Source organism: Silene latifolia, chromosome 5 (assembly GCF_048544455.1).
Source record: "Silene latifolia isolate original U9 population chromosome 5, ASM4854445v1, whole genome shotgun sequence".
Taxonomy (NCBI): Eukaryota; Viridiplantae; Streptophyta; class Magnoliopsida; order Caryophyllales; family Caryophyllaceae; genus Silene; species Silene latifolia.
In genome coordinates this window covers 29,672,971-29,745,059 of record NC_133530.1, presented here as the reverse complement: position 1 = coordinate 29,745,059, position 72,089 = coordinate 29,672,971, and the positions used below count along the sequence as shown (strand labels likewise).

General features: G+C 37.6%; 3 protein-coding genes across 3 annotated transcripts; all 3 read left to right on the top strand.

The window, feature by feature from the left end:
• Window positions 1-23,557: 23,557 nt before the first annotated feature.
• On the top strand, window positions 23,558-25,827 carry LOC141655155 (serine/threonine-protein phosphatase 7 long form homolog). Its single transcript, XM_074462246.1, has 3 exons — window positions 23,558-23,769; window positions 24,999-25,184; window positions 25,275-25,827. Exons 1-3 carry the CDS (start codon window positions 23,558-23,560, stop codon window positions 25,825-25,827), a joined length of 951 nt encoding a protein of 316 aa, XP_074318347.1.
• A 4,499-nt stretch (window positions 25,828-30,326) lies between these two features.
• Window positions 30,327-47,370, top strand: LOC141657163 (uncharacterized). The gene is made up of 25 exons (XM_074464306.1): window positions 30,327-30,649; window positions 30,879-30,996; window positions 33,260-33,599; window positions 33,978-34,132; window positions 34,266-34,502; window positions 36,163-36,272; window positions 36,371-36,448; window positions 36,543-36,649; window positions 37,089-37,183; window positions 37,266-37,387; window positions 38,593-38,696; window positions 39,007-39,084; window positions 39,217-39,295; window positions 39,389-39,557; window positions 39,869-39,939; window positions 40,107-40,187; window positions 40,271-40,341; window positions 40,491-40,587; window positions 40,682-40,741; window positions 40,938-40,992; window positions 43,208-43,599; window positions 43,715-45,361; window positions 45,943-46,518; window positions 46,721-46,779; window positions 46,916-47,370. Exons 2-25 carry the CDS (start codon window positions 30,984-30,986, stop codon window positions 47,115-47,117), a joined length of 4,998 nt encoding a protein of 1,665 aa, XP_074320407.1. The 5' UTR covers window positions 30,327-30,649; window positions 30,879-30,983; the 3' UTR covers window positions 47,118-47,370.
• A 2,512-nt stretch (window positions 47,371-49,882) lies between these two features.
• LOC141657162 (F-box/LRR-repeat protein At1g55660-like) lies at window positions 49,883-51,841 on the top strand. The gene is made up of 3 exons (XM_074464305.1): window positions 49,883-50,950; window positions 51,045-51,209; window positions 51,309-51,841. The coding sequence occupies exons 1-3, from the start codon at window positions 50,108-50,110 to the stop codon at window positions 51,723-51,725; spliced, it is 1,425 nt and encodes a 474-aa protein (XP_074320406.1). The 5' UTR covers window positions 49,883-50,107; the 3' UTR covers window positions 51,726-51,841.
• The last annotated feature ends 20,248 nt before the right edge of the window (window positions 51,842-72,089 follow it).

Sequence of the window (72,089 nt, the reverse complement as noted above, 5' to 3'; positions counted from 1 at the left end):
CGACTTATGTATTGCACCTTGCCTAGGAATCCTCTAACTTCTTTCTCCGTTTGAGGTTGTGGCATTTCTATTAGAGCTTTGATCTTGGAAGGGTCTATTTCTATACCTCGTTGGCTAACAACGTACCCCAAGAGTTTGCCAGATGTCACTCCGAATGCGCACTTCTGAGGGTTGAGCCTCATGTTGTACTTCCGTAGCCTTGAGAAGAATTTGCGAAGGTTCGCAATGTATCCCTATCTTTCCTTGGACTTGACAATCATGTCATCTACGTATACCTCAACTTCTTTATGCATCATGTCATGTAAGAGCGTAGTTGCGGTGTGTTGGTATGTAGCTCCGGCGTTGATTAACCCAAATGGCATAACCGTGTAGCAATAGGTTCCCCATTGAGTGACGAAGGCGGTCTTATGCATGTCTTCTATGGCCATTTTGATCTAGTTATATCCTGCGTATCCAACTATGAAGGATAGTGACGCGTGATCCGTCGTATTATCCATCAATATGTCGATATGTGGTAGAGGAAAGTCATCCTTAGGACTCGCTTTATTTAAGTCTCTAAAATCAACACAAACACGGATTCTCCCATCCTTTTTGGGTGCGGGTACTGTTGGAATATGTGTCCTCCGACAATAATGCGATCACAACTATTGATCATGATGATCACATGTTTAAGTCTCATTATAAAGAATACAATTGGGAAGTAATATTTACTGTCAACTGGTCCACACATATCGGTAATGATTGGTCGACTAGAGTTTGACATTCTTTTCGTCGTGCGACGGTGGTGATCGATTGATCCCCTAGGTCATACCTAAAGGGCAACACTCTTAATTGATCAATTAATTGGTCGTATAACGTTACGAGTCAATTAAATTATTTAAAATTGACGGACGATTTTGGAAGTAATATTTACGTGTCTCATTGAAATTTGATTAAATGAGATACGGCCTGAGTAATCGAATTGTTTCATTACTCAGATGAAATTATTGTTTAAAGAAACAATTGAAATTGAATGAATTATTATAAATACAAATTATTATGATTTATAATTGGTAAAATATTTTGGTACAAGTAATTATGAATTACTAAGTCGATTTTGTATATGACGTATTTTATTAATACGTTGATTTTTAATATGTTAAAAATACATAACAAATTTATGTTAACATATGACATGTGACACAAGACAAATTGACATTTTGACAAAGATAATATGGAGTCCATATTATCTATGTGTGCCGAAATTAAGAGGTGGATTAGGCAAAAAATTAAGTTGATTTTGTTAGTGGTAAGCACAATGATTACCTACTAAACTAGCCATGCAAACTAGTTGTCATTGTGAAGACAAACTCAAGCATGCATTGGCTCCCCTCCCTTCCTCTTACCCGGTTTTGGACAAGGGCAAAACCAAGGGTTTTGCCTTATAATTTAAGATATACACATGATAATATCTTAGAACAATTATTCATTCATTCATTCATCAAAAATATTTTAGAGAGATAAAATATTTCTCCTTCCTTCCTCACCTTATCCTAACCGGTTTTAGGAGATAAAAACCAAATATTTTTGGGTCAATTTTTCTACAAAATTAATATTGTACTAGTATTCATAATACTCCCTCTCATCCAAACCAAAGGTAACAGTTGCTTTATCACACTTGTCGATGCACGTTTTGCAACGTGAATATCTTTAGTTACACATTATTAAAAATTATAAAAAATTGATATTCTTATAGCATTCATGACGATAAATCAAACAAGATCTCACATGACTATATTTTGTCTTATAGATTAAGAATAATATCAAAGATTCCTTACGATCATGAATAGTGTCAAAAAGCAAGTGTTACCTTTGGTTTGGATGAGAGGGAGTATTAATTTTATTAAGAGTGTGCTTTGGGTATTAAACTTTGGGAGAGATCTTATACTTGGATCTTTGTTCATCCATTGAGGAAAGCACAAGAACAAGAGAGAAGGAGATCTCTCTTGTGCCCTAATAAACCGAAAATCCAATGTAAGATAAAGATTTCTTCTTTATATTGTTTATAGTTTGCATGCATAAGATCACCAACTAATTTTATGATTAAATTAACATAAAACATATATGAATATGTTAAGTATATAGATCTACTTTTCCTTCAATCGGTATCGGGAGCCTTGGTTGTTTGCATGCAAATCGGTTAAAAGTTTTTTCGAGTTATACGATTAACATATAAAACTTGTTAAATTTGTGTTATTATGATATATCACGAAAATCATTATGCATGTTAAAATTTCTGGTCCTAAAATGTTTTTAGGATATTTTGGTTAATTTATGGATTTTTATTGTTCATATTATATAATAATGGCATTAAAATATGATTTTATGAATAAAATGTCATTTTCGGACTAAAATTAGCTAAACTTCGAATTTTCTAGTGATTTTTGGATATGTTATCACATATATTATTTTGAGATGACCTGTAAATTTTCATAATTTTTGGACTTCATATGCTCGAAAAATGGATTTTTCATTATTAAAATCGGATTTAGATATAAAATAGGTTAATATGAGATAAATTTCGAATCTGGTCATAGAAATTTAGTATGTTGTCACATGCAATTTTATAAGATGTGTGTAAAATAATAGGCTATATTGAAGTCTTTATGCATGATTTATGATTTTTTGAAGAAAAATAGCATAAATAGTGACTTAATTAGTGAAATATTTATAAAACATACTCTATGACTAAGGAAAAACGTCACATGTTGCATTTTATTATCTTTTTCAGATCTAAAATTGAAAAGTTGATGAATATAATTTTTCTCATGTTTTTATGATTATTTTGTTAAAAACGGATAAACCGCAACATTGTTTTTCCGGATAAATTTCGAAATTTTTAACCTAAGTTTTTGAACATTATGAGTGTCATGGTATTTTTCCAGAATGGTCATGAGTTTAAATTTCAAATTTTAAATTTATTTGAAATTTTGTGATTTATTTGAAGTTTATAGCTTTTTATTATAATTTTAAGTCCACTAATGAACAATTTTTAGAAATTTGAGTTAATTATGGTCAAATAATTAGTAAAGACTAAATTTTGAGTCCTAAGAGGTTAGGGTAATTAACTTATGCATAAATATGAATTTATGTAATTTTTGTGATTATAAAATGTTGAATCACGCAAATCCGTAAAAACCGAGTAATATACGATATTGGCTATTTAAAGGCGATTTAGCATAAAATTGGGCATGTTCATACATATTATAATGCTGCATTTTCTTTATGATTGTCATAATTTTATTTAATGTAATTTTTGAATTATGTAATTTTATTTAGTATGGCCTTAGTTTTAATTGGTATTACCCGAAATGTATGGGAATATCGACTCGGTTGTAATTTATTGTGATCTCGTATCACCGTTTTGTAATTTAATAGATTTATTTTATTTTAGTTACAAATTTATAATAGGAAATTATGTAATTTGTTATGTAATTTTATTTATTTCGGAGTTCCCAAAGACGGATTTCTTCAAGATGGCGATACATAAAGACGGTGTAACCTCGAGATGCGTGCCACAACCGAAGTTCAAGGGACCAATGGAGTTGGTTTCCGAATATGTAATAGTTAAATAGTTTTTCTATTTTAGGAAGGCCATACTAGGATTTATTTTATGTTTGCATTTTATTTATATGTCGCATGCATCGCTAAATCGCCATAACTAAAACATGCATTGTCATTTTATCGAGTTTATCGACCGTGTCAATTAAAATTATCGTAGTTCACCGCTTTAGTTCACTTAAAACGTGATAGATAATAAATTGACATGACTTCTCGCTTAAATAATCAATTGAGACATAGCCTTACCAAATAGTAGAAACCATGAAAACCTATTTCGCGAGGGAGTGCACTCGGCCTCGCCGGTACAAAACTTGTTACGTAGGGGAAGTGGGTGATAAATGTCTATCCACCGAATTCATATTGATAAGGGATGAATCGGCCCTACCGTGCCCAAGTTGATGTGGATTTGGATCATGGACACATTTATTCGAAATTTGGATTGAGCTCAACGGAAGTATTCGTGACCGTAGTCGCATGTGTTCCGGGCTATAGATAAACATTAGAGTAATTTTATCGACCAAGAGTTCTAAAAGTAGAATCGATTAAACGTTAATCCACCGAGTTATATTGATAAAGGATGTATCGGCCCTACCGTGCCTAAATCGATATGAATTTGGGTCTTGGAATCATTTATCTAGTTGGGTAGAGGTCACTAGAAAAATGCATAAAACTTGTTTAAATTATACATTTTTACGAGTATTATTATTAAAACGACATTTGTTTTACTCCTTCTATTTTGTTTTGTAGACCACTTCTTTTCTCATAACAAATGGCAACACCAACCCCTAACGCCACGCCTCTCGCTAATTCATCATGGCTTCGATCCTTCATGGATCGATGTAAACTTGAAAAGAATGGGTCAAATTTCTCCGATTGGGATGCCCAACTCAAATTAGCCGCCCAAGGTGACGACAAGCTTCGTTACCTAACCGAGGCCTCTCCACCCGAACCTACTACTAGGTCGACCGCCGCCACTAGGGAAGCATATGAGGCTTACCATAAGGAGTCCGCCGCAATGAAAAACGTGTTGATCTTTGCGATGGAGGCGGATCTCCAAAGGAGAGCCTTTAAAATGGGCACCGCTAATGAGATTTACTCCAAGCTTATGACAATGTTTTCACAAACTCCGCGGATCGTCCAATATGAGGCGGCCGCGGCATTCTTTGATCTCGACTTCAAAGAGGGCCAAAAGGTTAGCCCTCATGTGCTCAAACTTATGGAGCTAGCCGAGACCTTGAAGATTCAAAAAGTTGAAATCCCCAAAGAACTCATTGTAGATAGGATTCTACACTCCTTATCCAAAGTCAAAGCGTATGTTCAATTCCGGGTGAATTTTAACATGCAAGACAAGGATGTGTCTCTTGAAGAATTGCACAAGTTACGTGTGCAAGCCGAGAGGGACATGGGGTTAAATGTGAACCCACCAAAGGGTGTGCTTAACATAAGCACCAAGAGCAAGGGGAAGTTCAAGAAGAATGGGAGGAAGGGTAAGAAACAAGCTCCCACTTTCACCAAAGCTAAGGCTAATGATGCTAGCACTTCAAAAATCAAGAAGGGTCCTCTTGATAAATGCCATTATTGTAATGGTATTGGACATTGGAAAAGAAATTGTTCCAAATACCTTGGTGATATTAAGGCTGGAAAGATTACTCCAGTAGGTAAATGACTATCCTTTCTTTTATGTTTCTATTTCAACTATGGTATTGTGATACAAAGTTGTGATAATGTATCTCCCTTTTTATTGTAAATAGGGCCTCCACCAAGCAAAGATAAGGGAAAAGAAAAGCAAGCTTGAGAAACCATCAAGAAGCTAGGAATAGCTTTCATGGAGCTTTGCTTTTTATTGTCTTATTTTAATCATGTTTTGGATTTTTGAACCTTTAAGTTTCCGTGTTCGACAGTGAAAGGTATTTTGGATAATTGGTTGTATTTTGGATAATGGTGGCTTGGTTTGCAACCCAAGTCACCCGTTTTATCATTTTATCCTTTGTTCTAAAATTCGTATTTAAATGCTTGCTCTTAGAAACATATGATTATTCACTTAAAGTGATCTAATAGACAAATATAATGACGGGATTCATTATATGTCCACATGCTTAAGGCTTGTGTATGATCATTTACAAAGTGATTTTGAGTCTATGAACTCTTTTAAAGGAATGTCAATCACCAAGTACACTTGCGAAATCTAAAACTATTAGTCAACCTATGAGATAGTTCTCCTTATACTTCAAATTCATTATTTGTGTCTCATATGCTATCTTTGAATCTATAGTGTATTTATTCTAAAGATAGAGTGGGAGAAAAATGAGAACACAGCACACGAGGCAAGATAATTTGTGTACTTGTGTAAATGAGATCTACGCAAGGTAGAATGATTTGAATGAGGTATATCTATTTATATAGTATACCCAATAGATGAGATCTATGGTCTCAAGTAAGTTCTATATGACTAAAAAGACCAAGTGAAGTAATCATAAGAGTATGTTCTCAAGATAACTACACGAGGAGACCAAAAGGAAGTTTTGGAACAAGAATGACTAATGTAAAGTCTTAATTGACTAGTTTATGATAAAATTTTGACCAATAGTTTCAAACTTTACTTAAGAGCCTAAATGAATTAAAGTAACATACTAGTAATAAACGAGTTGCAAGGATTGATATACCGATATCAATCAATAGCTAAGTTTTTAATCTCGCAAAAGTCATTACTTAACCACATTATGAAAATGAATTGGTTAAACCTCCTTCTAAAAGGGTATTTTGAAGGACGTGTATTAAATATTATTTATATTTAAACAATGACATTGCTACGTATCATTATGACATGAACGAACTAGAGATTAAAATCTCTTTCCATAAGGTTAAGATGAGACCTCTTCAAAAATAGGAATTTTGAAAGGATATGATGGGAACATATATGGCTTCATCTTAATAACTTTGCATAGCAACATACATTCCAATTTTGAAATGTTTTCGATTTAGTAATCAATTTCGAAACATGTGGAATTAAGTGAGAGTTTTGAAATTATCATGTGAAGACATGGAATTTAGTGGGAGCAATCATCTTATAAAAGTTTATAACTCATCACTCATTGAAGAATGACGAGCTAATACCTTCCTTCACAAAGGAAGATTTGAGTTTTCAATTCTGGATGAAAATGGACCATGATGAATCCAACTACATCATGAGATGTTGGATAAGTATTGAAAGATACACATCGAATCAACAAGAAACATAGGTTATTCATTTAAATGAAAATGGAATTGCCATTAGCAGTCATGGTCGTTCCTTGAACCTAAATATAGTTGATGACATGATTAAAAGTTACTAATGTTTCCGCCATTAGAATAATCATGCGCATGTCCAATTATGAATCATATGCATAAGAGCATGATGAATCATTGGTAAGCCATAATAGAAACGTCATGAATTCTCGAGAAGAATCCGATGAGCGATTTCGGTGTTTGACAGAATGCTCTGTTATGTGACAAGAGGTTGCACATATTATTGAAAATCCGAGCATATGTAAGGATTTATGAGAATCCTAAGCCTTTCAAGCTAAAAAGAGAAATAAGAAGTTTGGAAAGATACTTAGTTAGATAAGAAGTTGCTCAAAACTAATCTTTCCTAATATGCTAAGACTTGTGAGAAGTGCTAGGCTAATCATCTTGACAAATTGTTGCAAGACTCTACAAAACATATACCTAGTGCATTGTGTGTGGGTGGAGTACTTGATCAGTACAAGTTATATCATTCATCACAAATTCGTTCGTTATGTGATAATCGATAAGGAAGTTCTTTCAAGATAAAGAACCGAAACCAAGGTCGGGAACCTTGATGTGTACTTGGTAAGGTTCATGCTATGAGTGATAACATGAATGTAAAGGACAATACGATTGAGAAGTTTGAACACATGGACACATGACATGTTAAACTTCTATTGCAATCAACAAGTGTTTACACACTTACGATATGCATCACAAGGTTGTAATCTTGTATTGACTACCCGAGTGTGATGTCGACATTTGTCGTTTGAGTTATTATTAACTCACCATATACTTTGTTACATCCAAACGGGTTGTGGAGACAATTGAACCCCGTTAAAGTGAACATGGATTAGCATTGTATTTGCCCATAGTCACTTGTATGAGGTGACGTCTCGAAGTGACTAGAGTGTGATGCGATTGATGGCAAGTTCAAGTGCCATAGAGTCATGTGAGATGACTAGTCGATCACATAGGCAGACTGTTAGGAACTTTTTGTCGGGCCTAATGACCGCTTATGGAGTTCTGGCAAATTTATATAGCCTGGTCGTGGCGAGAGCTGCTATAGTATTCAAATGAGTCGATTCTTTTGACTAAAGACTATTCACCTAAGATGGCACAGTTTCAGATTAACTTTGATTTGTGTTACTACGACCTTCGTAAATGGGGTCAAATGGGCATATTTTGGGTTATGATGGCTGTGGCTAGTTGAAGGGAATGAGTGCGATAGGAATTGTCCACCCCTAGTCAGGGTTATAACAATATCTCAGGGCCACTCGAGGAGTAATGAACTGGAAATGCGTGGCCACGCTCGGAATGTATCCATGGTGGATAAATCCGGTCAATCAGTTATTCTCCAGATCGAGGAAACCACTCTCGATATGATCACTTGCAAGTACGACCTGAAAGACACCTTGCATTGAGTGGGAGATAGTAATAGGACAAGAGAATTGGTGACGCACACTTGTCGAGGACAAGTGGAAGATTGTTGGAATATGTGTCCTCCGACAATAATGCGATCACAACTGTTGATCATGATGATCACATGTTTAAGTCTCATTATAAAGAATACAATTGGGAAGTAATATTTCTTGTCAAACTGGTCCACACATATCGGTAATGATTGGCTGACTAGAGTTTGACATTACTGTCGTGCGACGGTGGTGATCAGTTGATCCCCTAGGTCATACCTAAAGGGCAACACTCTTAATTGATCAATTAATTGGTCGTATAACGTTACGAGTCAATTAAATTATTTAAAATTGACGGACGATTTTGGAAGTAATATTTACGTGTCTCATTGAAATTTGATTAAATGAGATACGGCCTGAGTACTCGAATTGTTTCATTACTCAGATGAAATTATTGTTTAAAGAAACAATTGAAATTGAATGAATTATTATAAATACAAATTATTGTGATTTATAATTGATAAAATATTTTGGTACAAGTAATTATGAATTACTAAGTCGATTTTGTATATGACGTATTTTATTAATACGTTGATTTTTAATATGTTAAAAATACATAACAAATTTATGTTAACATATGACATGTGACACAAGACAAATTGACATTTTGACAAAGATAATATGGAGTCCATATTATCTATGTGTGCCGAAATTAAGAGGTGGATTAGGCAAAAAATTAAGTTAATTTTGTTAGTGGTAAGCACAATGATTACCTACTAAACTAGTCATGCAAACTAGTTGTCATTGTGAAGACAAACTCAAGCATGCATTGGCTCCCCTCCCTTCCTCTTACCCGGTTTTGGACAAGGGCAAAACCAAGGGTTTTGCCTTATAATTTAAGATATACACATGATATTATCTTAGAACAATTATTTATTCATTCATTCATCAAAAATATTTTAGAGAGATAAAATATTTCTTCTTCCTTCCTCACCTTCTCCTAACCGGTTTTAGGAGATAAAAACCAAATATTTTTGGGTCAATTTTTCTACAAAATTAATATTGTACTAGTATTCATAATATTAATTTTATTAAGGGGTTGTTTGGTTCAAAGTGTGGGAATGGAATGGATTGGGATGAGAATCCAGGGTGGAATGGAGTTAGAACCCCATACCTTTTAACACTTGTTTGGTTCAATTTTGTAATGGATTGTAATTCAATCAACAGACGGAATGTAACTGGTCATAGACAATGAACTCTACTATTCAATCCTGCGAAAATAATTCAATCATGTGCATATTTCAATATTACTTATACAACAACACAATTTTTTAAGGCAATTGTCATACGAGTCGTCATACAACCCGTAAATATTGTTTAAAGCAATAGACACATGTATTATTGCAAGGAATCATGTATACCTACGAACAATCACAAGCAAATTTTTTATAAAAGAAAAAAAAAATATTATGAAAGTAGAAGATGAAGACTTACGTAGAGTAGAACAACAACAATTTGGGTTTTTTTTTCTTTCTTAATTTTAGGTTTTGTATCCAGGGGGGATTGGATTTAGAAACTTGGGGAAGGAGTAGAGTATAGGATTCCAAGGGATTGGGGTGGATTGAGAAACCCTTGGGTTTCTAAATTCATTCCAAAAGTGGTCAACGAAACACTTGAATCGGTGATATCCATTCCAATCCATTCCATACCCCCCAACCAAACACCCCCTAAGAGTGTGCTTTGGGTATTAAACTTTGGGAGAGATCCTATACTTGGATCTTTGTTCATCCATTGAGGAAAGCACAAGAAGAAGAGAGAAGGAGATCTCTCTTGTGCTCTAATAAACCGAAAATCCAATGTAAGATAAAGATTTTTTCTTTATATTGTTTATAGTTTGCATGCATAAGATCACCAATTAATTTTTTGATTAAATTAACATAAAACATATATGAATATGTTAAGTATATAGATCTACTTTTCCTTCAGGTAATATGTTAGCTACCAAATTTGAGTACTCGGAAACTTTGATGAATCCGACGAAGCTTCTGTTTCACAGGTTTGAAACCTGGTTTGATTGGGATTCTATGCTCTGCGATGTCCCTGTCGATCCCTGGCATATCTTTGTAGGATCAAGCAAAAACGTCTTTGAACTCATGCAGGAGGTCTATGAAATTGGCCCTTTCGGTGGGGCTCAAGGTTGTCCCTATCCTAAGTTCTTGGGGTTCTAGTACAGTTCCTACGTTGATGGGTTCAGTATTTTCTATCACTGATCCTCCTTCCCCCTCTTGTAGTATTTCTTTGGCTATGTAGGGAGGTATTTCGATTGAGTCTGGGTCTGGGTCATTCTCATTATCATCGTAAACAGAATTGCATTCAAGATAACACGAAGAGTAAGCAGAACCTGATTTATTCATATTAAGATTTGAGAAAAGTTGAAACAAAGAAGCCATCGATCCGTAGTCACTTTGGCGGTAAAGGGACACGGTTGGGACATTTCCCGAACTACTGTTGCTATTTGACACTAAGCTAGGAGAAACGAGGGGAGTGGGAATGACGACAGGAGGAGACTCTCTAGGAACTTCTCTAGACTCCGACTCTGACTCTGACTCGAATTCATCGTCTTCTGGTTCTCCTTTTAACATCTCTCCTTCTCCAGCGGTGAGCTTGAAGAGTCTTCCTTGATTGTTTGTCCACTTGATCGATTTTTTCCATCCTTTCTGCTGATTGGTGTTGGTTTCTGTGATTAACGCGGTAGGGTTGAAGTGATCGTCTTGACGTATCATGGTAATGATCTCATCCTGCGCGGCTCTAACAAATCGATCTTTTCCAAATAGTAGACTCACGGCTTGTTCGTCTAGGCAAGGTGCTTGACGAGTCTTGACGGTAGGAACCATTTCTGGAGGAATGAAGTAGCAGTCGTGAAAGATCTCGATTCTGGCTAGCTTCCTTTCGAGATAGTGCCAAGGCTCGGGAAATCCGTGAAAGATATCTTGACTTCCCTCCCTAACGAAGTATCCATTTAGGGTAGGGAGGTAGGGTCGCATTTGGATTCTCACGTTCTTACGGTTTTTGAACTTGAGCGAGCATCTCAAGAACTTCCTCTTTAGTGGGTTTGTATCCTAGTCCAAGGGGTATTCTTTGTGAGTTACCCTCTTTGTAAGGTGCAAAGATGTTTCTTCGGATAGGATTCAAAGGCATTCTCGGGAAGTATCCTTGGGTTTTGAGTATGTGGTTGACCACTAAGTTAGAGTAGGGATTGAAGTATAAGGGTGCCAACTCACTTTCTATGACATTTATGATATGGAAGCCCCCAAGTTCATGTACTGGATCTGCAAGGACTTGATTACTTGACTTCTTTTCGACATCGCCTTGATGGGCGACTTAAGTGATCGTCACCACTTTACCATTTAGTGGGATTTTGATTTTCTGGTGGAGTGTGGATGTTACCGCTTTGGAAGCGTGAATCCAGGGTCTTCCCAGAAGTATGTTAAAGGATGCCTCAATGTCCACTATTTGGATGTTGGCCTTTCGCTCAATCGGCCCTGTGGCTATGGTTAGGTTAACAAGTCCTACTACCTTTCGCCGTGTACCATTATATGCGCGAACACCTTGGTTGGTAGGGGTCCAATCCGACTCTTTCATGCCCAATTTGTATGTCATTTTCAGGGGTATGACATTGACTGCGGAGCCATCATCTACCAAAGTCATTGGCACATTCTTCTTTAAGCAAATGATAGTGATATAAAGAGCCAAATTATGACTAGCACCAAAAGGTGGCAAATCTTCATCCGATAAAGTAATAGGATTACTTAGCTTTGGTGATTCTTGGAAGACCAAGTTGACTACATCGTCGGGTGTGGAGTTATGTGCCACATTTAGTTTGGCCAAGGCTTGTAGTAAAGCTTGGCGATGTGGGAATGAGCTTGCCACTAGTTGCCAGACTGAAAGATCAGCCTTTAATTTGTCTTCTGTAGTTGCTTTAGGAAGTGGTCGGTAGAGCCTTCTTCATTATCATTTGGTATGACCACATTGGTTGGACCATTCGCTATGGGACCATTTTGGGAAGTGTTTTGGTATGGGCGTCCCAAACGAGTAAGGTGGTCTACATCTTGATCTTCACAATTTTGGACTATTTCCTCACTGACCTTGACTAAGTAGTGTTCAGTGAGATACTCGTCTTCATCATCATCGGCCCATATCCCATTGATGGAAGTAAGTTCTCTCATTCTCATGATTTCAGCCTCTAATTGGATAATTTGGTTGACTAGTTCATCAACCATGGCTACTACTTCTTGCACTGTAGTGTTTTGAGAGAATACTAGTGGTGCACGTTCTTTAGGTGTTGCGTTGGGATCACGTAGGATTGCCACTGCACTCTCTAGTTCCATGACTTGCCTATCCACACTCTTTGCCCATGCAATGAAATCAGTGATGGTTGGAGAAATGGTAGAGTAGTTCCCTTCATTTTATATTGCATGAATTTCATCTTCGACTGGAGAAATGAGGTGTGAACAATCCATGGTAGATTCTTCACTTGTAATCACTAGAATTCCAAGAGGATTCTGAGTGTTGTTAGGCTTACCTCCAGGTGGTATTGGTAGGCGACGTCTTGAATCATGTCTTGAAGTACATTTTTTAGTTTGTAGCATTTTTCTGTATCATGTCCCTTACCTCTATGGTATTCGCAGTACGAATTCTCATCCCAAAATTTGGATTTCTTTTCTGGTTCGGGTGTAGGGCCTATGGGTTGAAGTTTACCCAGCTTCATCAACCTTTTCAGAGCGTTAGAATATGTGTCCCCTAGATTTGTGAATTTCCTTGGAGGGGTATTCTTCTTAGATGGCTCAAGAAGGTTAACTTCGTCAGTTTTGCTAGTAGAGCCGTAAGAACGACTTGTTGAGCCTTGATATCCACGACCTATCGTTTTGGACAAGAGCCCTTTACGGATGTCATCTTCGATCCTCGTTCCTAGTATGGTTAAATCTTTGAAGGTCTTGATGTTTTGATACCTCAAATAATTTGCATAGATGGGCTTTAGGTTGTCCACGAATTTCTCCACGAGGGTAGCTTCATCCGGACGTTCAACAAGTTGAGTACTGGTCTTCCTCCACCGACTTAGGAAGTCGGTGAAACCTTCTTTGGCATTTTGGGTAAGAACCTCTAAAGTGCGCATGTTGACTTGGATTTCAGCATTATCCGCATATTGTTTAGCAAACTCGATTGCGGCATCATCCCAGGTAGCGATTTTCTTATGCTCTAGAGAATAGAACCATTGTTTTGGGATGGTGTCAAGAGATGAAGGAAAGATCCTTAAGAACATCTCGGGTTTAATGCCTTTGATAGACATGTAATCCTTGAAAGCACGGATATGGTTCAAAGGGTTTTCATGCCCCTTGAATTTAGGGATATCCGTCATGTAGAAGTGGGTAGGTAACTTGGAACTCACGGCCTCATATTTGCGATTGTTTTCCCTATAAATGTCATCCCCTTTGAGATACATCAATTGCTCCTCCAAGTATTGGAGTCGTTTCTCAGCTGCAGTCATACCTATGGGAGGGTTTTCGTCCCCGAAGTTGTTCACAAATTCATCAGACACTTCACTTTCTCGAGGAGGCATCCTCATTTCCACGGTATATATTCGGCCCTCAATGGTGTCAAGGCGATCATACACTTGGTTTTGAGTGACTTGGAGACGAGCTAGCGCGGCTAGGATTTATCATTACCATTCTGGAGTTGGTTGAAGTTTACGTCGCTTGTTTCAAGCATCTTGGAAACTGGATAAGAGATCGACGACGAATCAAAATACGATCGACCATTCTAGCACACTTACTCGAAAAGAAATGTTTTGACTCGTGAAGTGGGAGTGTGCCACTTGTGTCAAGTGAGTTTTGAGGAAATGACAAAGTTTGAAAAATGTTGGTCCAAGTCAACTTTAGTGTAGTTGTAGGAGTGGACTCGAAGTGAGATTTTGAAATGGGTTTTAAAGCCCGGATTTTGACTCGATAATTGGACAGAGTTTCGACTGATTTTGCGCTAATTTTGGGCCTATGCTTCGAAAATTTACATATTAAAAAGGATTTTGATTTTACAAAAATTGTCATGGTTTGTTTTAAAAATGGTGATCACATATGGTACAAACATTATACAAGCATTATAACGGGATGCTAAGTGTATTTAAAAGGGTTTTGGTTTAAAGGGTGGGTTGCCATACCGAACAATCAAACCCGAAGTCTGTGGAGAAGTTCGTACCAAACAAGAGTAAGGCCGATTCCTAGTCCATTTCCTCAAGTAGTGAAAGTCCTTGATACAAACAAGAGTAAGTACCATAGTATGGATGACGTCACTCGCTATCCATCTTTAGGCCCAAATAAGAATTAGGACCGTTTAGACGGGACGATTGGTCGAATGGGTTGGGTTGGGCCTAGGAAGGCCGAATGAAACGATCTAGGAAGACCGAGTTATGAAAACCGACAATTGTCTCGTACAAACTATTCCCTAACCTTGTTCAACTTTCACCCTTTTGGCTACACGTAAGTGTATGATCCCCAGCGGATTCGCCAAACTGTGGACGTGGGCCCACGGGGGCGCTTGGGAAATAAGCGTTTGCATTTGTGGAGTCGCCACCAATTTATTGTGGAAAATTGGAAACCGTTCGAATACTTCGTGTCATGTCAAGACACAAAGTAATGACATGAATACCAAGAACTCGTTACCCTTAGCATTCTATGTCTAGAATGACTCTCGTGGATGTCAATGAACACGGATGTTCACAGAGATCTGGAGTAAGGGGTGAGGGTACGTATTAGGAAGCTCTTTTGATCGAACACCTAATCCCGCCCGCCTCGATAGCGGCCTCTACTAATGATTAGGGAAATTGTCTATACTCGATATATTGTCGATTATATGCATGCAATGCAACATCGAACGTTTTAATCCTAACATGTGAAGAATTAGACTAAGTCGGTGAACAATTAATTTAATCATACAATTGGGTCGAATTGGGATTTAGGTTGATTACATGTGAACATACAAGCAATACAATATAAGGGATACAATAATAAATACAATAATGAAAATTACAATAATGACATTGGATTAATTGATTTCTGTCGAAAATACATTTAAAACGGATAATTTGGAAAAGAATAAACAAATAAATTAACGAACAGGAATTAGGGTGATAATACGATTAATAGTTAATTAATACGTAAACTAATAAACTAGGTCAAAGAAAAAACGGGAGTTCAGAGACAAAAATCAACCAGGAACAGGCGCAGCAGAGCTGCGTCCCTTGGAAGAAGTGCAGCAGTTGCCGCGTCCGTTCCTTGGCTCAGTTCTGGCTGTGAAGCCGGAATTGCAAATCGTTAATATTCATTGGTGATTTTAATGATCGATTAATGTTATTTGACCGGATGGAAGTGATTTAACAGATTATTTACATGTGAATGAGGTCATAAAAAACAATAAAACATGAATGAAACCGATTAGAACGAATATTTACAAAATTATAAGGTTAATTAATGAATTAAACAAATTAATCAAATTAAACGAAACAGGTTATTAATGATGGATTAATGATGGTGACGGTAAATAACGAATGAAAATATATGTCAAAGATGAATTCCAGAGACTCAATATGGATGAATCGAACCTCTAAAAATCCGAATTGACTTTAATAACGAAAACCCGCAAATATGAATTATAAGGGATTTTAGTCGGGATTTAATGACGAATTAATTAACAATGATTTATTTACATATTAGAATTATTTTATTAGAATTATCGTGTTTAAAGAAACATGAACAATTGAAAACAAAGCGAACAGACAACAAAAGAAGAAGGAAGAAGAAAGGAAGCAGGAACTGCGGCAGCCTCACGAAGAGGCGTAGCAGGTACTGCATCCCTTCGAAGAGGCGCAGCAGTTGCTGCGTCCTTTCTCGACGGTTGTCTTCTGATAATCCGTAAAAAGGGTTTTAAAACATGGTTTATAAATCGGTTTTAAGAGTACTTTCGACATAAACCTTACAAGATGATTACAATAAATAAAGAACAATAATAAAATAGGGATTTACACCCTCAGACTTACATGTTTGACGAAACGAGATGAACTAAGTTAACGTTTAGTGATGCTCGACTCGAATGTAGACGAAAGTGCCCTCGTAAGAGGAAATTAAACAGATTGATTAAAGTTTATTATGGTGGAGTTGGTTAAATTGGTCAGTTATGCAAAACGAGGCTGGTACTCAGAAGGATCCGAGCTTACGTGGTCGAAAGTTCAAGCACGTAGACGCCAAAAAGTAAGAACGTGGTCTAAAATGCAAAGGGAGAAGAGAAGGGCGGACACTCGCGTGAGAAATATGTGAGACCGAAGGTCTCTATTTATACTAATCACACGGAGGAAGTAGGGTTTTCGGAGAAACTTTGGAAGTGAATCTCGAAAAGATATGAAAAGATACGAAAAACACGTAGAAAAGGACTTGGGAAGAGGCGCAACACTTGCTGCGTCCTTTCCCAAGTGGTTTCCTCCTGCGGAAGAGAGATTTCCGTGTTTTGATTATGGAATAACGGATTAATCTTATTTTCCTTAATATTTTGTGTGAATATTACGGGAAATTATTTGCCAAAGATTAAAAGATTGCAAAAATATGGAATAGAAACATCCGGAACATTCCAGAACATCCTGACTCGGTTTTAGATATTGAAGACGGTTTTTTGACCCGGACTCCAAATGTACTCTAATTACTGCCAAAACGACTGTATCGGCACGTAGAAGACAATTAAGAGGTAGACACAAGTGTTTGAGCGATCACTTGACGATAAACTTATGAACTGTCACAAATCGTTCCGCGTACCAAACATGCGGCCCAATCATCACCGGGTGGTTTGCGGGAGGTGCAGAAATGAGGTATCTACAGAAAGAGGTAATAGTATAATATTAATAAAAACTTTTCAAATAAGGAAAGAGTGAAGAAAACCTGAATAATCCGTTTTAGAAAAGAGGGAAGAATATAGTGGATGGGAGGGAGTATATTATTATTAATTTGATACAAAGTTAAGGGAAATGGAGAAAATTATGATCTAACCAAGCTCGAGTCGAGCTCGGATTGAGCCCGAGCCCAATCAAAGCCGATTAATAACTTTAATTTTTCAAGCTCGGAAATTCCCGAGCCGATTTCGGGCTCAAGCTCAAGTTTCTAAGCCGATTCCAAGCCCACCTGAGCTCGAGCTCAAATCGACTCGGTTACACTCCCTAACCGCAACCAAAATCACGTTTTTTGTCTGCGTTTTATTTGCGTTGTGCATGATATTCCGGTTTGATATGAAAATGGGAAGGGTATATTGAAGAATCTTTCAATGATGAAAATCCTGTTTCAACAAACATGAGATTTTTCTAGACTTTGCCTTTATCGAGTTTGACGGAAACACGTATGAATGTTTTCCTCAAACAAGAAAACTAGAAGTTAGATTTGGATTGGAAGATGCGGTCAAATGAAAGTTATATCCAAATGTTGCCCAACAAGGGCCAAATCTATGGGTTGCTACCCATTTTTATCATTATCTATTAGGTTATTATAAGCACGATTTTACTATCGTGCCTTCATCATTAGAGACAAAGGCAGTGTGTCCTAGAGTTGGAAATAAAGTGCCGGCTACGACTGAATCTTCACTGAACCTCTTGAAGATCCCTTTCGATTGTAATTCACTTTTCCTTTTCTAGCTATCGATGTATTTGTTCCTTTTTTTTCCTTTTAATATGTTTTGCAGTTTTTTTTTCGAAAATAAAGTGTAACATACTCGATTTTAATAAATGAGTTGAAATTGCATCGGTTATATTTTTGGGTTAATATTTTGGGGAACACTAATTGTTCTATAACACCATTCCTTTCATAAGACGGACCCAGTTAACTAATAAGCCCAAACTTCAGTAATTTCTCTCAAGCCCTCTAGTCTCTTTTCTCCCTCCTGTTGTGTCATTACAGTCAAGCCAACTGCTGCCTTTAGCAACTGAGCCCAAAGACATTCATCTACATATCGACTCGACCATCTGGTCCACCGTTGAATGACAAACTTCACCCATCCTTATATTGCAACCGAACTTTGCACGCCGCTTCGCTCAGAAATTCATCTAAGGGCACGAGTGTTTAACCTAAAACACCAAGTTATCAATCTAAACTAATAAAAATAAAAATAGTAATGAAACTACAAACCTTGCTTTCTATCTAATAAACCAAGTTACAATAAGTAATAAGCTTAATTTATGAAGTTTTCAAATTAAAATTGCAAGTTACAAAGTTGAAACTTTTAATTACAGTTTAAACGAAAGTATACAAATTTAATTCTCGGCTTTTTAGATAAGAATATTAAATTAAATACGAAGTAACAATTTTAAAACCTAATATTTAACTCAATTTGATAAATAATGCCGAAAAATAAAATAATTGTCGTTTTGGGTCGGTTTTGAAAATAATTGTCGAAATGGTGTCCACGTAAGCTCGGTTTTTACGAGCCTGTGTGGGGTTCAAACACGCCATACGTATTGGCGTGTATAAGCAAGAAAACACGCCATATCCAATGGTGTGTTTCTTCAGTCCAATTTTTCAACTCCAATCCAGTAGCTGGGATAATGGAAACAAGTCAAACACGCCGTTAGTAATGGCGTGCCTTCTTCAGTAAACACGCCAATACGTATGGCGTGTTTCTTCAGAATTCCATTTTTTTTAACATTTCAGTCTATTTTCCGTCACTTTTTACCATAAAATACAAACCATTCGCCATCTCTTCTCACAAACACCTTAAGTGCGATACAACACACCTCACTTCTCTGATTTTTTCCTCACCCCACTCTCCTCTCCGACGAATCTCCTGCGTGTCTCCGGCGTAATATTGGGTTGGCTTTTCAAATTAAACATTCTACCTAATTAGCAAGGTAATTTAATTCCTTTTAACTTATTTAATTACAACTTTTGATGGTAGATTTAGCTTATTTTGTCTTCATTGTTGTTAATTATGTTGTTTTGTGCTTAGATCTACAACTTATATATGTTAATTTAAGCTTGTCTAAAAAAAACCACCAAATTTCGAAACCCTAATTAAGATGAACGATTTATGCATGTTAATTGTTGTTTAGTTATGTATTTTAGGGAAATTAGGTTGTAGTTAGTTGAATTATACTAAATTTGTTCAATTTTCTTGTATAGAATGGAAATTTGTGATTTTTCTCTTATTTGTTATTGGGATGGAGAAGTGTTTGAGCAAAATGGATGTATAACTTATAGAGGAGGGAATCAACGTTTTATTTTAGCTAGTACAAATATGACATATCGTGAATTAGTTGAAGAGATATATAAGGGAATCAACATTCAAAGTTTGGGTACTCAAGTGAGGGTGATGATGAAATCTCTCCAAGTTCCGGGTGTTTCAAAATTGTACCCCTTAATAATGAGGGAGCCTTTAAAGCGTTATGGGCAAGTATTCGTCATTCACATGCTCCTTCAATGGACATATTGGTAGAAGTTTTCACTAGTCAAATTGTCACTCCTACACCAAGTATTAGGCTAGATGATGCTCAATTTGTTTCACTTGAAACTAATGACGTAAATGATGGAGAATTTGATGGTAACTTACAAGGTGATGAGATTGATGTGGAATTGACAATACTTGATGAGAATTTGTTGGCAAAGGAAGAAGATGGTGATGATGATCTTGTCTTTGCTAGTACTCCCAGTGTTGAGTTTAATAAGATTGATCAATTAGATGAGGATAAATTGAATAGTTGGAAACCTTGGGAAAATATGGTAAGACATGAACAAGGGAAAGAGTTTGCGGTTGGACAAGTGTTCCCAAACAAACCTTCACTTAGCGATGAGGTGACATCATATTATGTTAAAGCAAATCAATTTTTGAAAGTTGTCGAATCAAAGCCTAATACTATTACCTTCAAATGTGGCCGGTCTCCTGATACAGTCGTTTCTGTACCAAAAATAAATACTTAAATATACTAACAGAAGCTAGTGATAAGTAGGGTCGATCTCCACAGGGAGGCAAGGTATCTATCTGTAGTCCGTCTATCTAGGTCACAAATGGGGGTTTTAATTTGGTTTTCTAAACTACTAAAGGATTAACGGCAAGAGAAATAAAGTAAGAGCAGTTAAAGCGAGAAAATGTGATATAAGTGATTTGATAAGAGAGAGTATGTCAGGATTTCGGTTCACCATGGTAGTCTATCGACTCAGTTGCAAATAGCCTAGACAATCTACTGTGAGAAGGGCATGAGAAAGGTCCTTCCGGTCCGCTATCCACCCTAGAATTCCACTAACTTATTTTCCGTCCTCATTAGGGTAGTCTATTGTTCATAGCAGGTCTGTTTATACCAATCTTCCGATCCAGAAACAAAGTTAACCAGATTAATGTTATTTAGAAGCGTGCACTCAACTAAATTGGTGTTACAGTTATATTGCTATGGGACAGATTCTCACATGTAAATTATCTAGTCTATTCACTACATCGCCACAATTCTACCATGGATCCCCTAGTCCTAACATAAAGAGAATTAGCTACTCATATTTTTAATGTAATCAACAATAATAACAAAAGGCATGCTAATGGAAGACACGATTAAGGAATAACAATAAAGCATAAATTAAACAAAGGCAAGAGTAATAATAAAAGGACAAGAAATTAAAGTAAATAGAATATTGAGATTAAGGAGAAAGGAATGATTACAATCTAACAGAATTCGGCGTAAAGATCAATCCACGAAAGCAAGAACAAAAGTATGAGATTAAGCAGTAAAGAGTGTGTAGAAATATGAAGAGAGATTAAGCAAAAAGTAAGAAGTGAAAAGAAGTATGTAGAAGTGTTTAAAAACCAAATTACGACTTCCTTATATAGGGAAGTGTAATTTAACAAAAATAAACCTATCACGGATTAAGATAACCCATGTAAACTAGCAAACCCCTCGATCGAGTACTTTCAGACTACTCGATCGAGGTCTTCTTCAGCAAATGTTCTCGATCGAGAACTTTAGGCTCTCAATCGAGTAACTCCTCAAAAACGCATTTCGATCGAGTAAAAGGAACCACTCGATCGACCTCTAAAGCCTTCCAAAACACTCGATCGACCTCCAAAGCATCTTGATCGAGTGATTTCCACTGACATCAGCCTTCAACTCGTCATGACAGCTTCTTTTGACCTCCCTTCACGCATCCCGAGGTACGACTCTTGCTCCAAAGTCTCTGTCTCCTTACAATGCATGCTAAATGGACGAATAATGGTCGATTCCGCTACTTTCGGGTCCATTTCTGCAATTAAGACAAAACAAACCAAAGTAGCCAATTCGGGGTATTTTGCAAAACGAAGCGATACAAAAAGGCATAAAAATGCGTGCAATAAGAGGCTAAAAAGTCTATATAAATTGCAGGTATCATCTCCTACACCATATAATTGGCAGTTAAGGGCTACACAAAAAGACTTTCATTCTAAAGTTTTTACCATTGTCACATACAAAGGTCCTCACAGTGAGTCTTGTGTTTGTGACATGGTTCCTCAAGACCATATTAATTTGAAACGAGCATTCATAAGTCATGAGATTCGTAAGGGAGATTGGGGATATAAAGTTAACTCTATTGTTACTTACATTTTAGATAAGTATGGTTACACAATTTCATACAGCAAAATTTGGAATGCAAAATAAAGAGCAATTGGGGAAATATTTGGAGATTGGCATAAATCATATGAGTTGCTACCTCTGATAGGTTATCGCACACCTATGCAAAGATAATATTTATACCCTAGATAACATGTTAATGTAGTACTTAGGGGTCGAACCCAAAGGAGACGGGAGTTATTAATTAATTGTTATGGATTGAATTTTACCTTGGTGGATTAACGTTTGGTTTGGTTGATTGGTTTGATGTAAAGTAAACACAACAATAAAAAGAAAATGTCTATGGAGGTCGGGTCACGCATGCTAATTATGTAAATGCTCATGTCAAGTTAGGAAGTTGATTTTACGATAAATGTTTAGGCTTAAAGACACCCACCTTACGATATTAGTGCCAACCATAGACCGGGTCCTAGAGAAACTCTCGTCCATGACTAGGTCGTCCTACTACACAAGCTTAATCTAATTCAATTCCGTGCCTCTCGACTTTAGAACGAATGAAAAAACTTAATCGATGAATAAAGCCTTTAAACATAGATTAAACATTATGGTGCAAACATGTGATAAAAACAATTATACAATATTAACTTACCCTTATTTTGACATTTACATATTACTTAATCATGCATGGCTTCCTTTATTCCCTAGACAAATGTAACTACTTAAACATGATGAAAATTTAAACTACACTAATGACAAATGAAATGATGAACATAATGAAAATATGAAAAGGAATACCTTGAAATGCAAATGGAAATGGAACTTAGAAGAACAATAATTGAAATGTAAATTGTAAATGAACTTGAATAAATTATATTATAAATTGAAATGCTTAAGGGAAATGTAAACAAACTAAGGTAAACTAAAGTTAATCTAAGCTAAGCTACTACTAATATATAGAGAGAATTTTAGATTGAAAAATATGTGTGCAGATTGTGTGAAAGTCGTCCCTCGAGGCCTCTATTTATAGGAGATCATAAGGGAAACGTATGCATTTGATGGAGTATTGAACACACCCATGTACTGTTCAACCCTGATCGGGGATGCCAACCCCGATCGGGGTCGTGTGTTTCTCGCTTGTTTGTCTTCAATTATGATTAATTATCAAATGGTATCCAATGTTTATGATTTAATGCTTGTTTAGTCACCCGATTAATCACACTTTGGCATCCCAAGCTCCTCAAAGCATCCAATGTAGCATCCAATATTTAGCATCTTATGTTTGCATTTTGTGGACTTTGCATTTGGACTCGACTTCCATTTGACTTTGTTATGCATGTCTTCATTTAATCTATCACTTTTTCTTATGCAAGTCCATGCATTATCTTCATGCTAGTCCATCTTACTTCTTTGTTAGCCAAGCTTCTAGTTTACTTGAAAATGTGTAGGATTAAGCTCCTAAAAGCTCTTATACCTACAAAACATGACAAAATATACAAATAGAACTAGAAAGCAAATATTAGCTCAATATCACTAAGGTTAGTGCATAATGACATGTAAATTGGAGCTAAAATATGGGGATAAAATGTATATAAATTAGACTTATCAACCTCGTTTCATGCAAGGTTTAAAAGAATCTAATCCTAGCACTATTGTCCAATTTTATACAACACCAACAATGAACCCAAATGTGCAAACATTCAAGCGTGTTTTTTGGGCATTTAAACCATGTATTGATGGCTTGGAACATTGTCGGCCAATTTTAAGCATTGATGGAACTCACTTATATGGAAAGTTCAAGGGAACTATTTTGACAGCTATGTCAATTGATGCCAATAACCAAATTTTTCCGGTTGCTTTTGCTATTGTTGAAGCTTCTAAAAATACCGAGTTAGCCTTGGTTTATGTCTTGAATAAGAGTATTTGTCACCAAAAGAAGTGGGTTATGTGTCATATCCGATAGACACAAGGGGATTATGAAAGCAATGAGTGAAGTTGGTAGTGGGTAGGAGGAGTCGTATGCTTATCATAGAGTTTGCATTCGTCATTTGGCTTCAAATGTTAATACAAGATTTAGAAATAATGCAGTGAAAGAAATTTTTGGGTCAACGGCAATGCAATTTCAAAACAAGAAGTTTGACATAGGATTTCATCGCCTAGGTGAGTTGAATAGAGAGGCACAACAATATGTTGTTGAAGTTGGAATAGAGAAGTAGTCAATTTGTCATGATGGTGGACATAGATATGGAATATTGACTAAACTTGGCGGAGACATTTAATAATGTGCTTAAAGGAGCACATTTTCTTCCCGTAACGACACTCGTAAAGTGTGTATTTTTTAGAGTTAATGCGTACTTTGTTGAGCGACGTGAGTTTGCAAGAAAACGGTTGATTAAAGGGCTTCATTATAGTACGAAGATCACAACCTTGTTGGAGGAAAATTGCAAAAAAGGAGCATACCACAAGGTTGTAGCGTTTGACCATGTCGGAGGGGTGTATCAAGTCACAACACATAGAGGTTCACGACCCATGTCATATGGTAACCATTTTCACACCGTTGATTTATCCAATAGGACATGTACTTGTAACAAGTTCCAAACATACAAGTATCCATGTTCACACGTGTATGCCGTTTGTAAAAAGAAGGGTTTAAATGCTACTCAATTTGTGGACATCGCCTACACTACCGGAGAACACTTAGCTTCATATGCTTCTAAATTTCACCCTTTGAAAGATAAGGCTTATTGGGGTCCTTACAATAGGCCTAAAATAGTGTGTGATGACTGATGAGCTAAATAAACGGGGAAAAGGAAGACGGAAGAATAAAAGATTTCTTAATGAAATGGCCGAGAAGAGTAAGAACAAGGTGTCATGTAGTTTGTGTCGTGGTTTAGGCCATAATAAAAAAACTTGTACCATGAGAGTTAAAAATTCACAAAGGAAGACGGAAGAATAAAAACTTGTAGCAAGGCAATATTGGGGGGGGGGGGGGGGGGGGGGGGGAGGGGGGACGTTGGTTCCCTCCGATGTAGGTCACATTTAGTTTCGCACAAGGGGTTTTTGGTAAGTGATAATGTAGTTAATTTCATTAGGGACACACAGTTTTTCTTTATTCATAGGTTAGTGGGTTTGAAGTTTAATGTGGATTTAATAAGTGCTTTGGTTGAGCGATGGAGGCCGGAAACCCATTCGTTTCACTTGACTGTTGGCGAGGCTACTCTGACCTTGCAAGATGTTCAAGTGTTGTTAGGGCTAAAGATTAAAGGGGATATTGTTAGTGGAACAACCGCTTATAATTGGCGATTGTTAGTAACTGAACTCTTAAGAAAAACACCGGGTGATGGAGACCTTAAAAGGGCTTTTCTAAGGATTGGTTGGTTGTTTGAATAATTTAGTGGTCTTCCGGAAGATGCAAATGAAAATGTTCTACATCAATATGTGAGAGCGTATTTTCTTATCTTAATGACAACTATTATGTTTCCGGATAAGAGTGGTAATGACATTCAAGTTGTTTATTTGCCTTTGTTGAGGGATTTGACCAACTTAGATAATTATTCTTGGGGAAGTGTCGTTCTTGCTACTTTATATCGTAATTTATGTAGAGCAAGCAACGTCAAGTCAAGAGACATTGGAGGTCCCCTTATTCTATTGCAATTGTGGGCGTGGGAGAGGATTAGTATTGGTCGACCTACACTCATGGGACCCGTTAATGCTACTCATCATGGACCGAACCCATTAGGTTCTCAACATCAAATAAGGATTGACTCATTGGGTCGTAGGTGGCTAAGTGTGAATCGTAAGAGACCGGAAGGCATTACCACACTAATTGGGTATAGGGATGCTTTTGATACAATGCTACATCATCAGTTTATATGGCAACCTTACACCCAACAGATTTTATCTTTTTTACCCGGGTTTTGTTATGATGACTCGACGATTGGGCAGTGATGGCACCTATGATTTGTTTCGACATTGTTGAGTGACATTTTCCTAATAGGGTAGCTCGTCAATTTGAGTGAAAACAAGATATCCCTTTAAATTCTAATACCGAACCTAACTTGCACAAAGTTGACAAAAGGGGTGCCCCTTCACCGAATTGGATAGAAAGACATCAACCATACATATCAAGTTGGGTTAGGAGGGCTGATTTTAGGTACCATGGTGTAGAGGGTGATAATGAAATGAGCTACTACGACCCTTACATGGTTTGGTATCGGGATCGCACTATTCTTTACATGAACCCTTTCTCCCAACAAGCTACTTATCAAGCACCATTTGGAAGTTCTCAAGAATTTTGTGACATCGGGCGTGGTTGAACCGTCTACGATGCCATACAATATCTTGTAAGTATACTTAATATACTTCTCTTTTAATTCTTAACCAATATTTCATAAAATGTGATTTGTGATAATACTACCTATTTTGTTTTAGGCGCATGGTTTTGTCAATGTCCATGATACATGTGATAAGGAGCTTCAACAAATGCCTCTTGAGGTGCCTCCTCATTTCCGCTCAATGGTTTCACACATCCGGGACTACTCCTCTCAATCTCTTCAACATGTAGGCTATTTTCATCTTCTTCAACCAACCGAAGAACCAAGGGAAGAAAGTTCACTTATGGTTCAAGAGTCACTCGACTCAATGGATGTGGATGACGATGCACCTTTGGTTCAATACACTAGGAGGGATAGACGCTCTAATCCTTCTATGTCTTCCATGTCACCCATGAATGAACAAGGCACCCCGTAGCCTTCAAGAGGGAAAGGGTTTTGGAGTCGCCTTCGAGGAAAGAACAAGAAGAAGACTTGAAGAACTAATGTAATAGTTAGACGGTTAATGTATTTGACACTTTAGACGGTTAATGTAATTGACATTTTAGTTGGAAAACTTAGAATTTAAATCCCTTGTGCTAAACTATGTGGTGTGTAAAGTCTATTTTAGTTTTCAATAGACAATGGTTTGTGTCCAATTTGGATTGTTGAGTTTGGTTGTGCCGTTTGACAATGGAACTAGATGAGGACGAAGTGAAAATGGGCAGCTTTGTAAAAAAAATGATATTGTTAGACACGCCATACGTACTGGAGTGTCTCTTTCCATAAACACGCCATACGTATTGCGTCTCTATGTTTAACCACTTTCCCAGCTTAATTGTAATAATGTACTGAAGAAACATGCCACATCCAATGACGTGTTTACTGAAGAAGACACGCCACTCGTAATGGCGTGTTTGGGTTGTACCACTTAGGCCAGCTACTGGAATGGAACTGAAAAAACGCACTGAATAAATACGCCATTGGTAATGGCGTGTTTACTGAAGAAGATCCGCCATTCCTAATGGCGTGTTTAATTTGTTTCCATTAGCCTAGCTACTGGATTGGAGTTGAAAAATTGGACTGAAGAAACACGCCATTGGCTATGGCGTGTTTTCTTGCTTATACACACCAATACGTATGGCGTGTTTGAACACCACACAGGCTCGGATAAACCGAGCCTACGTGGACACCATTTCGACAATTATTTTCACAACCGATGCAAAATGACAATTATTTTATTTTTCAGCATTATTTCAAAAACGGACTCTTACTGTTTTGTATTAATCGGTGGAAAAGGGAAAGATCATATAATCCAGTTGTAGATATAATATAATGAAAGCCCAATTATAGATTGATATAATAAAAGCTTAACTACAGATATGATATAAAGAAAGATCAATTATAACCAAATTCATTTAAGCGAAAAATTTGTAGATTTCTTATTCTTTTAGTATAAGGGGAATTACTGACCTGCTTTGTGTCCATCGTTGCGTTGATATCATTGTGATGACCAATTATTTCTACTTTATGTGTTAATTAATTGGTGGAGAAAGACATAAAATGTTGGAAAAATGCAATAAGGCCCTGTTCTTTTGGACTGAAACGAATCGATCCGAATCGAATCGAACTTATAGGATCTCGAATCGAATCGAACAGTAACTTATAGGATCTCGAATCGAATCAACTTATAGGATCTCGAATCAACTTATAAGATCTCGAATCGAACTAAACTTATAGGATCTCGAATCGAATCGAACTTATAAGATCTCGAACTTTTTTCTCGAATCGAACTTATAGGAGCCGAACTTAACTTTATTTTATTTTATTTTATTTAACTTAATTATTATTATTATTATTATTATTATTATTATTATTATTATTATTATTATTATTATTATTATTATTATTATTATTTGCCAAGAGAGAACATTGATAAAAAAAATTATAGTCTAAAACACAAGGTAAAATAATACTAACATTTTTCCGCTTTATATGCATTGGTTTGTTCATACATTATACTTTCCATATTATCATAATCCTCATCACTTTCATCTTCACTATCACTCTCAACAACGGATCCATTGCCTCGCCAAATGTTTTTGACTATGTTGTTTCGTACCTAATACATGGTCTTATTCCGCTTTTTATCAAACATGCCCAATCTATTGTGTATACTGAAATTATTAATGAGAGGAGTGATTTTTTTAAATAATAATGTATGTATCGAATAATTAATGTCAAATGTTTTTGTATCGGTCTTTAAAAATAATACTCCGTATATAGCTTTTCTGAATTAAATTTATAGGATCTCGAATTTTTTCGAATCGAACTTATAGTATTCGAATCGAACTTATAGGATCCGAATCGAACTTATTGGATCTCGAATCGAATCGAACTTATAGGATCTCGAATCGAATCGAACTTATAGGATCTCGAATCGAACTTATAGAATCGAATCGAACTTATAGGATCGAAGTGAATCGAAATTAAGTGACTTTAAGTCCAAAAGAACAGGGCCTAAAGAGTAAACAAGGATGAAAAAGGCGGCGGGGTTTGTGGTTGCAGACGGTGGGACATAGAAGGTGGTGGGGACGACAACCATGACACGGAGAACGTATGAGACATAGCTTTGCTGCTGGACTATAGGGAGAGTTACTATCTTTATTTTTTGTTTTGTTTCCAACTTCTATATTATTGGGTTATTCTCTTATTAAGGGTCCTGCTATACGTCGTCGACAATTTACTAATTATCGTCGACAATTAATGTAAATTTCCAAGTTTGCCCTCCACAACATAACTCCATTTCCGTCTCACTAAAATGCAATTTCCGTCTCACTAAAACACAAGTCAATTTCCGTCTCACTAACGTCTCACTAAAATCTTTCAAACAAAAAAAAAAGACGGTTTTTCAAAAAAAAAAGAAAAAAGCGGGATTTGTAATTAACAACATGAACAAGAACTTAGCGATTATCGATTACCGCACCAAAAATTAATCTAAGTCAGAAAATGATTTTTTTTTTCAAAAAAAAAAAAAAAAAAAAAAAAAAAAAAAAAAAAAAAAAAAAAATCCGGACGAAAAATATTTTCGTCCCGACCAAGGTCCGGACAAAGAAAATTTCCGTCCAGACCATGGTCCAGACAAGAATATTTTTCGTCGGACCAGTCCGGACGGAAAATATTTTCGTCCGAACCAGTCCAGCATTTAAAAAATATTTTCGTCCGGAAAAAAAAAAAAAAAAATTTTTTAAAAATTTTTTTTTTTTTTAAAAAAAAAAAAAAAAAAAAAAATCCGGACGAAAATATTTTTCGCCTGGACTGGTCCGGACGAAAATATTTTAAAATCGGGACTGGTCCTGGACGAAAAATATTTTTGTCTGGACCATGGTCTGGACGAAAAATTTCTTTGTCCGGACCTTGGTCTGGACGAAAAATTTCTTCATCCAGGCCCTTTTTCAACAATTTTTTTTTTTTTTAAAAAAAAAATTATTAATTTCCGTCGTAAATTACTTTTGGGTGCGTGGATCGATAATCGCTAATTAAAATAAGTTTCAATAAATTTAAAAATTAAAATAAAACGAACTATCCCCGAACGGGATTTATTAGTAATTATTAATTATTTTTTTACGATAACAAAACAAGACGGAAAAAATATAAGGGGGAGTGTGAGGGAGGGGTAGTTTTGGAAGTTCATTAAAATTGTCGACGATAATTAGTAAATTGTCGACGACCTTTAGCAGGCAGGCTTATTAAACCCATCATATGCTATAGGACGATCTTATAGGAGGGTTGAAGTTTTGGAAAAAGACGATTTAGTTGTCAAATTACTACAAGTTACATAACCCTATGTTGGATTGGGCCTTCATGTTGGTTTGGGCAATCAACAACAAAAATAGGCTCAATCTTCCAACCTATATTATGGGCCACAAACATCCAAATATCTTCAAATATCTTTTCCTTTTCCTTTACCTCAAATCTTCACTTTTTTTTTTTTTTTTTTTTTTTTTCCTTTTAATTTAAAATTTACAAACAAAACAAAAAGCAACAAAACAAAAGTATGCACAACTCTATCAAATTACGTACCCTTTATTTAATTTTTAATTATTAATATAAAAAAGGAAATATTACCCAAAAATCAATTTTTTTAAATTAAAAATAATTAAATAATTTAAAAAAAAATTCTACCTTCGACGTTCTCATCTCTGGTGTTTTTTCACAACCCCCTCTCGTTTTCTTTCTTCTCACCATAGTACTTAAAAAAAATATGGTTTCAATTTTAATTTTAATTTTAATTAGGTTTTTTTAATCCCACAATTTAATTCTTAAAACTATATTATATTTTGCTTAAAACCCTTAATTTTTGTGCGCCCAATTTCACTATTTCATTATATTTGAGTAATTTTAGTTTAATAAAGACAGAGTTTTTCAGTTCTTGGCTAAGAAATGCAATTCCATTGAAGGTGATTATTATTATTTTAATTATGGTTATTAACATTGTGTTTTTTTGGTGTAATTCTTGTGTTTTGTTGGTTTTAAAGATGGGTTTTGTTGCATGTATGAAATAATTATGGATCTTGTTGTTTGTGTATTGTATATGTTTGTTTGTGTGTTTGTTTTGATGGGTTGATGAAAAATTTGATTATTTTGGGAATTTGAGTGATTAAATTGGTAATTTATTGGGTGTTTCAGGGTAATGCGATTATGGTTGATTGTAATTCAAGGTTTTGGAGGCACATATTTGAGTTTTTAGTGTCTGGATATTGCCCTTTTGGTTGACCTTTGCTTAGGGATCACATGCTTCTAAAAGGTTTGTTTATTTAACTCGAATGTATCGAAACGTGTTGTAATTTATCTTATTTGGCCTGATTGTGATTTGAAATTAGGGTGTTTATCTTGTTTTGATTTCGTGTTGCTACGATTTGCAGTCGGGGTTTATGTTTGGTAGAGATGAGTGATGTGAAGGGTTTTTGTTCTTGGCCAGTGCAATTGGGGCTCTTAGCTTACTATACTATATCGAGCTGAGTAGCCTTTAGGTTTTTATGGTGAAGAGGGTCATGTCTTGGTTTAAAAAGGTGCGAGAGGCACAATGGGATTAGGGCCTGTTATGGTGAGGCGGAAGGTGTGAGGTGTAGGCGTGCGCTTCATTTTAGGCGCATTGTAATTTATCTTATTTGGCCTGGTTGAGATTTGAAACTAGGGTACTTGTCTTGTTTTGATTTCTTGTTGTTACGATTTGCAATTGTGGTGTATATTTGGTAGAGATGAGTGATGTGAAGGGTTTTTGTTCTTGCCTTCTTGGCCAGTGCAATTACGGCTCTTAGCTTACTATGCTATATCTAGCTGAGTAGCCTTTAGGTTTTTAGGATTAATAGAGCTAATGTCTTAGTTTAAAAAAGCGTAGGGCACATAGTGGCGATGAGGGCCTGGGTGAGGAGGCTGAAGGTGTGAGGTGTAGGCACGCGCTTCATTTTCATTGGGCCCATTGTATTTCAAAATAATTTTTTGTGCAACTATACCCTTTACGAATTTAGAACACTTAACATGTTAAGAAATAAAAGGTAGGAAAAGTAGGGCAAATGAATGAAACAATAAAAAACTAGAAGACAAAACAGGATTTTTTTTAATAGTGCGTGTCATTAGCTGCGCCTTATGCAAAAGCGTATTAAAGGCACCCTAAACACTCTTGCTAGTGATTTCATGAGTCTTGCAATCAAGTGCACTCCAGGTGTGTTCTATTAGATTTAAGGCTTATGCACTCTCATATTCAAATGAAGGGAGCTTAAAAATTAAGCTCATATTGGGAGTTCGATTTCTTATATCCCGAATTAACAAACATATGTACGTCTTCTCCCTTGTTTCCAATTATCCATATTGCCTCAATTTTGGAAGTAGGCTCAGTTTTATCCTTAGGGCCTTAGGCTTCTGGTTTGTGTAGAGGCAAATGGCTTAAATTTCTGGCTGTGAGGGACACTGTGTTGAATCTTGTGTGTGGCTTTAATCCAGAAGGTTTAGTTTTGTCGGGAGTTTGTTTGTTGGACAATTTGTGTGTCACCAAAACCTTAAGGTGATGGTTGAGGCTCAACTATTATAAATATTCCTATTATTGCTCAAGCTTTATTTTTTGAGTAGATATGTAGATAGGTCAGAATACAGCTCGCTGATTTTCGCAATCATCATGCAGCTCATACAATGTGCTGTTGTCGGTGTTCTGTCTACCCCAAACCAGTGAGGATATGTCAGTAGGATGACGTAGGATTGTTCGTAAGGTTGCCAACGTCGGATATTGAAATAATTAGCGTTCAGTTTTTTTAAAGTGACGGATGGTATTGCACACAAAAGTATTCTTATTCTCATATGCAAAATATATTGTAGAGTACTACTGTACTAGAGAACAAATCTATAGTATCTTGGCTGCGGGTGGCAACAGTTCAATTGGAATTTGGAATACTCTAGATATTTCGGATCTTAGGTGTGCTCTTTTACGTGATGTTCATTTGAAGGACCCCAAATTTAGGAGCATTTGAACATGTCATTCTGTACTCTTTCCATGCTACATAGTTTGCAGTTTTAGAAGCAGTGCAATTAACATCATTGTCTAGTGTAATACTTTTGAACTCACTGCCAACTCTCTAATAACACTGAAAGAAGGGGGTAATTTGGTCCTCTTATTTTCCTCCAAAATTTATTCACATACTCCTAATCTTGCAAATATATCCTGATTCCTGAGTTTTTCATTTGTCATGTTTGTTTTAGATTCTCTGTTTTGTTGACTTAAACGAATATGCCACCAAATGTATACGACTTGTCATGACTACCTCTCTATAATAATGTTCCATCTTATACAGCTTATTTTCGGCGTATTTCTTAATCAACTTGTGAAAACCAGACTGAGAGCATTAACACATGAGACAGTTGAAATTATAGAGGGAGATCATCTTAGCCTCTTAGGCTTGCAAATGTAGAGGGAGATAGCCGATGCTACTGAACTTCTAATTTGAATAAGAAATTGTTTGTCATTAAATCGTGTGGTTCTGTAGTGACTGATTTCTGGCTTTGCTACTATGTCTAAGGGATTATGGCTCTTGAAAAGCACATTCCTTCCGGCAATCAAACTGCTAAAGTGAAACCATTGAGTTTCCCTCTTAAGAAACAGGCGAAAGGAGAACTAATGGATGCTGACATGGAGACTGATGTGGATGTTGATCTTAAAGAAGTTTATTTTCTCATCATGCATTTCTTGTCTGCTGGACCATGTCAAAGAACTTGTGGACAGTTTTGGAATGAGCTCCTGGAACACGACCTTTTACCTAGAAGATACCACGCCTGGTATTCAAGAAGCGGGGTACCCAATGGTGATGAAAATGATGATGGCATGTCATTCCCATTAAGTTACAACAAAGTAGCAGAGAGGTACATTAACCTTTTATGAGCCTTTTATTCCTGTTGCTGATAGTGCTGATCATCTATCAGAGCAGATAAGCCATCTATTCATTTTAATATGCGACATTTTTCTTTTTTAGGCTTTTAAGTTTTAAATCGATTCACTACCTTTCCACCTTGGATAATAAATAACCCACAAAATATTCACATGTTAGAGTAAGCCACATTCTTCTGTCACATAATTATGATCTCGTAAAACTTTGGCACAGAAGGCAGTGTAGTGAATTCACGTGAATGGAGGATGTAGTACTATAGTGAATATGTTTATTCTAGGCCTGAAATGTTACGGCATCATAAAATGATATTGTTGCCATGCTTTATGAGACTCTGTTGGCTTTTTTTTTGTAGATATGGCTATATTGAAAAGGATCACCTAATAAGGCTTCTAAAGCAGCTTCTACTGAATAAAGTCCATCCACTGGAAGGTGTGGTTGCTCGAAATGTACTTAATGCTGCCGATGTTCCTACACTTTTAGGGGAAGGATCCTTCTCACTATTAGGCTGTAAGCTCTTCACTTTTCAGTTGTAATTGCTCTAGTTCTTTATTGAGTACTTTGAGTAGTCACTATGTTACAAATTTCATGCCCTTTTATTAAGAAGCGTAGAGTTGATTTATTCATTTATATTTTCAAGCAGATGATGTAAAAGAAGAGAAAAGTAAGTATAAACCTCCTATTCACATGCGTTGGCCTCATCTGCAAGCTGATCAGGTTCGTGGGCTGCGATTAAGAGAAATTGGTGGTGGATTTTCTAGACACCGTCGAGCACCAGCTACGCTTGCAGCGTGTTATACTATTGCAAAGCCAACAATGTTGGTGCAAAAGATGCAGAATATTAAGAAGCTAAGGGGGCACCGTGATGCTGTTTATTGTGGTAAGCTGACTACTTTTATATGATTGTAGATGTCAATAGATTCAAGGATATCAAGTTTGAAGGTTTTTTGAGCATTTTTTTAATATGATTGTTCTTTCTTTATATGTTGGCTGAAGGCATTTGTCTTTTGAAAAGCATTTATCAATCTAAGGCTGTAGTTTGACCCTTAATAATGTCATGAAATTAAAAAGGAAAGGATATATTTATATCATGGCAACGGCAGATGTTGAATAGTGAACAACCGTAAATGTAGTAAAACCAGACTTTAGATGTATATGTTCTACTTCTCTTAAACGGTGACAGGCTGTTCTGTCTTATCAGAGAGAAAATCCGGAAGAAAAAAATAATTCTCACATAGGCTATGATTCTTGGGCGTTAAACTAAAAATGCGTGTATTTACCTAGATGAAGGAATGAAATTGGAATGGATTGAGATGGAGTCATGAATACTTGTCTGGACTCTGGATTCTGATTTCTGTAGTGATAAAGGCCTTCTGATTTATCAAACTTTTTACCCGAAAACTTTCTTTATAATCATACTTTGTTTACTTTAAAGATTTTCCGAAACATTAACTTTTTACTTTTTTTTTTTTAACTACTGTTATAAATTTGTCTTGTAGATCTAAAAAGTTTCTATAAAAGAAAATTGAGTTTAAGTTGACTTCTGTACTATTTTTCACTTCCCATTTGCTTTTCAGTTTTCTCTTTCTATCTTTTTGCATTTTGAGGTGTGCGACCACCCTGGGATGGTTCTAAAGGATGATTCATGACAGCCAACCCCAAGTCATTTTGGGATTAAGGCTCTGATATGGTGGTTGTTTTTTTTCCTTAAGTTCGGTTTTTTTTCTAGTTTCAACTATTTAATGCTTTGTATGAAATGCGTGCATGTGTGCATTAGAATGGTAATAAATGATTTCTCATAAACCTAGTAGCTATACACAACTGTCTCGAAGCCCAAGAACATTAGATTAGAACAGGAGGGAAAAAGCTTTATCAGACTAAACAAGATATGTATGCATCACTATATGAAGTCTTAATTATCTCTCAATTCCAGACCAAGTTCAGCATCGAATATACATTGCAGAGTTAAAAAAGACGAGGCTTCAGTGCACCAACTCATTCTAAGAGACCTTAAAATTTATTTATCTTCATGTACTCATTCTTGTACAAAATGGTTAGCTTTAAGAGAAGTGGAAGCAAAGAAAAGTGGAAGTAATCATCTTGGAACTTTGTCCTTCTGATCTCTCAGAATTCCTATCATAGTGTTATTGGTGGATTTTCTGACATATATATATATTTATATATATCGATGTTGGCACGCAGCCACAGAATATTCTTCTGTGCTATTGTGTTGGATGTTGTCTTCATCTTTTGATTTGAGAAGAAAATTGTGTGCTTTATAATGAGTATTGCCGCTATGTGACGTTAATGCTGTTCGTTAATTCCTTTGATCATTCAGTTTGAACAATGTTTTTATGATGCTTGGAGGTGTAGCAGCTTTATTCTTCGGAGAGTGTTAAGTTTTGAATGATATGACAACTATAGTAATGCATTTGCTGTTATGTAGTTTTGTATGTTCATTAAGCACTCTTCATCTAAATATCAGCAGAAAATTTTTCTGTTCACTATTTTATTATGTTGCTGTTTCTTCAATTTTGCAGCTATGTTCGATCGTTCAGGAAGATATGTCATTACTGGGTCAGATGATCGTCTTGTAAAAATTTGGTCAATGGAAACCGCTTATTGCTTGGCTAGTTGCCGAGGCCATGAGGTACTTTAACATTCTTGGACTACCTGTCTCACTGGCAATTTCTGTAGAAAAATTCCCACAGCATGTGAATATCCTGCTTACACCTGCTTTTGTTTAAGGGTGACATCACTGACGTGGCTGTGAGTTCCAACAATGCTCTGGTGGCATCTGCATCAAATGACTGTGTCATTAGAACAGTTAGTTATCTTGTTTCTGATTACTGTCTCTGATATTGCCTTTTGTTGCTATTTCGTCTTTCCCAGTGTCTTACGACTCATTGTGGTTTGACAGTGGCGTTTGCCAGATGGACAACCAATTTCAGTTTTGCGTGGGCATACAGGATCTGTTAATGCAATTTTTTTCAGCCCAAGACCCAGTGCTGTATACCAGCTTCTATCGTAAGACTTCTTATGATAATTTTCTGATCTGTCTATTTTTCTTTCTTAGTTGCAGTGGTCTTTGAATTTAAAAACCAAGCTGTTCAGCCTGGCTTTGTACGACGACAAACATACTAATTTTAATGCTATGACTATGTTACTCATGCTCATCATTTCACCTCACATACTCTTTTTGGTTATTCACTAGGACATGTATATATAGTTATCTTCCCTTGATTTGGGTTACCGAATTGCTCAACTCCTAGCAATTTGCGCCATCTGTGTTACGTGCTTATAGCATGGTGTTTGAGTATTCTAATGTATCGGATAATGTATCAAGTCATCTTTTTTAGCAATTTAATCATATATGAAAATTGCTTTTTTTTTTGCCAGTCCTATCTTGCCTTTATGACCCCTCGATTTTTGAAACATGTTTGGCAATGTCTTCTTTGCTCTATAGGTCGGGGGATGATGGCTCATGTAGATTATGGGATGCAAGGTATTCCCAATTCAAGCCACGGATTTATCTACCCCGGCCTCCTGATCCTAATGCAGGTAAAGATTAAGGTTATTTCTTGGTTTGATAAATGTGTGAATTCTAAAAACGAGTAAGGAGTTTGACCGAGCTTTATAACAGTTGCAGGAAAGAGCACTGCTTCTTCTTCTACAGCAGGCCAACAAAATAGTCAGATCTTTTGTTGTGCATTCAATGCTAGTGGAACTGTTTTTGTCACTGGTAGCTCAGACAATCTTGCTCGGGTATATTCTATGTTTTGCATTTTGAAAATATCGTGTTAAGGTTTCTTATAATTCAAGTAACCCCTAATAAATAATACTCGCCAATCACATCTAGAGAGAAATAGATTTGTCTTATGAAGAAAATGAAATTTAATATTACTTGGTCGTGAAAAATCAAAAATTCTTAAAAAAGTTTCCGAACTTTTTTTTATCAAAACTTGTTCCAAACATGAAAACTACCTATTCTGTTCTATTAATTCGAGCTATGTTCCTTCTGCAAGTTAATGCCATAGTATTTACTGTGTTACTCTGACTCTTTGACACTGTGTCTGTCTGGGGTCGGAGTGTTGTGTCGGAGTAACATAGAGTATTTATGCATTCCTCATGTCACCAAATTACGGTATGGGTCGTGGTAGGATTTAATGGTCGCTATGTCCAGGTTGGGATGTCACCCCTAATGGGGCCAGAAGTGATCATTGCATGTGTTAGTTCATACGAAGTATATTTTTCTTGAAATATGAAACTTTAGTTGATTTTATCGTCAGCAGTCCATGCTTTTTGCCCTCGTTTTACATACACCAATTGGAAATTGTGCCCACCAAATTTCTCTTAGGAGAAGTAATTGTGAATGTAGACTAAGTTGCGGAAATATTAATAAAATATCATTGATATATCAAAAATGCCAACTGTTGCGATGGTTTGATTTTTATTCAATTATATAAAAGAAATAACAAAACGGTAGCCGGTAACTCCATCACACAACAATCGTTACATGACGTTACAGGCACATTTTTTGTACCATGGTGTTCCCTAACAATTGTAACCCAGGGGTTGTTACGATGACTAGTGTGAAATGAAGGAGACTAACAGGGGAAATTGGCAGTTAGAGGTGCCCTTTATTAGTAGTTGGCTGTAGCGGGTTCAAATAGTTACAATTTCCTTGGGTGAACTGAATTGAACTGTGTTGAGCAAAATTTTATATGAAAAGAGTAGGGAAGTCTGTTGGAAGTATTTTACCCTTTGTTACTTGTTATAGTGTCTTGTCATGATTTCTTTCGTAATTCTGAATCAAGCTTATAAAATCAATTCTTTTCACGAACAGAGGTCACTGATCCACCTTATTTCCTATCACTACATGCTTGATGCTTGAGGGGGCATGATTTTGTGTGTGGAGACAATTTACTCTGAGCCTCTACTAAATAATACACAAACTGTAATTGCTGCAGGTGTGGAACGCTTGTAAATCAAGTGCTGATGATTCAGAACAACCTATTCATGAGATGGATATTTTGTCTGGCCATGAAAATGACGTTAACTATGTTCAGTTCAGGTGAGTTTACTACCGATGACTGGAGAAAAAAAATGTTGTAGCTTGTTTTGGGCAATATAAGCTTCTGTACCTCCAAGTCTCTTTTGCAATTAGGCTGAGAGATGTAACCCATGTTTGAAATCAAGTTTGATTTATGAGCTCAAGAAATATGAAATTATGAAGGTGATGTTATGCTGAGTTTATCTTGTAACACTACTTAAGAGATAAGAGCATCTGTGTCACCCTATCCAAGATGGCTACTTGACCTTTTTTTTTTTTTTTTTTTTTTTTTTTTTTTTTCTGTTGTTGTTTCTGATTCATTTTTCTACAGTGGGTGTGCCACAACTTCTAAATTCACTGCTGCTGATTCAATGAAGGAGGAAAATTTTCCCAAATTCAAAAACTCGTGGTACTTCGATATACTAGTTGTTTTTCTGTTTTTGAGAGTTGTCTTTGATTGCGAATTGTATGAGGGACATTGTGTCCTGATAATACACAAACAAGAAATTTCGAACTTACCAAAATACCAAAATTTTGCTAGGTTTGCTCATGATAACATCGTCACATGTTCTCGTGATGGGAGTGCAATTATCTGGATTCCCAGGTCACGTAAATCACATGTGAGACATATTTTGGAGCATTACCTCCTCGACTTTTGTTATGGCTTACTTTGGGTGATAAATTTTACTAAAACGACTCTTGTCTTGTGTTAGGGGAGAGCTGGACGTTGGACTAAAGCATATCATCTAAAGGTTCCTCCTCCACCAACGCCGCCTCAGCCTCTGCGAGGTGGCCCACGACAGAGAGTTATGCCCAAACCTCGTGGGGTTAATATGATCGTGTGGAGCCTGGATAATCGGTTTGTCCTTGCTACAATAACGGGTAAGTTGATAATAGGTACTTCACATATAATAACATGTAACTGTCTTTCAAGTGACTAATTGTACTTGGACATAGTTGCTGAGGTAAATGAGGCAGTTGGGTTACAAATGCTGTTTTAAAGCGTTGCCTCTTAAATTATGACGCCGTTGCCGATTTATTTTATGATTCAATGTTTAAACCTCGCATGGCTATGAGTGCTGAATGGGTTTGTGAAAATATATAATAATCTAACATGAATAGCTGGTGCGTCTTTTCTGCGTTAATCTTTGAACTTGCACAACTAAGCGTGTCCGCCTTTTGTTTTAAGACAGATTGCAGAATCTGTGTCTGGAATGCTGCTGACGGTAGTTTAGTACACTCATTGACGGGTCATACGGATTCTGTAAGTTTCAAATTTTAGCTCATTTAAGGCCTCAAAATTTGACTCCTGTGTTATTTTTCCCCGTTTCTTGGTAAATGTATCAAATTTGCCTAATAGTAAAAACAATGAAGAATCTTTGAGTTTGTAATTTTGGCATAAAAACTTATGGTTCCTTCTCCATTTGATAGACATATGTCTTGGATGTTCATCCTTTCAACCCTCGCATTGCTATGAGTGCTGGCTATGATGGGAAAACCATAATTTGGGATGTAAGTTTCTGGCTCTAAAATCTAAATTATTATGTACAATCTGCAATTTTTTTGCATGAACTTACTATTATCCTTTGTTGTAGATATGGGAAGGAAAGCCCATTCGGACTTATGAAACAGGACGGTTTAAGCTGGTTGATGGAAAGTTCTCACCGTAAGTGCTAATGCTGGCCGTGTCAATTTGTTTTTATTTAACTTCTACTCAGTTTCCATGACGGAGTCCATGTTTTTGTTTCGGGCTCTATCTATATGAACTGGAAACTCCTTTTGGTTTAGTTTTTCTCTTTTGTGGTTTCAATGTAGAGATGGGACGTCGATCATACTTTCAGATGATGTTGGTCAACTCTATATCCTGAGTACTGGCGTTGGTGAGTCCCTGAAGGATGCTAAGTATGATCAGGTACCATCACTTTAAATTGGTTGGTTTTCCAGTTAACATGCTTCTGTTGCTTACAATCGACTAGTCTAATTGCTATTTAATATAAAATTTGCAGTTCTTTCTCGGGGATTATCGCCCGCTTATCCGAGATACCCATGGAAATGTTGTTGACCAGGTTAGCTTGATAGGATTTGCGTGCTTTTTATCTTGTTCTTTCTGGTGACATGTTTTTGCTTGAGGTATTGAACTTAGCATTCAATGAATCACTAGGATGGTCTTAAGTCCACATACCCTCTTGTGTATCGAGTCAGTTTAGAACACTGCTGCTAGTTGGTATTGTTCTTTAGCGGTGACATGTTTTCTCCATGCAGGAATCTCAGCTCGCTCCATATCGAAGGAACATGCAAGATCTCCTTTGCGATTCAAGTTTGTCACTGGCCCTCGCCTTTATCATTAAATATCAAGGAAAAAATTGTCTCTTAATAGTTAATACCTATTAAAAACCATTACTTGCCAATTAATACCTAATAAAAAAATTCAATAATGAATACCTAAGTATTACTGTTTTTCTTCTTTTTTTTTTACACAATTGGATACCCACATGATGATCCAGCGAAAAAAGGCAGTGAATTGACCGATATTCCCTCATTACTTTTTCTTCTTAGAACAAATTTCAGCAATTAGAAAGCCTAATTGATTTTCTAATTATAAGCCTGTATTGAAATTAATCAATTAAGACCTAATTTGACTAAATAAACTTAGCCAACAACATTAATTACTGCATTTAGTTTTGATTTTCCTTATCTCCCCAACTTTCTTCTTCTCCATAATCAATCTTACTAAACCAACACAATTTCTTAGTGCTTAATTTGATAGTTATAATCTTCTGGAAATCAAGAACTACTTGAACACTACTTTACCTATCCGCCTGATTCTTATCAACATTCCACATCGCAAAGTCACCTTAAAAGGTGGTATATTGGTTAATTTTGACACTCTGGAATTTCTTCCTAATTTATTCAATGGAATCTTGGATGCCAAGCACAGATCCAATGGCAATGACATGAAATATTGTTAGGTTCATTTAATATTGATACAGCCATTTGTGAAGTTACTTATAAAAGAGGAGAAAAATAAAAGTAAAGGAGAGAAGGTTGTTAATGAAGTAAAGCTGTTTATTGAAAATGTAATTTGAGGGAAGACGTGAGAGACGCAAGACTATGAAAGTTGAAGAATTAAAAATGTTATGGAGGACATGATAGGCATGATGGAGCAGAGAGATGAAGAAATGAAATTGCTTTGGTGAAAAAATGAGTGAGAACTGAGAAGTACGGGTTGATCTTTTAATTTTAAGTAAGGATAGTTTAGGAAGTATATACAAAAAATAGGGACAGCATTTGGAGCCAAATCAGTAATTCAGCAGGAAAGTACAAAAAAATTGCCCGTAGTTCATTTTAGGTAGCAAACCCGAAGAGAAGCTACTTTATCAGGGATTAAGTTTAGAATTGGGTTTTTCTCATTTGTACCCTTATATTTTTAGGTTTTCTCACCTGTACCTCGCCTTTTTTAATCCCCACATATGCCCCTGTATTTTCTCACTTATTCTCAAGTGCAACCTTGCAAAAAATTTCTGTCACTTGAACCGTTAGTTTTAACGGTTGTGCAAATTTGGATATCAAGCTCATATACAAAAATCAGAATAGTTCCATTTCCAATATCACAAATAGCAATTGCAACGCAATAGGATGGCATCAGACCACTCTTGATTCAAACATTATCTTTATATTTGGGATGAATCTCAACTTTCCCAATTCAATACCACTCCAAATTTTAGCAGAGCAAAACTTCCGATTTCAAGCCATGATTGAGCTAAATTAGCTGCTATGTTGGCTCAACATTTTCAAAAAGACTCAAAACAGCAAAATTCAAGTTATAGAAACCCATAAGTCGCAATCAGATTCAACACAGGACGGTCTTATTGACGACTAATTCAAGTAGATAAGTAGTAACAGCAGCTTGAATTTGATTAGAAATTCGAATGTAATTTAAAGGCTTAGCAACCAGAAAATTGCCCCAAATTTGTAGCATAGTGGAACATAATGAACCCAGAAATTCGTCCAAATTAAACTAAAAAAACTCAGAATATTTCATTGGAAATGGTCTCACATCACTCAAATATGGTGTGGTGTAAAGAATGGAGAAGTTGGTTCATTAGTTATGGTGGACATTTGGTTGTTGGGTGGTTCTAATTAGGGGCATGTGGTTTAGGAGTTGGTCTTAGATATGGACGTTGAAGGAAGGAGATGAAGTAGTGTCATGGTGGAGACTAGTCGACTAGAGAATGAAGATAATTGAGAGAAGAACTGACGGACAAAATGACGGAAAAAGATTGTAAGGTTATGGTTGAGAATAATTGAGAAGTTGAGGAGTATGCATGGGGATAAGAGAAATGAAGTGGTATAGCTAAGAAAACGCAAAAATACAAGGGTACAAATGAGAAAAACCCAATTTTTTTTTTATAATAGGTCTAATTTTTAAAAGGCGGTATTTAATAGGTAATAAATATTAAATTTTCCCAATTAGTACAACTTTGATGATTTCGATTATTCTGAAATGTTGGTTCTTCAATATGAAATGCTAGGCATGATTCCGTATCCTGAACCATATCAGAGCATGTATCAGCAACGACGTCTAGGAACTCTTGGGATTGAGTGGCATCCTTCATCTGCAAGATTTGCAGTGGGCCCGGACTTCACTTCAGACCAAGACCAGATCCTGCCTCTGCCAGACTTAGATGTATTTATTGATCCACTGCCTTATTTTGTGGATGCCATGGATTGGGAGCCAGAAGCTGAAGTAATTAGTGATGATATGGACTCTGAATTCAACGTCACAGAGTCCGTTGGCGGGGACGGAGGACATATAAGTTCAATGTCATCAGGAGAGTCGGAATGCAGTGACGAATACAGTGACGATGAAATGAGTGTCAGAGATGGTCCTCGTAGATCCAGGAGAAGAACGAAAAAGAGAGAAGTACGTTTCTTTGAAAAAGAATATTACACATACAAGTACCTTTTTTTTTTTTTTTTAATGAAAGCCATTTCTCATCTTTCAAATTGCAACCAATATATTCTTTTGTTTTTTGCAGAAAGAAGTAACTACTTCTTCAGGAAGGCGTGTTAAGAAAAGAAACTTGGATGAGTGTGATGGTAGTTCTCATAGAGTTCAACAAAAGCTGAAGTCTAGAAATGGGCGTAAAAAATCAAAGAAGTCGTCGAAGGGTTCAAGACCTCGTAGAGCTGCAGCTCGCAATGCTCTTACTCTGTTTTCCAAGATAAAAGGCGCTTCCTCAGATCAGGAAGAGTATGAGACTGAATGTCTTTCATCAGATAGCGAATCTGCTCTGGAATATTCTGAATTTGAGAGCGAAGAGTCCGATAAAATTTTGCCAGATGAGAAATTGAAGATCCTCAAGGGGAAGGAAATAGTTTTTGAGGACTCGGAGGATGTGCCTAAACCTCAAGAGTCCCATGAATCTCATGAGAATGGTTTGAACAGGCCAAGATTAGTTCTGAAACTGCCATATCGTGATTCAAAATCTGAGAATCCGACTTATTTGCCAGGTTCATCTTCATCAAAATCCCCAAATGTTCATCTTAAGATTGATAGAGAACGTGACACTGGACGAGTGACATGGGTTACTGGGTATATAAATGACACTGTGAAATGGGGAGGAGTCAGGACTCGTACTCCTAAGCGTATCAAATTGAGTACTGCTCCTCCGCTAAATGTCCCTGGATCTAGTAAAGAAGCTGAGAAAAGTCCTGATGAGAATATAAAGCCTGCAATTGAACAGGATTTGAAAATTGTAGGTCAAAGTGATGAGTTGAAGGAAATCAGTCAAGTATGTCAAGTTGATGCAAGTAATGGACTCGAACTGCCTGTTTTAAAGAAATCCGTGGATTCTAATGGACTGCAGGTGGAGGTTCATGTAGCCTCTAATAATGGAGCTCCATGTTCTATGGACCACGAGCTTAATAATTGCAGTTCAGAATGGATTCCAAATAGTGTGCCAGCACGGCTGAGATTTGTGCCGGAAAATACTGGATTAGGTCTAGCTAATCATCTGGAGATTAGCGTGGCTGATGTAAGTCATGAGCAAAATGGTGAATGCAGTGGGGCCTCTGGGAGCACGTCATATGTAGGGCAAAAATCTTTTGAAAACAACCTCGTGGAAGTCGGTGTGGATGGAGGGGACTCTAAAGGAGGGCAAAAACCTGATGTGGCATATACATCACTTCATCGAAGGAAGGATAGAATGTTTAGTGCTGTATATAGAAGATCAAGGTCATTTAAGGCAGTTATTAGGACTTCTTCAGAAGGGGATGGTCCCAATGCGGGTGAAAGCACCTCTAGTGTCAGCTGTCAGCCTGTGAATGGAAATGTCAAAGTAGAGTGCTCTGTGGTTGACGACAATCAAGAAACACATTCTTTGGGTATGGACACTCCAGAAGAGCGTGTTGGTCGCAAGCGATCAGCAGGAAGGCCAAGAAGATTTGATAATGCTTCAATGATCAGTGGTGACCAAGTCCTTAGACACGAGTGGGGATCTGGTAAAACTGCTGGGCTTAGGTCCACCAGAAATAGGAGAATTAATTTCATTCGTGATGCAAGTCCAGTGGATCGAAAAAAAGCATGTCCAGGACAAAGAAAGCTGTCTTGGCTGATGCTTTCTGTACCCGATACTTCTCGATATATTCCTCAGCAGGGCGATGAGGTTGCATATTTGAGGCAGGTAATTAACGGAAGTTCTCCTTTATATTCATTGAATTACCTTTTCTTTTCTTTTGATTATGTTTTATTTTTCTCTATGATTGTTATATTCATTGATTTATCATTTTTTTTTTTCCTTCGGCTTGTTTTTTTTTTTTCCTTCTTATTTCGAAAGCACTCCCACTCTGATGACATATTCCTACTTTCCCTTTTGGGATGTATTGTTTTGTTGTGACCATTTCGTTTCTTTCCTCACTTGGCAAGTTTTTTTTTTACCAAATTATCAAGTCATTGAATAATTAAAATGTGCCATTGTTGACATCTAACTTAAAATCTTACAACAAATCTTACAACAATCACTTTCTAACTTGATTTAGCAATTTAATATTCTGCTTTTTTTCCTCACCACCCATCAGCTTCTCTCTCCTTCACCTCTCTAACCCAGTAGCAACCCCGCCCAACAGTCACCCTTGCTGGCAGCCACCACATCGCAACGATTTGTGGTAGCCTGTCCCAAATCAATTTCGGATAGAGACTTTGTTGTTGTATTGGAGAGTTCTTTCATGAATTTATGTTTCATATTCGTTCTTCATCTTATTGCAGGGACACGAAGAGTACATATCTTACAGTGAGTCTCTTGCTAGACCACCTTGGGAAGTGTTGAAGGGAGAGATCAGAGCTGTGGAATTCTGTAAGGTTGTAGAACTGGACTATTCCCATGTTCCAGGCTCCGGAGATAGCTGCTGTAAATTAACATTGAAATTTATCGATGACAGTTCTAGTGTGTTGGGTAAAACTTTTAAACTGAGTTTGCCAGAAGTGTCTGGATTTCCAGATTTTCTTGTAGAGAGAACACGGTATGAGGCTGCTATCCAGAGAAATTGGACTACCAGGGACAAATGTCAAGTGTGGTGGAAAAATGAAGATGAGGAAGACGGTAGTTGGTGGGAAGGTCGGATTTTTGCTGTCAAGGACAAATCTCCGGAGTTTCCTGACAGTCCATGGGAAAGATATCTGATAAAATACAAAAGCGAACCTACTGAAACACATTCGCACAGTCCTTGGGAATTGCATGATGCGGACGGAACCCAGTGGGAGCAGCCTCATCTTAGTAACCCCGCCACAAACAAACTATTGACATCTCTCTCGAAGTTGTTGGAGTCAGGAAATAAAGCAAAGGTAAACAACACAACAGTTTTGTTTTAAAACTTTCAAAAACTCTTGCATGTGACCGTCTCACTATGAGACCAGTCGAATTACTCATTTTATTAAACGAATAATATATATGATGGATATTTACAATGAGAAAGTTCTCTTACTGTTCTAGTTTGTTCGAAGCTTTTCGCTTTCTGGCTGACGGTTTTCTTCGTTTAACCTTCAGGATATTTACGGAGTTCAAAAATTGACGCTGGTTTCTGAGAAGTCCAATTTTTTGAATAGGTACACTCATAGAATAATATTTTTGCATTACTGTATTATTCTGCTGTATTTGTTTGTGGTATACCTTGCCAGCTTAGTGTCGATGGGGCTTTTAAAGTTTTAGCAGAAGCGATGACCACAGTTTGAAAATGTGCAGATTTCCTGTGCCGTTGTCTCTGGATGTGATACAGTCTAGGCTTGAAAATAACTATTACCGGAGTTTGGAGGCATTGCAGCACGACGTACAAGTTTTGCTATCAAATGCAGAAACTTTTTTCGCGAAAAATGCAGAGATCTCGAAGAAAATAACGCGGTTATCTGACTGGTTTAGTCGGAATTTGTTGGAGTTGGAGGATTAGGCATTTTCTAATTCAATTTTGTAGAGCAATTAGGCTGTTTTATGCAGTGCTCTCCTTTTTTGTTCTCAATCTTTTGTTATTTAGTTAATGGAAATCGCGACTGCCATAGCTGGGACTGGGAACGGTCTAGGTTATGGAAATTTTTTTCATAGGTAGAAATTTACAAGGAAAAGAGGGGTAGCTTCTGACATCTGGGCCAGAAATTATGTACATAAAGAAACAGACTTCATCAAATGAATAGAATCTTTAGATATTCATACTGTTAGTTAACATTCTAGCATATCATGACCGAGATTTTATAATAAGAAGCTCTCGGGATGGAAAGCAGAGAATCTTACATTAGTTTTGATCAAATAATTTCATAAGAAAGTTTCAACATGATAATCGTTAAATGTGTCGATTATTTTTTTGGTTGATCTTGGTCACAAAAATACGAAAATCTCAAAAATGAGAAACGCCTAACCTGGGATCCCTTCATCGTCTCCCAATCACCGAACCCCCTCCCTGCACCGGCACCCTCCCTCACCACCCTATCAGCGCCGCCGACCACCCCTCTAAACTCTCAACCCCGCGCCGACCACCCCTCCTTACACTCGACCCGTACGTATATGTCTGGGACACTACAAATCGACGCTGCTATAAAAGAGGTAAAAGCACATATCGTTATCCCAACATTCAACCTGTGTTTTCAATTTGACTTGCATACTTTGAAGCAACGAATCATCACTAATTCACTTCTCCTAATCATTTTTATTATCCTCATTAATGTCTTCTTAAATCTCAAGACTTGTTAATTTTTGGGTTTTTGTTTGTATTTCATTTACTTAACAATTATAATTAGTTGTTGCATGATGTTAGTTCACAAGTCTGCATAATGGTTTGTCGATTTGTTTCACACGCAACTACGCAAGACCGATTTGTGTTCTTTAGAGTTTGAGCAATTCAAGTTGCTACAGATTAAGAAGTTAAACAATTGATAATTGTAATCGAGAAATTGAGCAGTTAAGAAGTTGAGCCATTGTAATGGATGGGTGATTGGCGGCACTGGGAGGGTGTCGCCGGTGATGCTGGAGGCGCCAAACGGACCATGACCGAGCAATTAAAATTTTTCATTTTGTCGATGTTTTAATTCTTTCATTTCTCTCTCTTGTTTTTCTCATAGAGGGGTATAATCGGAATAAAGGGACAAAATGCGCGTGATTTAGTAAATTGATGCGCGGGATTTAGCAATTACGAAATCCTATTTGCACAGGGCAAACCTTTGAAGTTAACTTGCTACTTTCCCCTTATACACCTCATACAAATTTCCGAGATTTTTCCAAAGTTTAGCTTATTGTATTATACTTTACCTGTCATTGCCCTCAAAAATTTCTTAAAAATCTAAATATTTTATTTTTAAATTTTTTTGTGAGAGAGATTTTAATCAAAAGATAAACAAATGAGAAAAAAAAAACTTTAAGATCATAAGCCTTATTTAAGTCGAAATTTTCATCTTTCTCACCTTTAATTTTTTAAGGTTTGGTTTTGTTTATAATCCGAAGTTATGGAATTCGCAACCGGAGGCAAAATCAAGCATCTGAGATCGATGCGTAATCCGTGACTTTTGTCATGGCTTTACCGTCTAATTCATCAAAGAAATTATCAACCCTACATCAATTGGTATCATCTTACCTTCTACTCTCTTCTTTTCTACAACTTTTTTTTTTTTATCATGCTTAAATTCTTGAAGAATACCATGTTTATCAGTTGTTTCCGCAGCCCTGCCTCTAACGCTATTTTGTTTCTCAACAGTTAACCTACATATTAGTTTTACTATTGAGAATATTTCAAGAATATATCATGCATCATCATATTTCCCAAGATCTCTTGGTTGTTACGTAATACCCTTGATATTAGGTACATTATTATGTTCTCAAACTATTACGCCCTCCTCTCAAATGAATTTCATATGATTGATTAAAATATACCTCACATAAATTAAAAAAACGGATAAAATTCATCATTTGAACAGAGGGTGTATCTTGTAAATTCTAATTATTCTAGGATTACTTTTAAAGGAGTTTTCGAATTAACTAGCTAGAGTCTATGGGTCCATATGCCATGTGTCACGGTCCGCTACTTTTGCCGGACCGTGGTGCGCACCCTTGCCCGTCTCAAGGCAAGATGCAAGCGACAAGGATCTTCGTACTAGTGAGGGATCGCCCACTAGCACGATACTCGGGTCTCGGGGTGTGAGTCGGGATCCTAGTGTCGATCCCACAAACACGGCTTGTTAGTAAAGTGAAGGCAAAGAGTCGTTCACAAAGCAACAACAAGCAATACGAAGGCACAAGGTAGGAAGTAGATTTTCATTCACTAAGATTCTAAAGAGGAAATATGATAGTTACATCCCGGTAGTTATGAAACATTGATTTTACAAGTTTAGTGTAGAATAGCGATATACCTACTTATGGAAAGAAAAGCTATTCTAAAACTATGCTAGACTAAGAAATTACTTACTACAAATGTACAAGGGAAATGAAATTACATAAGCATAAATAAATCTAAGGGTTCGAGTGTGCGGATCATCACACCATGCTAGATGCCCATAATGTTGATGTGACATTTGGTTATACTTCTTATTACACAAATTGTTATTATTACATTCACCGGCATCTTATTTACTACTTGTGTTGTATAATGTATAATAATACTTGTAATTATTGAATCCGGGCTCAAAGGGCAGTCAAAACCCTTCAACCTTTACTCATTCATCAGTGTATTATGCAATGTATGCAATTCTTAGACTTGTAGTATCAGTGTTCGAGTGTGGGGTCAGTTTTAGTATAATTCTCATGGGGGATTTGTTTGTTTCTATTACGACAACTTGAATAGTTAAAGCTTTGAAAATTCTCGAGCAGACAAATTTAATGACTAAATGTCAATTGTCCGAAAGTTGTGAGGTCTCGAGACCAAGATGACTCCACTAACTGTTGATATTGTTTTTGTGGATGCAGGACAAGATTAGTCAACTTCCAGATGATATTCTCCTCAGCATTGTTTCCATATTGGATTTTAAAACTGTTGTGAGAACTAGCATCCTTGCAAAAAGGTGGAAGTACTTGTGGACTTGGCTGTGTGATCTCGATTTTCATCCTAAGAATTTATTCCCGGCCAATCATGATTTCTTCAAGCGCTCTCGGTCTATTGGTGATGATGGTAAGAAGAAGTTTCAGCAAGGTTACATGAATTGGATTAATCAAGTAATCCATTCACATCGGGCTCCATGTATTACCAAGTTCAGTCTCTTTTTCCCGGAAGTGTGGAGCAAGGACATGAGCGAGATTGAGAAATGGATTAGGTTTGCCGTCTCAAAACAAGTCGAGGAGCTAGACTTGACGCTCTTAGATTATCGTGATCACCCTCCTAGAGTCTCTTTAGGATCTGATATCTTGAACCATTCTATCACCAACCTTAAATCGCTTAGTATGTCCAATGTCAATATAAGCGGAGAAGCTTTAGAATCTGTTCTGTTTCATTGCCACCTTTTGGAACGATTGTATGTGGATGATTCAGACACTCTCCAAACTCTGACCATTGTATCCTACAAGTTGAAGCACTTAACCCTTATCGAGTGTAAAAAACTGAACGAGCTTCAGATCGATGCAGTCAATCTGATTAGTTTTTATTTCCAAGAGTATCATCGAGGTGTTCCTGTGCACATAGTGTTTAAGATGGTACCCAACCTTGTTGAAGTAGATTTCGGTATGCTAGGTTGCACTTATCCATTTCGTATCTTGGAGCGATTTTCATGCGTATCCAAGCAGTTGACGAAGCTTTCTTTTTGCCCATTTGTAAGTCTATTATCTTTATTCTGTTTGTGTTTATAACAGGAATATCTTATGTTTGTTTACTCGCAATGACTTGTATCAATTTCCTGCTTCACAGATTGACTACGCTACTAGGCTTATTCCATCCCGTTTGGCGGTTATTCAGGTTAACGTGTTCTTCCCGTATGTCAAGCAACTCACCTTGACTGTCCTGTCCCTCAGCTCGTTTTTCTTCCAACTCTTCATACCAGCATGCCCAATGTTGCATGAGCTTAAGCTACAAGTATGCCTACCTCTGAGTTTATAAATATATAAATGCGATTTATTGTTTTAATTTTGTATTTAGTTCATAATCTGAAGAACCTAATGTGACTTGGCGCAGGTGACTTGCGACCCTGGAGGACCGTTAAAAGATGAGGCAGATCAGCTGCGAGAAATCGAGCTTGAGGATGAGAGAAATGACGAGATGCCAATGAATCAAGAGTCGTACTCTGAAGGCGAGAAAGAAAAGTCGGAACACGAAGTAAATCTCAAAGTACTGGAAATTGTTGGGTTTCATGGGTGTAATGAAGATGTTAAGTGTGCATTGGAGATTATAGCTCGTGCTGCTAATTCTATGGAGAGACTCATATGCGAACTTCGACATCTTGAGGAAATAATTGAAGACCCTGGACCTGGTTTAGACGAAGACGTTTTCATGGCTAAGAAAAGAAGTCGAGCTCACAAACTTGTCAAACTTGTGCCACCGAGAGTTCATGTAGGTGTACGAGACAAGTCCGGCCTTTCCTGGATTTCCTGAAATAACTTGAAGCAACGGAACAAGCTTTGGGAGGTAGATCGCAAACCAGCATGCTGTATTCGTAAACCAGCATGGTGTACGAGATAACAATAAATAAAAATGGGTGTTGTTTCAAAGTAATTACCGAAAATCAAAGAAATTATTAAATTGGGTTGTTTAAAATAATTACCCAAAATAGGTCCACATCATCACTGAAGTTAGGCTCGGATTCAAGTCGCTCTTCCTTTAAGCGACTACTATAGGTGTCACTTAAAAGGAGGCCAAACATCAACTAAGCTACTTTTACACAAGTCGCTCAGCGGGGAGAGCGGCCCGAGTTCAAAATTAAGTGATTTGTATTGCCAAACATTCTTTTCTATCACCCAGACTAAAGTCGCTCTAGTCGCTCAGGGAGGGAGCGACTTGAGCTGAAATCTCTGGTCGACTTTAATCGCTGGTCCTTTGAGCCCTGACCGACTTGAGCTAAAATCTCTAGTCGCCTATAATCACTGGTCCTCTGAGCGACATTGTGCTGGATTAGTTTATGGTCGCTCACTCTCAGTTCAATTAAGAAAATAACAAAAATAGCTAAGATAATTTATGTTTTACTAAATTTTAAAGAAAAATTGAAATGAAAATGAAGATAAATCATTAATTAGGGTAATTGCATAATAATAAAAATATATAGGGCTAATTTACACTTAATGAAATTTAGGCCTAATTGCCACAAGGGCAAACCCTTAAGGTCAACTTATGACGATATTCTTGCAAATCTTTCTTTAATTAGTTTCAGAGCACACGTTAGAAAATCCCGATATTCTATTGACAAAATAAATGATGAAAAAAATCTTATAAGATTCTAAGCCTTGTTTAGTCAAAATTATCATCTTTCTCACCATTATTTTTGTTAGGTTTGGTTTTGTTTAGAATCCGAAGTTACGGAATTCGCAAACGGAGGCAAAATCAAGCATCTGAGATCGAGGCGTAATACTAATTGTGACAGTTTGACTTTTGTCATGGCTTTACTGTCTACTTCATCACCATTATTATCAACTTCTCTCCATCAATTGGTATCATCTTACCTTTTGCTTTTTTTTTTTACGGCTTTTCTTTATCAGTAGTTCCGCAGTCCTACCTCTGCCTTAGTTCATGCATTAAAATATTATTCCCTACCTTCCAATTACTCCGTATTTATTTACTGATAAAAATACTTCTCACGCAGAATAAAAAAAAAAGTAAACAAATGATGGAGACACCATCGTCTTTCTCAAGATCTCTTGGTTGGTTGTTATGTAAATATTTTACCCATGATATTAATTAAGTACATTATCTTCTCAAATTATTACTCCTTCCGTCCCGATCATTTGTTTACCTTTGGTGCCGGAATTGGATGACAAGTGATCGGGACGGGGAGTATCTTGTACCCGGTTATTTGTTGTCCTTTTCCATTTTGGGTGTCTCAGTCATTTGTTGTCCTTTCTATTTTAAGAATGAACTTGATGAGTAATTTGATCATTCGTATTCAATTTGTTCCACTTACTAGTCCTTTCCTCTTTCCTTGGTTTTTGTGCCAAAACCAAAGAATAACAATTAAGCGGGACAGAGGGAGTATTACTTTGTCAATGTCGCTAGCTAATTATGCGGCAACATCATATATATGTACCTTTATTCATCCATCAATGTATGCAATCCTTGAACTTCTATCGTGAAAGTGTTGGTCGGTGGGGTCAGTTTTAATGTAATTGTTACGGGTATTCTTTTGTTTCTATTGCGAGAATTTAAAGCCATGCAAATTTAAGCAAAGATCCCGTTAGACGAATAGCGCAACTCTTGATATTCGTTTTGTTTATCCAGGACAAGATTAGTCGACTTCCAGACGATATTCTTCTCAACATTGTTTCCGTATTAGACTTTCAAACTGCTGTAAGAACTAGTATCCTTGCGAAAAGGTGGAAGTACTTGTGGACTTGGCTGACTGTTCTCGACTTTCACCCTGAAAATTTATCCTCGTCCAATCATCATTGGTATATCGATAAGCTGATTGAACCACAAGGATACTTGAATTGGGTTAATCAAGTGATCCATGCACATCGTGGTCCATGTATTACCAAGTTCAGAGTATTTTTCGTGAAGTCGTGGAGCAAGGACATAAGCCAGATTGAGAAATGGGTTAGCTTTGCCATCTCTAAACGAGTCCAGGAGCTAGACTTGAGGTTCTTATTTTATGATCACTCTGCTAGATTCTCTTTAGGATTTGATATCTTAAAGCATTCTATCGCCAACCTTAAATCGCTTAGTATGTCCAATGTCGATATAAGTGGAGAAACTTTGGAATCTGTTCTGTTGCATTGCGACCTATTGGAACGATTGTATGTGGATGAATCAGAGACTCTCAAAACTCTGAACATTGTATCCTACAAGTTGAAGCATTTGACCCTTATCAGATGTCATAATCTGATAGAGCTTGAGATTGATGCAGTCAATCTGATTAGTTTTTGTTACGGAGAGAGTCATCGATCTACTCGTCTGCAGATGGTGTTTAAGACGGTATCCAACCTTGTTGAACTGGATTTTGGTGTGCAAGATTGCCTTTATCCAGTTTGTTTCTTGGAGAAATTTTCATACTTATCCAAGCAGTTGACGAAGCTTTCTTTCTGTCCATTTGTGAGTCTATAATCTTTATTCTGTCTGAGGTACGGAACTGGAATATCTTATGTTCACTCGCAATGACTTGATGAATCAATTTCGTGCTTCACAGATTGACTACCTTGCTAGGTATATTCATCCCCGTTTGGAAGTTAACGTGGTTTTCCCGTATGTCAAGCAACTCACCTTGACCGTCATGTCTTTCAGCTCGCTTTTGTTCATAACCGCATGCCCAATGTTGCACGAGCTTAAGCTACAAGTATGCCTACCTCTGAGTTTATAAATATATATGTGTGCAATGTTTTGTACTATACTCACTCTGTGTCCTTTTCCATTTTTGGGTGTCTCAGCCAATTGTTGTTCTTTCTATTTTAAGAATGAACTTGATGAGCAATTTGATCATTCACACTCAATTTGTTCCACTTATAATTTAGTAATTGACAACAATTGACCGGAACAGAGGGAGTATCTACTTTCCAGTCAGTTTTAACTTTTAAGGTAAGGCATGACGCGACTGTGAGCGTGACATGTGAGTCGCTCTTGCAGTCTTGCCTTGTTGTGACCTATTTAGTTCATAATCTAAAGAACCTGCTGTGTAACTGCTGGCGCAGGTGGGTTACGCACGTAGAGATTTGCTCAAGGAGGAGGCAGATCAGCTGCAAGAGATCGAGCTTGAGGATGAGAGAAATAACGAGATGTCAATGTATCAAAAGTTTGAACGCGAAGAGCGCAAGAATAATAAAAGCCAAGTAAATCTCAAAGTACTGGAAATTGTTGGGTTTCATGGGTGTAATAATGAAGTTGTGTGTGCATTGGAGATTATATCTCGTGCTAATTCTATTGAGAGACTCATATGCGAACTTCGACATCTTGAGGAAATAATTGAAGGCCCTGGCGTATATGAGGACGTTGACAAGGCTGAGAAAAGGAGTCGAGCTCACAAACTTGCCAAACTTGTGCCACCGAGAGTTCATGTAGGTGTACGAGACAAGTCCAGCCTTTCCTGGATTTCCTGAAATAACTTGAAGCAACCGGACAAGCTTGGGAGCTGGAATGGAGCGGAGGCAAAATACTGGGACTTGTTATGGCTTTAGTGTTTACTTCATCACACTTATTATCAACTTGTCAATAGTTTATTCATCTCATTATTTCTCATTTTACAAAACTTCGAAATAATCTGCTGATTTAAATTTGCTAATAACTCAACATCTTATACAAAATTTGTTAATTGAAAATGTGTTGGTCAAACTTGTCAACAAATTCTGCTAATTATAATCTGCTTTCGCAATCTGTTTATATCAGTATTAATTTGTTGTTTACCAAACAAGTTATCATAGATTATACATCAGAGATAGTACATCTAATTTTGTACTTTCTGAGTTTTATGATAAGTTTTGAGTTTTATTTAAAAAAAAAAAAAAGTGATTAGTATAAAGTTTTTGAGCTCGTTTATATAAACATTAAACAAAAAGAATACAACATTGCTCAAACACTATACTTATAAATTCAATTAATTTTGAGTTTTGTAATTAAAAAATTATAAACTCAAAAACTAGAAGGGTATTAGGTAATACATTCGATGCGTAATCTTTTTCTCATCATCTAGTAGGTTTTAAATGTTCATACCATTTGTTTCAGATTATCCCATACTAATTCAACCATAGGAATTGCTTTTAAAGTAATTATATGTAGGAAATTATTTAATCTTAGCATTATCTAAGGAAATCTCCCCCTAAATATAAGAAATCGTAATGACACTACAATTTTTGTTAAGAGTTTTGAGATATACAACCCAATATGTTGTATTTAAGAAACTAAATATTGAAAGAAATTCTTAAGATATGCATTAATTGCATTGGATTATGTATAATTTAGTCTTAAATTCATAACTTAATAACAAATATGGAAGATACTAAAAAAAATACTTAAATACAACCCAATAAATCAATCAATCAATACTATATATTAAATCCAGAAACCAAGGGACTTCAATGTAATTAAAGAAAGTTATACAAATTAATTATACTATATAGTTTTAAATCAATAGCACCGTGTGATGGACCCGAATAAGGGATCTCAATGCAAATATTATAAAGTTTGGGTTAAAATTAAATTTTATATAAGCTTGGTAATTTTCCTAAACATTTGTAAGAGACTAAAACATGGTCAATTTCCTTAAAATAAAATAATTAATTAAGGTTAATTTCTTTAAATTAAATAATTAATTAAGATGGTCAATTTCAAGGAGACTAAAAGAAAGAAGATGCTTGGTAATTTTCCTAAATATTTATAGAATACAAGAAGATGGTCAATTTTTCTTATAATAAAATAATTAATTTGTATAAACATGCACACTTATGGTATTAATTATTATCATCATAAAATTATGTATTAAATTTAAAATCTATACAATGAGGTGGGATCCGGTGAGAACGATCACTCGGTGAGAACGACCTTACTAACATCCTAATAAGTACTGTCTATACGCCCCTCCTGCTCACATGTCAGATCTCAAAATTCATAACCAAACTTCATCTCCCCCAAACGATATCCCCTCTCAAACCCTAACCACCCCTCAAACAATTCCCCTATCATCTGTCGTCGTCATCACCACCTGCCGTCGTTGCCGGCGACGATCACTAGCAACTCCGCTGTACCGCCGCAACATACCCTGATGCCGACACAACTCCATCGACTCTGTTGAACAATTCGAACCCATAACTTTCGAACTCCAGATGTCGATTGTCCTTTTTCAGATCTTGATTTTCCGGCGACAGCATCACCGGTGCACCGACGGCACATATTCTTCCATCCTCAATCCCTAACCTTTCTCCCATCAACTCTTATCTGCACTCGTTTCACCTTCTGCCGCTTTGGCCGGCTAATGACGTTGCCATAACACCTCTATTGGGCAATATTCTCCGAATATTGCGTGTATATACGTTTTTTATTACGAAATATTGTTAGCACATATTTAGGAGCATATTTCTGTAAAATAGGAGATAGCAATCTTCTGGTTAACCTAGCTTTTACTTCTTAGGTTGTATATAATCTCAACTGATTGAGCAATACGACACACACATTATTATTTCTCAAATAACGTTTGTCAAACTCTATATGGTATCAGGTTTAGGTTTCAAGAAAACCGAACCCTAACATGTCAGGCGCTCTTTCTCAGACTTCTACGCCGCATATCACCAAACCCGTCTACGCTCTTTCCAATTCCGATGGAGTCTCAGCCAAGATTACTCATGTCGTGCTGAAAGGCTCTTGATGGGGCATATTCTGCACCGCTGGCCCAGTCAACATATTGAGCAAGGTCAAGGGTATCCACAGCAAAGTCAACGACTTAGACAGCCTAGCCGATGCAGCCCATCGGCCTGTCACCCGGGCCTCGGCCAGACAACTAGCCAGCCGGGACACATATCCGCGTACTCATATCCAAGACCCTCGGCCACCGCCATAGGTCCATCGGCCGAGGGTAGAACGGTCTTTCCACCTGCTAGCCACTTGGCCACTTGGCCACTACGTGACAAAAGGTGAAAGTCTATAAATACTCCTCAACCTTCATTGAGGAAAGGATCCACAAATTGACCTAATAACCACTATTCATCTGGTAATATCTTCCTTATCTCTCCACAATACACGTTTAGTCAAGTAACACATACTTAGCCCTTTAAGTTCACTGACTTGAGCGTCGGAGTGAGTACGCTCGGCACAAGCCGAGCCCTCAGTTTGTTCATCGTTTCAGGAGAGATCAAAGGAGGATTCAAGCAAAGACGTCATTCTACAAGCTACGAGTGGTAACAAATATCTGCTCTGGAATTACACCCGGAACAGCTCTAATTATGCGGAATGGTCCAAGGGTTTTCGAAATGGTTTGGGGGCGAAAAGGAAGCTTGGATTTGTCGATGGTTCTCTCAAAAAACATGCGGCTGACTCTGAAGATCTCGACGATTGGACTACGGCCAATTGCACGGTGATCGCTTGGATTTTCAATACAATTGATCCTACGATTCGTCCGTCTATTTCTTACCGGGAAACGGCTGTGGAATTATGGGACGATATTCGTACCCGTTTTTCTCGTAGCAATGGCGTTAAGATTTATCATTTGGAGTCGGAGATTTCGGAGTGCAAGCAAAAGGATGAAGAGACTGTCATGGAGTTTTACGATCGATTGAAGAAGCTTTGGGACGATGTCCATGATTATGATGCTCTTCCAACGTGTGACTGTTCCGGTTGCAAGTGCAATATCTCTGTTAAATTGCGCGAACGACGGGAGACAAGGCAGACTCGTCAATTTTTAATGGGTTTGCTTCCGTTGTATGCTACGGTGCGGTCCACGGTTTTGGGTGTTACTCCCCTGCCATCCTTGGACTCTGTTTACTCCCGGATTGTGCAGGAAGAGGAAGTGCGACAAGTCACTCAGGATCGTTCTTCCGCAGCAATGGCTTTCACGGTGCAAGGTGCAAAACAGGGTAAGACACGCCTCATATGCTCTCACTGCAAGAAACCGGGTCACCGTGAACCAAATTGCTGGGAGAAACACAGTTATCCCGAGGGTCGAGACCCGCGTTCCGGTACCTCCAGTGGGTCGGCATCTGCTCATACCAATGTGATATTCGGTGAGCCTACGGTTGATGCAAACCATATCCGTCTCCATGGTAAGCGCACTGTCTCTTGGATCGTCGATACAGGTGCTTCGACCCATGTTTGTGGTAGTTTGCATTTATTAGAGGAGTTTGTTTCTATTACACCTCTTGCAGTAGGCCTTCCAAATGGGACTCGTTTGAAAGCTACTCATCGTGGCAATGCGCGCATTAATGATAACCTCGTGTTATTTAATGTGCTTTATGTTCCGGATTTTACATGCAATTTATTATCCGTCTCACAGCTGCTTATTTCCCAAAATTTATGTATCGAATTCACTAATTCAATTTGTGTGATTCAGGACCATACATTGAAGACGAGGATTGGTGAGGGTGTTCTCGCTGATGGACTCTACTATCTGTCTATGGATGTACCAAGTCGTGTTAATGCAATCGCCGACGCGGGGAATGTCGATCTTTGGCATAAACGGTTAGGTCATCCGTCTCTCAGGGCAATGGAGCGTCTTTCATCTTTTAGGAATTTTAAGCTTTATTTGGATAATAATACGCATTGTGATATTTGTTTTCGGGCTAAGCAAACTCGGTCCGTTTTTCCTTTGAGTATCAATAAAGCCGAACATTTATTTGAGCTCTTGCATTGTGATGTTTGGGGTCCGTTTTGTAGGGTTAGATCCGTATAAAACCCTTTCTTTATAGGATTATAACGCAAAATTTATATGTAGATTATAGTCATGAAACGAAATTAACAATGAAAACGATAAAAATTATAGAAATAACCTTCGGTCCTAGTGCAAAAGGCAATGAGAGATCAAGTTAGATCTCCTCCTAATCGTTGCACCCAAGATATCCGAGTAATGCCCTTGTGCTAGAGAGAATCCCCTAATTGCCTTGCAATATCGAGGGGATTGTTTTGTGAGTTTGTGTTGGATGAGAGATCCGGGATTCAGGAGGCACAATTCCCAAAACCCTAATATTTTTTAGCAAATGAATTAGGTTAGAAGTGAAAGGAGAAAGCTCTCCTTATGGCCTCTCTAATTCGGCCAAACCGAATGGATCAAGGGGAAGTGGGCTTCCACTTCCTCTTAATTTAAACTTGTGGTCCGGTTCATAATTCGCTAAGTGTATATGACACGGTCTAATTATAAACTGTCATCGGTTATCGGATATTAAAGCATCAACCAATTACACGGATTAGTTGAATTATTTAATACGTGTCCGACAAAGACAATATCGTATAATTATATTTATCCAATATACATTAATCAAATATAAATCGCTTATATTTAATTTTACGAATTAACTGGTTAATTCGCCTTAGCCCATGATATTTAATCCGTATTAAATATTATATCTCAACATCACATTTTAACTAATTATTAGTCAAATAACTCAGACTAACTGGTTAGTCAAAATTGGCATCTACATGATTGTATGTTCATACCGTCACATCTCTCAAACGTATCCTATAGGTGTGACTTTTAGGGACAGTTGATCACCGCCATCTGTATGACAATAACGTCAAACTTATCTAGCAAGCCAACCGTTATTGATAAACGTGGATCAACGATAATGATACCAAAAGTATGCCCTTTGATCCTTTTAGAGGTTTGTAAGTCCTTGCACTAATCGTTAAGGACACCAACCCCAACAAGCTCCCACTTGTCCGTACAAGTGTATGTGCAATGACGTTATCCGCACTAACCGGAGGACACGGCTCAACAAACTCCCACTTGTCCGTACAAGTGTATGTGCGATAACCGATTCTCATATTCATTTAAAATTTCTCCCACTCAATGTAAAACAATTTGCAGATCTGGATCCACAAAGGTCGTATTTTACAATCGATCTGGATCTAGAGTGGTTTCCCCGACTAGAGAGTAACTTAACTGATAAAACGAATCCGTATCCGAGCATGGCCATGCATTTCGATTCTGACTCCTCGAGTGGCCCCGAGAAATATCGAGTACCGATAAAGGCTGAATATTTCCTTCAACTCGAACTCCTTCCGATCTAAGCACAGCATGAAATGACCCAGAAACAATCTACTTGGCCCCCTGTTACGGATGACCGTGAGAAAGAAACCAAAGTCACCCAAAATCTGCCTTAGTCTCTAGAGACAGTCGATAGTCAAAAGAATCGACTCTTAGGATCACCATGGAGGTCCTATCCACGACCGGGCATCGAATGTTATAAAACATTTAGGACTCCACGTCGATGTCACAATTGTGTCCTACGAAATATCCGTATAAAACGCCTCTGTGATTGGTCAGTCAACCTGTTGACTTATGGCTAGTTGAACCCACCATCAACCAACGTCACAAAATAATTGCCAGAGTTATCAGCTCATGTGGGCAATTAAGGACTAAAAAAATATAATGTTCTTGCAGTTCACTTTGTGGTGTTCAAAATTTGTCGTACAAATCCACATGAAAAACAAAATATATATATAAAATATCAAAACGATGATGTTGTATAGAGTACAAAAGCGAATGAATCTAATCCATAAAAGAGTACTACAACTTAGGAACACGTTTAATTCCCATGGAATTAACGTGCCCTTCATGCTTATCTTGTCGTAATGCTTTAGTGAGAGGATCTGCTATGTTATCATCTGTAGCAATCTTTTCTATCACTACTGTCTTTTGCTCCACGTAATCCCGGATTAGATGAGCTTTCCGTTGTACATGTCTAGACTTGTTGCTAGACTTTGGCTCCTTAGCTTGGAAGATGGCACCACTATTGTCGCAATAGATGGTGATCGGGTCATTCGAACTAGGCACTACGATAGCCCATGTAAGAATTGACGCATCCATATCGCTTCCTTTGTAGCTTCAGACGCGGCATAGTACTCGGACTCGTCGTAGAATCTCAGAATAACAGTTTGTTTCGAACTCTTCCGGTGACTGCAGCGCCATTAAGAGTAAAAACGAATCGACCGAGATTTCGAGTCATCACGATCCGTTTGGAAGCTAGCATCTGCGAATCGGTTGCGCATAGCTTTTGTTCGCCTCCATAAGTCAAAGCCCAATCTTTAGTCCTCCGTAGGTACTTAAGAATGTTCTTGACAGCCAACCAATGTGATTCACCTGGATCTTTGTTGGAATCGACTTGTCATACTCAATGCATATGCCACGTCGGGACGTGTGCATATCATGGCATACATGATAGATCCTATTGCCGAGGCATAAGGTATCCGTGCCATGCGCTCTTTCTCTTCCGGTGTCTCTGGTGCCTGAGACTTGCTCAAATGCACCCCTGGAGACATAGGAAGGACCCCCTTCTTGGAGTTAGTCATGCTGAATCTCTCTAGGACTTTGTCTATGTAAGACTCTGATCGAGAGATAGCATCCGTCGTGATCTATCTCGATAGATACGGATGCCTAGAATTCTTTGTGCCTCTCCCAGATCTTTCATCTGGAAATGGTTTTTCAACCATACTTTCACCGAAGTTAAGAGAGGTATGTCATTCCCAATCAGGAGTATGTCGTCAACATACAATATTAGGAAGACAATCTTGCTCCCACTCGACTTGATATATAAACATGGTTCCTCGACCGATCGAGTGAATCCATTTTCTTTTATCACTTGGTCGAAGCGATGATTCCAACTCCTTGATGCTTGCTTAAGTCCATAAATGGAACGCTTAAGCTTGCACACTTTCTTAGGATGTTCTGGATCGATGAAACCTTCGGGTTGTACCATGTACAACTCTTCCTCCAAAAAACCGTTTAAGAAGGCGGTTTTCACGTCCATTTGCCAAATTTCATAGTCATGAAAAGCGGCAATCGCTAAGATAATCCGAATGGAACGCAGCATGACTACGGGTGCAAAAATCTCATCGTAGTGCAAACCTGGCACTTGGGTGAAACCTTTAGCAACAAGTCGTGCTTTATAGATATCTTGTTGACCTTCCACAGAATGCTTTATCTTGTAAAGCCATTTGCATTGAAGGGGACGAACCTTAGCAGGTAAGTCAACAAGATCCCATACGTTGTTCTCATACATAGAGTCCATCTCGGATTGCATGGCCTCAAGCCATAGCTTTGAGTCGGAACTAGTCATGGCACCTTTATAGGTTGCGGGTTCACTACTCGTTAAGAGTAGAACGTCATCTATATCATGTTCCTCGACCATACCAATGTATCCATGCGGAGGAATAGAGACTCTTCCTGACCTCCTAGGTTCCTCAGGAATATTCACCGCAGCCGGGATTGAAGGAATAGGTTCCTCCAATGGTTGCTCGGTGTTTGGTTCTGGAATCTCCGACAGGTCGAAGGTTCTATCACTCTTTGCATTCTCGAGAAATTCCTTCTCTAAGAATGTCGCACTAGCCGCAACAAAAACACGTTGTTCGGTTGGCGAATAGAAGTAATGACCACGTGATCCTTTAGGATAACCTATAAAGTATGTCTTGACCGATCGCGGGCCGAGCTTATCTTCAGGTCTCCACTTGACATAAGCCTCGCAGCCCCAAACCCGTATAAAGGACAAGTTAGGGACCGTTCCCTTCCATAGTTCATATGGAGTTTTGTCGTGACTTTAGACGGACTTCGGTTAAGTATTAGAGCGGCCGATAAAAGAGCATAACCCCATAATGAATCGGGTAAAACCGTGTGACTCATCATGGATCGAACCATATCAAGTAGTGTTCGATTTCTCCGTTCGGACACACCATTCACCGAGGTGTTCCGGTGGAGTTAAGCGTAGGGCGATCCCACGAGTCTTTAAGGTGTTGATCAAACTCGTGAGAAAGATACTCGCCACCACGATCTGAACGTAGTGTTTTTATCTTTCTACCAAGTAGGTTCTGTACCCTATTTTGGTATTCTTTGAATTTCTCAAAGGATTCACTTTTGTGCTTCATTAAGTAGACATAGCCATATCTACTTAAATCATCCGTGAAAGTGATGAAATACCTATAGCCTTCTCGTGCGGTGATTGACATAGGACCACATACATCCGTGTGTATTAGCCCTAATAGGTCGCAGCCGCGCATTCCAACACCTTTGAAGGAAATACGAGTCATCTTACCGATGAGACATGATTCACACGTGCCAAATGATTGAAAATCAAAGGCCGAGATGGCTCCATTTTTAATGAGCTGTTTTACGCGTTTCTCATTAATGTGTCCCATGCGGCGATTGCCATAGATATGTTTGATCTTTATCACCTACCTTTAACTTTTTATTCATTACGTGTAATATTTTTTGTCGTCGATCTAAAACATAAATTCCGTTCAAGGAGACGCCTTGCCATAAATCATATTGTGTAAAGAGAAAATGCAAGCATTATTTTCTATTACAAATGAAAAACCAAGTTTGTCAAGTGCGTAAACCGAAATAATGTTTTTCGAAAGACTAGGAACATAATAGCAATCATATAATGATAACTCAAATCCGCTAGGAAGTTGGATCACATATGTCCCCTTTGAGATGGCAGCCACTCTTGCTCCATTCCCAACACGCAGTCAACCTCACCCTTTACGAGAGGCTCGAGATTTCGGAGGCCCCGCACATGATTACACAGATGAGAACCACAACCAGTATCTAGTACCCAAGTTCCGTAACTTGCATGGTTAATCTCAATCATATGAATAAAAGTAGAAGAAGAAGACATACCAACCGGTTTAACGCGACCCGCTTTTATGTCCTCATGATAAACAGGACATGTCCGCCTCCAATGCCCGATCTTGTGGCGGTGATGGCATTCCATGTTTTCGGTTTTGCTCTTTGTCGCGCCTGATGAGTTGCTCGACTCACCAGGCCCACTCTTACCTGGACCCGACTTCTTAAACTTCGGTTTACCTCTTGCTAGGTTTGCCGAGCTTTGCCCTTACCTTTCCCTTTGTTTGACACGACGAGAACATCTGTTTCATGCTCCCACCGAGCTTCATGTCCTTCTCGGTGCATACGAGAAGGGAGTGCAGTTCATGGGGAGTTTTCTTCAAATCATTCATATAGTAATTCGCTCTAAATTGCGAATAACCATCGTGGAGTGAGTGAAGTATCCGGTCGATCACAATGTTCTCGCTGATCTTACAATCAAAGGTCTCCAGCTTCTCGACATTCTCAATCATGCTGAGAATGTGTGGGCTAACCGGTTGGCCCTTCTGGAGTCTCGCATCAAAGAAGCGAGTGGTATGCTCATAGGTCACGATTCTCGGTGCTTTCGAGAATTCCTTAGTGAGCGTGGTGAAAATCTTGTTTGCACCATGGGCTATGAAGCGTTTCTGCAAATTGGATTCCATTGCAAAAATGAGTACGTTTTTAATCGCACCCGCTTCCATACAGAAATCATTAAACTTGGTGATTTCAGCAGCTCTAGCCGTGGGACCTGGGTTTGCCGGGAGGGGCTCCAATAGATATTTGAGCTTCCCGTCAGCAGCGGCAGCATTCCGTAAATGCCGCCTCCCAGTCTCCGAAGTTGGATCCATCATTCTTGATCGAGTAGACCGATTCATCGATTCATGAAGATCCGAAGCCAGGACTCACGGTCCAATGTGGCACTTGGCATTGGGTTATCAGCAGAACCAGCCATTTGTTATTTTGCAATTTAAAGAACGTGATCTACACTGAAAAAGAAAGAAAAACAAAACGAAATAAGCAACTCATCGAGGTGATTTAAGTCTATTTTAAAATTCATTTTTAAACATGTAGACTCTCGCACTTGCATAATTGATCTCCCTCAAGAATGATACAAGTGATCCCAAGACTCAATTTCGTAAACCGATAAGCCAACTGTTTAGCTAATTCTTAGGAAGAACTCTTGGTCGATAGATTTCTGTAAATCCTATCTATAGTCCACCACGATCACAGGATCGCACGAGTGACCATAGTGTTGAGATAAAATAGGTCAATCGGTTCCAATTTACCCGACGTAGAAGGGGTCATAGTATGCCTACCGACGAAGAAGGGAGTCATTGGAGTTTGACCTATAAAGACCGTTCTCAATTTTGGTTTATACGAGGAAGATCCCATCGACTTAATTATAATTCATTTTAAGTGAACGAATAACTAGCGTTTGCGTGAATGAATTAATTTAGGTGATGGCTTAAAATCGTGTGACATGCGAATGTCAAAGAAAACTAACTCGTGACCTCTATATGTGTCAGTTTTTCATGCAATTATTAGGTGGTTTGGTTTTTAGGCGGAATATGATGCATACTATCGTTGCAATAAAATAAATAAATGAATGCAATACGTAAATAAAAATTTCCTAGTGTGGCCTATCCTAGTAAAAAGAACAAAATACAACTTTGGAATCCACCGTTGGACCCGAAAAGCTTGTCTTGATGTTCCATCTTTGTCCATGTAGCGGGAGTGAGCATCCGGTCTCCATCTTAAGTCTTCTCAAAAATTACAATTTAAAATTTACAAATATAAACCTATTTACATTCTAAATAAAAACTGTAATTAAAAGAAATAAAAAGGAGATACGAGATCTCAAAAATACAACCAAGACCGTGTTCCATCATTACGGTAACACGTTCTACTAAGGCCACACTAAGTTACAACTGTTTGCAAAATAATTAAATACGTAATTAAAAGGCATTCAAAACATTCAAAATATAAATTAGAACGATAAATTATAATGCATCAACTAAAAATTAAATTTATTCGTGACATAATTCCGTAATTATGTTAAATTTTTAATCCAAACCACCAAAGATAATTAAAATTATGTGACAAAACCGCTTTATCAACTTAATTTTAATTCGATATAATCCGTTACTTTAAATTTTTCAAGTAACTTTAATTTACGTGGGTGAACCGTTTCACTAACAAGCGAGAGCATAAAAACGTTTTATGCATTAAAAAGGCCGGAAAAAAAAAACAAAGAAATTTTTTTTTTTTTTTCTTCTCTGTACTGTACGTGAACAGTACCAGGGGCCAAAAAATTTTTTTTTTTTTTTTTATAAACCGGCAGAAATGCCGAGAGCTACAAGAGGCAAAAAAAAAAAAAAAATTTCGCGGCTCAAAACGTGAGCAAAAAGGATCAAAACAAAACGGTTTGATAAAAACACAATTGTAGTTTTAATCTAATCCGTATAGAAATCACACTACAATTGTTAATCTTCAACATTTTGCAATAATTATCGGTTAGAATTGCAACATGTGAAGAACGATTGAATACTTGAGATCGAACGATCTAAACAAAATGTGTAGCACGCAAATCAATGTAAAAACAGAAAAAACAGGCCGAGACATGAGGCCACACGGTTTTCAGAAATTTTCGAGACAAAAATTTGTGCCACACGAAATTTTATGCAATCATTTTGATGCATCTTAAACATATTGAAATGAATATCGATTTCAAAACAATATGCAATCAAAATTAAAACAAAACAATCATCACCGTGTAAACTAGACACGGATCCCAACACAAAAAAAAAAACGCAGCAACATAAAAATTGCCGAGACAAAAAAAATTGTGCCGAGTAAAAAAATGCAGCCGAGACAATTTTTTTTGAACAAAATCATCGATTCAAATATCGTTTGATGAAAATCACATAGAAAAATTTGCGTGGCCTCGCTCTGATACCACTTGTAGGGTTAGATCCGTATAAAACCCTTTCTTTATAGGATTATAACGCAAAATTTATATGTAGATTATAGTCATGAAACGAAATTAACAATGAAAACGATAAAAATTATAGAAATAACCTTCGGTCCTAGTGCAAAAGGCAATGAGAGATCAAGTTAGATCTCCTCCTAATCGTTGCACCCAAGATATCCGAGTAATGCCCTTGTGCTAGAGAGAATCCCCTAATTGCCTTGCAATATCGAGGGGATTGTTTTGTGAGTTTGTGTTGGATGAGAGATCCGGGATTCAGGAGGCACAATTCCCAAAACCCTAATATTTTTTAGCAAATGAATTAGGTTAGAAGTGAAAGGAGAAAGCTTTCCTTATGGCCTCTCTAATTCGGCCAAACCGAATGGATCAAGGGGAAGTGGGCTTCCACTTCCTCTTAATTTAAACTTGTGGTCCGGTTCATAATTCGCTAAGTGTATATGACACGGTCTAATTATAAACTGTCATCGGTTATCGGATATTAAAGCATCAACCAATTACACGGATTAGTTGAATTATTTAATACGTGTCCGACAAAGACAATATCGTATAATTATATTTATCCAATATACATTAATCAAATATAAATCGCTTATATTTAATTTTACGAATTAACTGGTTAATTCGCCTTAGCCCATGATATTTAATCCGTATTAAATATTATATCTCAACATCACATTTTAACTAATTATTAGTCAAATAACTCAGACTAACTGGTTAGTCAAAATTGGCATCTACATGACTGTATTTTCATACCGTCACATCACTCAAACGTATCCTATAGGTGTGACTTTTAGGGACCAGTTGATCACCGCCATCTGTATGACAATAACGTCAAACTTATCTAGCAAGCCAACCGTTATTGATAAACGTGGATCAACTGATAATGATACCAAAAGTATGCCCTTTGATCCTTTTAGAGGTTTGTAAGTCCTTGCACTAACTGTTAAGGACACCAACCCCAACACGTTTGATCCGAATCAATCTTGTGGGTCGCGTTATTTTCTTACTCTTGTCGATGATTATTCACGAAGTGTATGGGTGTTTTTAATGAAAACAAAAGATGAAGTGACTCGACTCATGAAAGAATTCTTTGCTTTAATTCTTCGACAGTTTAATGCCACTATTAAGCGAATAAGGAGTGATAATGGAACGGAATTCAAACCTTTAATTCCTTATTTTCGTGAGCACGGTATGATTTTTGAGACTTCTATGGTCAAAACCCCTCAACAAAACGCTCGGGTTGAACGGAAGCACCGCCATATTCTTAATGTAGCACGTGCATTACGTTTTCAAAGTTCTTTACCGACTGATTTTTGGGGTGAATGTGTCTTAACTGCCGCGCATCTAATCAATAGGACACCATCTCGTGCTATAGCAGGGAAAACGCCATTCGAGCTTCTCTTTGGTAAATCGGCTAATTTGAATTTACTTCGTGTTTTTGGATGCTTGGCTTATGCTAAAAATTTACATCCGACTGATAAATATGATAGTCGTAGTAGGCGATGTGTGTTTCTTGGTTATCCTTTCGGAAAGAAGGGTTGGCATCTTTTTGATCTTGAGACAGGCACATATTTTCAGTCACGAGATGTCCAATTTGTTGAGAGCGTGTTCCCATTCTCACCAAACGCACAGTCGATTTCCCATGACGAGGTCCATGACGATGTTGTCGCTGATATGGAACCGTCTATTCCTGAGGATGACTCTGTTTCTGGTCTGGGTACGGGGCCTGCACAAAACAGGGGGGTGCGAGTAGTCCTGCCTCTGTTGAGGGGGGCGAGAATGGCGAGCAAAACAGTGGATCTGACACGGTTTTGGCTACGAACAGAACTCCCGACACCAATAGTGGTTCTGTTTCTGAAACTTTCGAAAATGGTGCTGCCGGGTCTGATAATTTTGAGGTTGTAATTCCGAGTCCGGAAATAGTCAGTGACACATCTCGTGCTGAAGTTTTGGGCCGTGGGAAGAGAGACAAATTTCCCAATAAGAATCACAAAGACTATGTCAGTTGGGATTGCATTAACACGTCCTTGGAAGAGTCACCCTCCGCCAATTCCGTCTCAGGTAGTCCTTATCCTCTCACTAATTTTGTGAATTATGATAAATTTTCGCGTCCACACCGTCATTTTCTTGCAGCCTTAACTCGAGAAATCGAGCCCAAATCATTTAAAGAAGCAATGGGTGATTCTCGTTGGAAAAAGGCCATGACCGAGGAGATTCATGCGCTTGAAAAGAACAATACTTGGACGATTAGTGATCTCCCATCCGGGAAGGTTGCTATCGGGTGTATGTGGGTGTTTAAAATTAAACACAATTCTGACGGTACTGTGGAACGGTTTAAAGCTCGGCTCGTCGTGCTCGGTAACCATCAAGAAGCAGGTATTGATTTTACTGAGACATTTGCTCCAACGGTTAAGATGGTCACTGTGCGCACTTTTTTAGCCGTCGCCACAATTCTTTGTTTACTTTCCGCAAAAATGGGGTTGAAATTCATCCTCGTCTATGTGGATGATTTAGTAATTGCTGGTAATAATAGTGAAGCTATTTCTAAATTCAAGTCATATTTGCACAAATGCTTTCATATGAAAGATTTGGGGAAGTTGAAATACTTTTTGGGTCTTGAGGTTGCTCATAGCTCGAAGGGTCTTTTTGTTTGTCAACGGAAATATACTCTTGATTTATTAGCGGAGACGGGTCTCCTTGGTTGTAAGCCTGCGAGTGTTCCTATGGATGAAAAACATCAGTTGGCTCTTTCCAAAGACGGTCCTCTTGAAGATGGTGCGCGGTATAGGCATTTGGTTGGTAAGCTTATTTACTTGACTCTTACTCGACCCGATATATCCTATTCGGTCCATATTCTATCCCAATTCATGCAAAAGCCGACCACTACTCACTGGGAAGCTGCATTGCGTGTTGTTCGATACTTGAAAGGACATCCAGGTCAGGGTGTTGTTTTCCGTCGATTCGGCTCTCAAACTCGAGGCCTACCTTTGATGCGGCCTATGCTAGTTGTCCGATCACTAGACGATCCATTACTGCTTATTTCGTTTGTTTGGGTGGCACTCCTATCTCCTGGAAAACGAAGAAGCAAGCCACGGTTTCCTTGTCTTCTACTGAAGCCGAATATCGAGCCATGACTGCCGCCACATGCGAAATCCTATGGTTAACGGGGCTGCTGGCTGGGATTGGTATTCACTTTCGTGAGCCAGTTCGACTACATTGCGATAATCAAAGTGCCATGCACATTGCCAACAATCCGGTCTATCATGAGCGTACAAAGCATATCGAGATTGACTGTCATTTTATTCGTACTCATATTCGTAATGGTGTGGTGCTACCATGTTATGTTCACACTCAATCTCAATTGGCTGATATTCTCACGAAGGCTCTGGGTCGTCCACAGTTCACGGTTTTGCTTGACAAGTTGGGCATTTCCGACTCCCATGCTCCAACTTGAGGGGGGGTATTGGGCAATATTCTCCGAATATTGCGTGTATATACGTTTTTGGTTACGAAATATTGTTAGCACATATTTAGGAGCATATTTCTGTAAAATAGGAGATAGCAATCTTCTGGTTAACCTAGCTTTTACTTCTTAGGTTGTATATAATCTCAACTGATTGAGCAATACAACACACACATTATTATTTCTCAAATAACGTTTGTCAAACTCTATAACCTCAGGCAACCATAAATATTCCACCTAAAACTCAAGTATATATAGGATTATAGTTTAAGATAAGTGAAATTTCCAAGCAAAATACAGTAGCCAATAAATAAACCAAAGCAGCTGGAGAAACCTTTGAAGCAGCCGCTGAGGAAGGCAACACGGCTTAGTCACTAGTTTTGTGGGTCTGTCTTTGTAGTGCTGATATTTCTTCGCTCTCTCTTCTTTCCTTGCCCTTTTTTTTCCGGTTATGTAGCAGTTTTGCTGAATTTGCGTTAGTCAAGAGATGTGTATTGTGACGCGAGACAGGTTAGTTATCACTTATCAGCAGTTCTATGTTCATGGGTTTGGAGTCTTGACTTGAGTTTGAGTCTTGAGGGTCCTCGAGACATTTTGGTGTGCTGTTATTGGTTGTTTCAGGTATGAGCTCATGGGGTTTGAGCTGGTTTTCGGAATTTCAGGGTTGGTTGTTGCTTACGGATCAATCCGAGAACTGGCGGAGTCAGTTTATTCATATCTCTAAACATTTTATTGGTAAAAGACCACCAGATATAAACAATGGCTCGAGTCTGCACGTCGCCCAATTCATGTAATCGCTATTTTACTTTCTCCTTATTTCGTTGCTTTTTCTTACTCCGGGCAGTCACCAACTCCGGTGGTTTCTGATGGTATTAGATGTGGCGGTAGGTCAGGTGAGCAATGACGGTTGCTGGTGGACCAGTGGTGGCTCGATTTGGTGAGGAAATGCAACGGAGTACTAAAGCAAGGATGTAGGATGTTGCATTGGTCGGAAATTGCGCCGGAGAAAAGGAACCCACGGTTGTCATTGGAGCGAAATGTCGGAGTACACCGAAACTGCATTTTAGTTTTTTACTGGAGTGAATTGTCAGC

What these genes read in the sequence shown, in the direction of transcription:
- LOC141655155 (XM_074462246.1), top strand. Translation starts at nt 23,558, where the DNA reads ATGAACCCAAATGTGCAAACATTCAAGCGTGTTTTTTGGGCATTTAAA. An exon ending in GAAGCTTCTAAAAATACCGA is followed by an intron (nt 23,770 to 24,998) that starts GTTAGCCTTGGT and finishes CTTTATTCATAG; the next exon opens with GTTAGTGGGTTTGAAGTTTA. An exon ending in ACCGCTTATAATTGGCGATT is followed by an intron (nt 25,185 to 25,274) that starts GTTAGTAACTGA and finishes TGAATAATTTAG; the next exon opens with TGGTCTTCCGGAAGATGCAA.
- LOC141657163 (XM_074464306.1), top strand. An exon ending in CCGTGATGCTGTTTATTGTG is followed by an intron (nt 34,503 to 36,162) that starts GTAAGCTGACTA and finishes TCAATTTTGCAG; the next exon opens with CTATGTTCGATCGTTCAGGA. An exon ending in GTTGATGGAAAGTTCTCACC is followed by an intron (nt 40,342 to 40,490) that starts GTAAGTGCTAAT and finishes GTTTCAATGTAG; the next exon opens with AGATGGGACGTCGATCATAC.
- LOC141657162 (XM_074464305.1), top strand. Translation starts at nt 50,108, where the DNA reads ATGCAGGACAAGATTAGTCAACTTCCAGATGATATTCTCCTCAGCATT. An exon ending in AGCTTTCTTTTTGCCCATTT is followed by an intron (nt 50,951 to 51,044) that starts GTAAGTCTATTA and finishes CCTGCTTCACAG; the next exon opens with ATTGACTACGCTACTAGGCT. An exon ending in TGCATGAGCTTAAGCTACAA is followed by an intron (nt 51,210 to 51,308) that starts GTATGCCTACCT and finishes GACTTGGCGCAG; the next exon opens with GTGACTTGCGACCCTGGAGG.